Below are 72,089 nucleotides of genomic sequence, written 5' to 3'. Positions count from 1 at the left end.
TTTACTTAACATCCAAGATATGAGCTAAAGTTTGGACCACCTTAAACCTCTTTTTACTTTTTCAATTTTGTTTCTTGGAAAATTGAATAACGTAAGCCAGAATTAGCTGCATCAAAATCAAGCACGAAAATTCAATGCTAGTTTTCGCAAGCAATTAAACCAAATATTCACATATGAGGGCACTAGCAGATGAATAACATCACAGGAATCAAATTCTATATAATAAAGTATCTGATCCCTGGAAATTCAGATCTGACAAATTAAACAATATAATATATCTATAAAAATGAAAATGAATAGAAGGAATCAATCAAGAATGAATAATACCTCGAGAAGAATACCTAGAATTCAGAATGCGATTGCGTTTGTGTTTGGGAGAGAGGATTTTCGCTTTGAATGGAAGAAAATCCTCAGATGCGAAGAGAGAGAGAGAGAGAGAGAGAGAGAGAGAGAGAAAGAGCCTCCCGCTGCTTCGATATGCCCGTCTGTGGTTAATGTTAAAAATATATAAGCAATAAAGAATACTAAAATAAAATTATAAAATAGAATGAAGAGGGAAAAGGGCGGGACTTTCCCTGCGCAACAAACGCGGCTTGCCTTTTGGAACGGCCGTAGGACCCTAGGAATGTGGGGTCCATATCCGTGTCTCCGTGTGCGCTATGTCGCTCTTTCATATCTTGCTTTGCTTCAGAGATTCCTACATGTCGGCACGTTCCGTGTCCAGATTCTGAATCTAGAGACGGTCTGTTTTTTTTTTTATTATTCAAAATTTAAAAAAATAAATAATTCCCTAAGGCAAATAAGATTAATGATATGGCGTGACTTTAAAAAATTGTTTGTACCAAAAAGAAACACTGATCATTTTGACCGGATAAGAATACTCCCAAATCTAGGACCTTCATTGGACCAACCAACCTCTTGGGATTAAGGAATTAGGAATATTGATGAAGAGTCCAAGGCATCCAATCCATTTTTCTTAGAAGCTAGTAGAGGTGGAAGAAAATTATTCATGATTGGGGGTGGGACTCTGTGAGAGTGAGCGTCACGCCAAGCAACTTGAAGCTACTCGCTTGTTCCAGTGGACTCTGATTTTTATATGGGATTTCTTCATCATGTCTACAAGTTGATTTTTGTAGTCAGACAATAACATTCACCGCTATACTTTGGGTCAACTGGCAAAAGTGAAGAAGCAATTGGAAGAGAGATTTATGTTTTCGGTGTCCCATTGCCGTGGAAGACTGGAGAGGAATTCATAAAGTCGACCGCCCAATGGATGATTGGTTAGATTATTCGCATCCAGATCTTCAAAATTTTCTTCAATTTTAAAAAATCACTCCACTTTTTCTATGTTGAAGAATTACTTTTGAAAAATATTCTACATTCCATTCTTTATTTTTCTCTAGATCTACTACTCCATTAATTAAAATATTGATTTTCCTTTTCTCTTTCCTTCTTTTTCTTCTTTCACTCCATTTACTCCGCATGCAGCAAAACACAGTTTAGTCTAACTACAATGACCAAGAAACAAAATAATATCCATAATACTAAAAGTACACCCAATGGCTTACGTATATCTCAATTTAGAATAATTAACCAAAACTCAGTTTATCTAGTTTAGCTAATGAATTTTAATAGGCACCATACATCCGATTATTTATTCTTAATTCTATATTATCTAGACGAGATATGATCTTTTACTACCCTAAAACACAAACGGTTATATTTGTCAACCGTCATTTTATTAAAACGGTCATTTTTTAACGCAAATTTTTCAATGGTCATTTTTTTCTCAAACAGCCATTTATTTCTTATTCTAGTGACAAATTAATCTATGATGTGGTAAAATTGATCAAAGTTTTTTATTTGTTTTGGATTAATGAAATTTTATAGAAAGAAACACAAGTACAAAACACTGAATGAAAACTTGAACAAAACTACTTTCAGCATCTTAACCATAACATACAACCAGTAACCAGCTATCTACCAAAGACCCTTAACACCCAATACAAAGCATATCAAAATACAAAAAACTAACCTTATAAAATAGAAACAAATCAAAGCTAATAATCTCCGACATACTACCTTAACTATCTAAAATTCAACCCCTAGATCAATATAACAATAAATTCTCAATTCCCAAACAAACACCGACACCAAGGCACCTCCACATTCATTCTCAAGCTGGGCAGGCCTCCACAGTAGTGGGCTGGGTCTCGAGCTCAAGCAACGCCATGAGGCACTGTCATTGGAGCAGATCAGCGGTGGATACAAGGAGCGACTGGCTGCCCGATGCGGCAAGCAAGTCTCCGAGGGGCATGAAAACAAGGAGGAAGAAGAAGAAGACCAAGCCGAAGAACGCCGCGGAGACGAGGTCCAAGAGCCGCCATTGCCAAGGGCTTCGCTTTGATGTAGGCAAATTCTGGTGACCCATTTCTCTTTTCTTGGATCTGATCAAATGGGCATTTGTAGGTCTGAATGATTTCGTGTGGGATTGTAAGGTTTTGTTGGATTAGAGGACTCTCTGTTTTGGTGTGTTTTTGTTGAAAGATGATCAATCACACATAGAGATATTTGAAGTATTGGATTTCTAGGGTTATTATTTTTGGTGTTTGAAGAGACGGTCAGTGTTAAAGTGTCCCACATCGCTAAGATTTCCTTCACCTGGGCACTTTATAAGCCATGGTGTCCGCTTCTCTCTCAAGGCGTCTTTTGAGAGTGAGTAAGGCTCATGGACTTTTACATGGTATCAGAGCCACAGGTTTCTTGCGATGATGGGTCTTTCCTTCCCGTTGTTGTCCACGTATTTGGCCATTAGTTGCCACACGTGAGGGGGCGTGTTAAAGTGTCCCACATCGCTAAGATTTCATTCACCTGGGCACTTTATAAGTCATGAACACCCCTCCTCTCTTAAGGCGTCTTTTGAGAGTGAGTAAGGCCCATGGACTTTTACATGGTATCAGAGCCACAGGTTTCTTGCGATGATGGGTCTATCCCTCCCGTTGTTGTCCACGTGTTTGGTCATTAGTTGCCACACGTGAGGGGACGCGTTGAAGTGTCACACATCGCTAAGATTTCCTTCACCTGGGCACTTTATAAGCCATGGTGTTCCCTCCTCTCTTAAGGCGTTTTTTGAGGGTGAGTAAGGCTCATGGACTTTTACAGTCAGAACAAAGAGAAGATGAGAAAAGAAAATGAGCTCAACGCTACAGATAGAGACAGATAGACGCAGAGATGAATGAAAGAAGTGGGAGAGAAGATGAGGGAAAGGGAAAGTTGGAGGGAAAAGGGGAAAAAAAAAAAAAGCAATCGTAATTTTCGCCCATGTAGCGTTGTACTATTCACAGATCTAAGTAAATTTATTCTAGCTTTTGAGTGTGTTTTAAACCTTTTGTTTAGCTATTTTAGCATAAAGTTGCAAATAGTTAATCTATTGGGAGTGCTCTAAACAATTTTTTACCAAAAAAAAAAATTAAAAAAAAAAAAAAAAACAATTATTCATAACATCAAACAACAATCTCTTTCCTCTTTTTCTTCTTATGTTCTATTTCCTCATCAACCAAACATAGTTACGTTTGTTTACCTTGTTCTTGAACCACATGCGGTTGCAATCATATGTAGGGCTAATGGCAAAGTGGTTGAGGGGCGGAACTAGGAATTTAGATATGGGGACTAAATTTTAAAAAAATAAAATAAAATAATAATAATAATTAAAAGGAGGGGTAAAAATTTGATTTAAAAATAATCATAACATATGGGTATTTAAAAAAAAAAGGTTAAATACGTTTTTAGTACTTGAGTTTTGAAAACTTTATTTTTTGATACGTGAGTTTCAATTCACATCACAAATAATACCTCCGTTTTGGGAAAAGACCAAATTAGTACCTTAATCAAGTTTTCCGTCTAAATACTAACGGTCCGCCTTGTCATTACCACTTAGCACGACTAGGAACAAGACACATGTCCCTTGCGACACATCAGCACCCACATAATTGTCAAATTACCCACATCTTTAAAAATTAAAAATTATATATATATATATATATATATATATATAAAAAAAGAGGGACCGGCCAAGGAGCCACCCCTCCTCCTCTTCTTCTTCTTCTTCTTCTTCTTCTTCTTCTTCAATTTTTTTTAAATTTTATTATTTTTAATTAATTTTTAAAGATGTTAGTGATTTGGCAATTATGTGGGTGATGACGTGTCACAAGGGACACGTGTCGTGTTTTTAGTGGTGCTAAGTGGCAATGACGTGGCAGACCATTAGTTTTTGGATGGAAAACTTGACTGAGGTACTAATTTGGTCTTTTCCCAAAACGGATGTACCATCTGTAATGCGAATTGAAACTCAGGTATCAAAAAATAAAGTTTTCAAAACTCAGGTACTAAAAACGTATTTAACCCAAAAAAAAAAAAAAAAAATGAAAACATTTTGGACTTGGTGTGGTGACCTGATTCAAATGCATAGCATTTTTTCTTTTAATCATGCCAACACAAAGGTTGGGAGACTACACACACATCAAGCTAATACACAATATCAAGGCTACACAATATAGCACAAACATGAACTCGATATCAGACTTTCCTAACACTACAGCGAAAACATAATAACATGAGAGAGAATTTACACATGATACATCAGAGTTGATATAAATATTTATGTGATTGAAGCTTGTGCATTGTATCTTTTACATACAAATTTTTGAAAGCAAAAATATATCAATAATAAATTAAATCACTCACAATAAATCGAATCTTTGTAGAACAAGGCTATAGAGAGGGTGTCAAACCTCAATGACTGCAAGAGTGTTGTTATTAAGTTTATGAAGATTAAAAACAACTAACGAAAAGATTGTGGATTTTGTTTTTGACTAAAGTGAATAAAATAAATGTAACAAATAATTGCAATATAAGAGAGAGAGAGAGAGAGTAGAGTATTGAATTCACCGCTATAAACAAGAAATTACCTTATTATAAGTATAATCCATCTTTGGTTGGTACGGACCATCCACTTAACCACTAAGATGCAGTACGACCTGTCTTCAATAGGTGTGAATTATCTAATTCTTTAATAGGATATATACAATCAATGGAATAGCATAACTTATCTTCGGTTGGCACAGACCATCTACCTAAATTACACTAAACCAATGTGTAATACGATCCGTCTTCCCTAGGCATGGCGTATCTAATCCTCTTAATCATACGTCACAATTAAACCCGTTGTATAATCATCATTCTCATAATCACACAAAATAAGATGATTTGAGTTCAATAAAGGCAAAAAGCTTTCTAAGACAAGAGAAGAAGACTTTGAATTTAAGAATAATTGCATTAAAATATGAAGAACAATATCAAATTGTAACAATTCTCATAATTATACAACCAACATGCATAAACCGAAATTCTCTAAATTAAAATACAATCAAACCATTGTACTTGGATAGGGCTACATCAATATCCTACGAAGGATTTTAGCCGCTCATGACGTTGCTGAGATGGCCTTCTGCCATGATTACTCATCTTTAACTCTTCAAGCCTTCAAGAAGTATTTTACTAAATTTGCTCTAGGTAGCAGTATGTCTTTCTTCAATGTTTAGAGGCCTATTTATAAAATTTAGGAGAACCCTAGAAGCCCTAAAAATCCTAGAAAAATCAGAACTTAGTCTCTTAGTCCAAGTAGCAGATTGAAAATTCAATCCAAGAAGGACAAGGATACCAAATTCGTCCAGATTTTTGGTTCTATATTGTGTGATGATTTTGGCATAGTAAACGTCCAAATTAGGAAAAACCTATTTCAGACATTTTTTTTTTCATTAGCTTTCCAATGCCGCTAATGTCACTGCAATCCAATACTTGAGCAAAAAGTTATGGTTAAAATACAGATATGTGTTCATTTTGGAATCTTTCCAATAATAATATATTTTGCCGATTTCTCTTTTCTGTAGCAAACAAATCCAAAATTGAATTGGATTATCTTTCCAAGATTGAGCTTGCAGATTTCAATATTCTTGCAGTCTTTGTTCTAAGCTTGGAATTTAATGGATTTTAAGTGTTGTTCTTCCAAAACCTGCAAAATACAAAAACAATACAAAATATTAGACTATAACAAAACTAAGAGATTAACATATGTGAGTTAAGGGGTTTGAATGTGTAACATTCAACACTTATCACACCCCCAAACTTACATATTGCTAGTCTCTTTACAATACAAAACTGAAAATAATAACTAAAATAATAACCACTCTATCTCCTCTATCGTGGGAAACACGATTGCATTTAACATATGCAATAAGCATTTTAAACCCATAGGACTTCCTAGTGGACGAGTGAAGTCTAATGAGGGTTTGCCAGGAATGATACCCACAAATATTATGCAAAAATTCATGTTATCCAAAAGAGTTAAGTTTGACAACAACAATGATTCTCATTCATTAGCAATCTTAACAAGATATACTCCATCTTCAAATCATTTAAGAATTTCAAAGTCTACACATTTACCAAAGGCTGATTGTGGCATCACAAGTCCAAATTGTGTAAAGTGAACTAACACGCAATTTATAAGGCTTAAATTAATTCCAATGTGTATGATTCAATACCTCAAAATTCACTTGGATCCCCATTAGATGAAACATGGTGATAAGGACTATAACAATATGAACATGGTTCATGGGGTGTTGGAATGCATCCCCACATGAACTAAATTAACAAAAATAAAATAAAATAAAATAAAGGAAAATAAAAACAAAAATTGAAAACAAAATAGAATTAAAGAAACCAAAAATTAAAAAATAAAATAAAATAAAATAAAAACAGAAAAGAGTCAAGTTAAATTCAATATTTAACACTTAATAACATAACCGTTTGTAGTCCCCAACAACGGCACCAAAAATTGATGTGGTCGTTTTGTGTACAAAAATATCAATAATAAAATTACAACTCGCAATAGTACTAATCCTTGTAGGATAGGGCTATGTTGAGGGTGTCGAACCTCAAGGACTGCGTAGGAATTGCTATCAAGTTTTGCAAAATGAAATATAACTTAATTTAAAATATGTTTGATTTTTGTTTTCTATAAATAAATGCATAAAAGTAAAAGACATAAATTTAAAGAGAGCATGGATGAGATAAAGAATAGAGGATTGATTTCACCACTCACCGCATAACAATGGTCAATCATAAATTAACAAGGAAAATTAATTTTATGCATGATATAGGGCTCGTCTCACTCGAGTAGTCAAGAAATTACCTTTAAAGAATAAGTATAATCCATATTCGGTTGGCACGGACTGTCCACCTAACCACTAAGATGCGGTACGACATTTCTTCCCTAAGTATGGATCATCTATGTCTTTAATAGGATACACACAATTAAAAGGAATAGTATAACTCATCTTCGATTGGTACGAACTATCTACCTACATTACACTAAACTAGGGTGTAGTACAATCTGTCTTCCCTAGGCATGGCCCATCTAACCCTCTTGTTCATATGTCAATTAAAACTGTTGTATAACAATCATTCACATAATCACAGAAAATATGAAGGATTGGGTTCAATCAATATAAAAGACTCTGAGACAAGATAAGAAATTCATAATGATTGAATATAAATATTAAGATCAATTCTCACAGTTATACAACCATCATGCATATAGAAAATACCAAATTAAAATACAATTAAACTATTGTTACTTGGAAAGGGCTACATCAACACCCTTTTAAGAATTTAGCCGCTCATCGTGGTGCTGGGATGGCCTCCTTCCATGTTCTTCTCCTCTTTAACTTGTCAAGCCTCCAAGAAGAATTTTCTGTTTAAAGTTAAGTACAAGCACAAGTACACTTTCTCTTGAAGCTTAGAGGTCTATTTACAAAGACTAGAAGAGGCCTAGAAGCTCTTGGAATTTCAGAAAAATTGTCTCTTGAGTCTTCTTGTCCAAGTATGATATTGAAACTTCAATCCAAGTAGGAAAAGGATTCCAAATTCGTCCAGAATTGCGGTCTTTTATGGCGGGGAAATTTGGGCATAGTAAAGATCCGAATTAGGGAAAAGTTATTTCTGATATATTTGTTTAATTGTTTATTATCTTTCCAACGCCACCAATTTCATTATAATCCAATATATGAGCCAAAAGTTATGATTAAAATACTGAGACATGTGCAGAATCCAAATTTGAATCCAATCCGATTTTGACTCTTAGTGGAGAAATTCCAATTTAATCCTTCACTTGATTTGATTAAATTTAACCACATCATATAGGTCCTCTATTATGATTGGTTACGCTTAAACATATCTTCTAAGTCTTCTCAAAATGTGTTTTAAGCCCAAAATCAATGGAATTAATTGCATCTTTATTTAAAACTTGAAAACAATAAAACAACATAAAATCAAACAAATAATAATGCTAAGGAATTAACATATGCAAGTTAAGGGGTTTGATATACAACATTCGACGCTTATCAAAGACCCTTGCGATTGATGAGGTTCTTGAAGTAGCTGCTATCAAAAGCAATAGGAGTTTGGAGGTCTAGGCACAAAATTGTCGTTCCTTGAGCTAATAGTTTGTCCCCAAGAATCTAATTGGGGATCATATATCTTGATATCCCGTTTGGCAGAGGAAGGGGGCACTGGTCTGACGATGCGCTACTTGAGAAGACAGATCTGCTTGAAGACGTTGGAAAACATCTAAATGTTTGTTCAGATGGGTGTGGTGCTAATGCTTTTAGCTTAAAGTATTTTGGTGCTCTGATTTGATCTTGTAACTTGTTATTAGTGAGCACAAAAGACTTGGTTTACACCAGTGAGTATAACTTTTATCATGTATGGGCAAAAAACCAATAGGTTTTTTCCTTCCAATGAGAGGTTGACACATCAGCATCAAACAAGAAAAACAAGTGTTAGCAAAATATTGGATCTAACCCTTCTTTCACTCTTATAGTTTGAAAAAAAAAAAAAAAAAAAACCATCCTAGCCACCGCCCACCCAGATGCCGCCACCATTGTCCCACGCCAGAAACCGCCTCTAGTTCCGCCACTCCTTCACCGGTAAGTTTAACCTCTCTCTCTCTCTCTCTCTCCGACAGTATCCTCTAGTTTCAGTAGTTCTTCTTCCTCAAGCAATTTTTGCCTTTTTCTCACACTATTCATTTTGGTTTTTGTGAAATATGAGTTTAAAATGTTTTTTTTCGTTTAAACCATGTCCAGCAACAGAGCACTTGGAAGGTTTTCTCTTTTTTCTGGTCACTCTCTGTTTGGTTGCTCAGTAAATAGGAGTAAAATAATATCAAATCTTGTATTCTCTCCTGCTTTCTAATAACTTAAAACTTTTTAGTGATTAACCTCAACTTGGAATTGTAAGGATTTCATTGATTTTCCTTATTTTTTGCTGATTTTATTTTGTGTGAAATATATCCCCCTTTTTTGTCGGTTTCGTTGAAATTGTCAAGCAACGCGTCGCTAAGGTTTATTTCTTGATTACTCTCTATTTGGTTACTCAGAAAATTGTAGGAAAATAATATCAAAACTCAAAATCCGCTGAAAAAGTCCACAGCAGCCGCCGAAAACAACTAAAACCACAGAAAATTTCCAAATTTTGCCGGATACATGCAAACGTCGCCGGAATCATCACAAAAGGCAGCCAGGAACTCAAAACTCGCCGGCTTCACAAACTTCAACCTCCAAAGGGCAAATGACAAGCACCCACGCCACAAACAACGCTGGCAAGCACTGGTTTCGATTGCAACAATGATAGGAATCACTACAGACGCCACTAGGAGACAAAAAAAAATAATAATAAATAAATAAATAAATGAAACATTTAAACACCACAAATCTGCCGGAACTCGCCGAAAAACACCACAGCAGCCGCCGACAACCACTGAAGTGGTTGTCAATCTAGAAATTGGAGATGATTTAGAGGTGGTCGTCGAGCTAGAAATTGGCGGAAACCATAAAGAGAGAGAGAGAGAGAGAGGTTGAACTTGCAGGTGGCGGCGTCTGAGGTGGGTGGTAGCTAGGAGGTTTTTTTTTTTTTTTTTTTCTTCTTGTTTTTTTTTTTTCAAGACTAAAAGAGTGAAAAGATTAGACCCAGTGCTTTGCCAACATTTGCTTTTTTTGTTCCAGGCTGATGTGTCAATCTCTTATTAGTGGGCATAAAACCCTTGTTTTCTGCCATGACTGGACAGAATGGGCTCTCTAATACCAGTTGCCTGTAAAAGTTAAACTCTTTTCTCTTAATTATTTATCAGAAGAAAGAAATGGAACTTGTGGACTTTTCTGTCAAACTAAATGAACAAATAAAACATAGAAAACATTGGATTCAGATGTGGTGTACAAGTACAACCACTCTTTTACAACGTCAATAAAAATTTGGCACGTCAGGTAAAAACACGAAATAAAATGAAAATGAAAATACTGGATGGTGGTATCTCTCTCCCTCACATCTCCCTTTTGAAATTCGGCACTCCCTTCCTCCCTCTTAGAATTTTCTCTTGTCTATTGCAAGACCGTAGGGTAATGTGGTAGGACCTAAATTTCAAATTGTGTTATACCTTGACGATATGTTATGGGCCTAGATAATAACTAGATAATTCTTACTTAGGTTCTAGAAATTCAAGGATCCAGATTCCTCCCTTACACTCTTGGTGTTTTCTTATGATGAATTGATAGATCGATATTCATTCCAAACAAGGTAAGACTTGAATACAAGCTAGATAACTGCAAGTAACTACCCCTAAGTCCAATATGGACCATTAAGCTAATAAATAGGAAATAACATTTACATAATGAAATCCCATTACATACATGCCCTTGATCCATGATATGCCCATGATCCATCATGCCTTCAAGAAAGGAAAGGAAACATAACACCTGTAGAAAGTAGAACATAACGTGGTATAGCCCCACCACTTCATAATTGATGCAGGTAATGCAAGACTACTGCCACGTGGTTCTCCTTTGGACAGTTAGAGACTTCTTTGGACATTTGGAGACTTCCATGAGTGACAATCTCTTCCCTTTTAAAAAATCGTGCCCTCAAGATGAGGAAAGTTATTTTTTAACTCCTCCCAGTCCACCCATGTTGCTTCTTCTTCAATAATGTCTTTCCATTGAACCAACAGTTCCGTTGCTGCCCTGTTTCCTTTATGTTTGAGCCTGCGGAGTAATATTTTTTCTGGTTCAGGTGTGAGAGTTCCATCTGGAGTAACAAGGGGCAGGTAGGGATTCATAGAGGTATTATCTCCAAGCTTCTTCTTGAGGTTGGATACGTGAAATACAGGGGAGATGAGGGATTCTTGTGGTAGATCAAGCCTATAAGCAGCCTACCCTATTCGTTTAAGGATTGGGAAAGGGCCGTAGTACCTTGGTGATAGCTTCAGATTTCGGCAAGCTGCTATGGTGAGTTGTCTGTAGGGCCTTAATCTCAAGTAAACCCACTCACCCACTTCAAATTTTGGATCAGTTCTCTTCTTGTTAGCAAATAATTTCATCCTTTCTTGAGCATATTGTAAATTCCCACGTAATAGGGTCAGGATGAAGTCTCGACTTCTTAGATATTCTTCCACAGCTTGAACTTTGGTTGTGCCTTGTTCATAGGGAAGCAATTTTGGGGGTGGATACCCGTAGACAACTTCAAAAGGTGACATCTTGGTTAAACTGTGGGTTGATGAATTGTAGGACCACTCGGCTAAGGAAAGCCACCGCAACCAATCCTTTGGTCTATCTCCAGAAAAGCTTCCAAGATACCCCTCAAGTGCTTTGTTGACTATTTCCGTCTGTCCGTTTGTCTGGGGATGGTAAGCAAAGTTGAGAGCGAGTTGAGTTCCATGGAGGCGAAACATCTCCTGCTAGAAGTTGCTCGTGAACGTTGGATCCCTGTCACTCACTATGCTGCTTGGCATTCCATGTAACTTGAAGATGTTGTCTAAGAACAACCTTGCCACTTTTCCTACAGTATATGGGTGAGTGAGTGCTATAAAATGAGAATATTTGCTTAATCTGTCCATCACAACCATAATGACATTTTGCCCTTGAGATGTACGTAAGCCTTCCACGAAATCCATGCTGATTTCAGTCCAAATTTGGGTTGGTATTGGTAGAGGATGGAGCAACCTAGCAGGGTGCTGGTTCTTAGTCTTGTAGTGTTGACAAATATAGCATTCCCTTACATACTTGCGTACTGCTCTCCGGAGTCCAGACCAATAGAACTCTTTATTGATTCTTGCTATGGTCTTGTGTGCGCCCATGTGACCTCCCAATGAACTTCTGTGCATCTCATGCAAGACTTGTTGCTGGAATGGTGTGAGCGTTCCCAAATGAATTCTACCCTTGTAGAAGAGTTGCCTATTTTGCCATTGGTATTTTGAAGGATTCAACTTGCCCTTCTGTACTTCTAATCCAATTCCTTCAGCTCGGGATCATCTAGGTAAATCTTCTTTAGCCTTTCTACCCAATCTATCTGTATTGTGGATAGTTCATTTACCTGAGCTAATTTTTCTTCTGCATTGACTCTTGACAGAGCATCTACAACTCTGTTTTCCCTGCCACTCTTGTACTCCACAGTAAAATCATAACCTAATAATTTGGAAACCCACTTTTGCTGGAGTGGTGTTCCAATTCGTTGCTCCAAGATATGCTTGATTGCTTGCTGATCAGTTTTTATTTTGAATTGTTTCCCCAGTAGATAGGGACGCCATTTTCTTACTGCCATGACCAATGCTAGGAGCTCTTTTTCATAGGTAGAGTAGTGGAGGCTTTTTCCCTTGAGACCTTGGCTCATATAAGTTAGAGGTCTGCCCTTTTGCATTAAGACTTCTCCCAGCCCTTCTCCTGAAGCATCACATTCAATCATAAATGGTTGAGAGAAATTAGGAAGCCTTAACACTAGTGGAGCCACCATTGCTTCCTTTAATTTCTCAAAGGCCTCTGTGGCTTTCGCTGTCCAGTAAAATGAATATTTTTTAAGTAAGCTTGTTAAGGGTGCTGCAATACCCCCATATCCCTTCACGAATTTCCTGAAGTAGCTTGTAAGCCCTAGGAACCCTCTCAAAGCCTTAATACTAGATGGAATAGGCCAGCTGACCATAGAAGCAATTTTGGCAGGATTAGCCTTTACTCCTTTTGATATCAAATGGCCTAAGTAGGACACTTCTTGACACCCAAAAGTGCATTTGAACATTTTGGCAAACAGTTGGTTGTCTTGCAATACCTTTGAAACAACCTTTAGGTGTTCTAAATGCTTTTTTAGATTTTGGCTGTAAACTAGGATATCATCGAAGAATACTAAGACATATTTTCTAAGATAGGGTTTGAAAATATCATTCATGAATCCCTGGAAGGTGGAGGGGGCATTGGTGAGCCCAAAAGGCATCACCAAAAGCTCGTAATGACCATCGTGAGTCCTAAAAGTAGTCTTAGGAGTGTCTTCATGCTGTACCCTAATCTAGTGATATCCAGACCTAAGGTCTAATTTAGAAAACGAAGCAACCCCATTAAGCTCATCTAATAATTCATCAATAGCTGGAATGTACTTATCTTTTATGGTTTCCTTGTTGAGGGCCCAGTAGTCGATGCACATCTTCCAGCTCCCATCGGCCTTCCTTACCAGCAGCACAGGGGATGAATAAGGGCTTTGACTTGGCCTTATGACACAGGAGCTCAACATCTCTTTCACCAACTTCTCAATCTCCTCCTTTTGGTAGTAGGGATAGTGGTAGGGCCTCACATAAGTAGGTTTAGCCCTTTCTTGTAAGATTATCTTGTGGTCTTGAACCTTGGTGGTAATCCTACAAGTTCAGCAAACACTCCTTGGAATTCCTAGATTAGCCTTTGAATTTCTGTTGGTTGTTCTAAAGAAGGCTGATTGCTGCTGGTTCCCACTATTTGAAGTAAGATTCCCTTGCTCTCGGAATTTTGGAATTTTCTGAATTTTTCTCCTCCTTCTAAACTGTCTACTGCTGGTTTTAAACCTTGCAGGTGTACATTCTGGCTGTCCCATTTGAAGTCCATGGATAATCTCACGAAATCCCATAAGATAGGTCCAAGCATCCTTAACCATTCAACCCCTAAGACAAGGTCACACCCTCCTAAGGTTAGTAAGTAAAGGTTAGGATTGAAAACACTTCCCTGTAAGAACATCTGGGTTGCCTCACAGTAGCCTCGGCAAGGGATGGTCGCCCCATTGACAACCATAACTGTCAGTGTAGTGCTCTCCTGTATTGGCAACTTTGCTCTTCTTGCTACATCTGGATCTACAAAGTTATTTGTACTTCCAATGTCAATCAACACCACCACAAACTAGTTGTTGAGCCTTCCCATCATTCTCATGGTCTTTGGAGCTGGAGAACCAGCTATTGCATGTAGAGAGATTCCCAACAATTCTCCTTCCCCATGGCTGCTTTCTGGTTCTTCCACTAAAGGGTCTACGACCAACGCTTCCTCTCCTTGAGCAGCATCTTCTTCTTCCAAATTCAATCCCTCCAAGAGGAATATTTTGGGTCGGTTGCACCAGTGACCAGGTATGTACTTGTCATCACAGTAGTAGCACAACCCTCTTTTTATTCTTTCTTGCATTTGGGTTGGAGATATTCTTCTAATGGGGAAATTGGATCTTCTGAATTGAGTGTTTGAGTTGGGATTGTTGACTTGTTTTGGCTCTTGGAATGGAATAGAAGTTGTTAAGCGGGGTAGTGGAGTGGTGGTAGCAAGTCTTGGGTATGTGTTTCGGTTTGCAATGTCTGGGCTAGAATTGAGTGGCTGTGGGTTGCGATAATTTCTGCTTCTCCTAGCAACTTCTTCCTCTTGCAGTCGGGCTAGCCCAAAAGCTGAGGTTAGGGTAGTGGGCTTTAACATGACCACAGTAATCCTAATCTCCTTCTTTAACCCACTCAAAAAGTTTCTTACCCGGAATTCCTCACTAAGGCCAGCAATGCGGTTTGAGAGAACTTCGAATTGGCTTTGGTATTCCTCCATCGTAGTCGTCTGCTTAAGCTTGGTGAAAGCCCTAATGAGATTGTCATAGGCTGAAAAAGCGAACCGCACCTTCAAAGCATCCATGAACTCCGCCCATGTACCTGAGGCTTCTAAATCCCTGAGCCATTGGTACCAAGTTAAAACCTTACCTTCCATGTGGAATGAGGCCAGCTGGACCCTCTGATGCTCAGGAGTGAGGTAGTAGTCAAAGAACTGTTGGGCCCGCAAGATCCATTCGGTTGCCTCAGATCCATCAAACCTTGGAAATTCCAAGCATATGGTTCGTCCTTGGATAGCTCCTTGATTTTCAAAGAGGGGGTTATCATGTCTCCTCCTGATGTTGTGTTCACCTTCCTCTGTCAATTGGCCCATCTACTGCGTCATTGCCTCGATCAGCTGTTGAGTGCGGTGCTGGCTTTCTCGTATCTCTGTTGTCTATTGCTGTTGTCGGTGTTGGATTTCTCGAATTGCAGCTGTGTCTCTTTCCTACTTGGCTTAACGGTCTTTCAATACTACTGTGTTTCCCTTCATCAATGTTACTTGCTCAGAAAGGTAAGTAAATCTGGTACCTTCTGCGATATTTCAGGAACGCCGCTCTGATACCACTTGTTATGGGCTTGGATAATAACTAGATAATTCTTACTTAGGTTCTGGAAATTCAAGGATCCAAATTCCTCTCTTGCACTCTCAGTGTTTTCTTATGCTGAATTGATGGATCAATATTCATTCCAAACAATGTAAGACTTAAATACAAGCTAGATAACTGCAAGTAACTACCCCTAAGTCCAACATGGACCACTAAGCTAATAAATAGGAAATAACATTTACATGATGAAAGCCCATTACATGCATGCCCTTGATCCATGATATGCCTATGACCCATCATGCCTTCTAGAAAGGAAAGGAAACATAACACTAAAGAAAGTGGAACATAATGTGGGATAGCCCCACCACTTCATAACTGATGCAGTTTATGCAAGACTACTGCCACGTGGTTCTCCTTTGGACAGCTAGAGACTTCTTTGGACATCTGGAGACTTCCACGTGTGACACGATATTCGATTGATTTTGGGGTTGTTTGTGAATGGGTGCTTGATTTAACTCTTCAACTTTCCGGGTTGCATTATTTCGAAGTTGGGTTGAGTTCCTTCCAAACATGAATCTTCCCCAGTCAGATACAACTCAACATCCTCGTCGCCAAAACACAGCAAACCCAAAAATATTTCCCCTTCATTCGGTCAAAAATCAAGACAACACCCTCTAAATTCCTTATTCAACAAAGAAAAATAGCCCACCCAAAAACTCCAAACAAAATCAACCACCGAAAAAAGAACAAAGAAAAAAAAAAGAAGCAATTTCGCTACCCCAACCCAAAAGAACAAAAAATTGCAAGAATCTCACGTTGCTTGTAGAAACAAACCAAACCACAAAGAATTGCAACCCAAATGCTGATGGCCTTGGGCGGATTCTGTAATAGTGTTGAACTGTTTATAGGATTTACTAGAGAAAATGAAAGAAGATTTGTAGAGAATTTAAGAAAGAAAGTGAAAGAAATATGAAGAACTCTTGTATTCAAACCATTGGAAATTCGAGGAGCCAAATCCCTCCTATCTAATCTGTAGCAACAAGACTAAATGCCTCGCTTTACAAGCTCAAACCTTATTTGTACCTGCTCTACTTAACAGAATAATGAACAATCAATTAGAAGCAACTATACAACATCGTTTAACAAACCAACTAACAACTGAATAACAGAAAGAACTAAACTACGCCAGCTTCCAATCTCCACTAGAGCCACGTACACACAGCTTAGAACCACATGTCACAATCAGTAACCACGTGTCTCGATCAGTAGAAGACCTCTTACAATATCCTCCCCATCTAAAGCACCTTGCCCACAAGGTGCGGGTATGCTTGTGCCAAAGCATGGAAGGACTCCCACGTAGCATCTTCTGCAGATTGGCCTTCCCAACACACCAACACTTCAGTGAATGATCTATTATTCCTGGCTCGTGAACGGCGGTCCAACACTGCCATTGGTTCAGGATGCAGAATGCCTTTAGAGTTTAGTGGAGGTAAAGTGGGAATAGCCACAGTTTGAGCACCCAACTTAGGCTTAAGTTGGAAGACATGAAAAATAGGATGAATCTTAGAATCAGAAGGAAGTTGTAATTTATATGCCACTGGCCCAACCCTTCGTAGTACCTAAAAGGGTCCATAAAACCTTGGGGGTAGATTTAAAGATTTTTTGGCAGTGACAGAATTCTGTCTATAGGGTTGCAGCCTAAGATACACCATTTAGCCCACCTCCAAAGTTCTTTCACTCCTCCTCAGATCAGCATATTTCTTCAGTCTTTGTTGAGCCTGCTTAATATTATGTTCAAGAAGGTTGATAATTTGCTCTCTAGTGCGAAGTAATTCATCCACAACATGCACTTTAGTTGTGCCTGGAACATAAGACAACAACAGTGGATGAGGAACTCCATAGATAGCCTCAAAGGGTGTCATTTGAATGGCCGCATGCCATGTGTTGTTGTACCAATATTCTACCCACGACAACCAGGAAAACCAGTTCTTTGGTTGATCTTGCACAAAACACCTTAGATAATTCTCCAAACTTTTGTTTACTATTTCCGTTTGACCATCTGACTGAGGATGGTAGCTGGAGCTCATCTACAGAGAAGACCCTTGTAGCCTAAATAACTCCCTCCAAAAGGCACTTGTAAATACTGGGTCTCTGTCCGAAACTACTAAAGAAGGCGCCATGTAACTTAAATACATTGGCAATAAAAACTTGAGCCACCTTAGCGGTTGTAAAGGGATGAGTCAGGGCAGAAAAATGGCTATACTTTGATAGCCTAACCACAACCACCAATATAACCGAGTATCCATGAGATTTAGGCAACCCTTCTATAAAATCTAGACTGATATCAATCAATATCCTTTCTGGTATTGGCAATGATTGAAGGAGACTAGCAGGTGAAAAAGTCTCATACTTATTTTGCTGACATACAGGGCACTCCCTGATAAAAGTCTTCAAGTCTCTTTTCATTCCCTTCCAATAAAAATCCCTACGAGCTCTCTGCATTGTCCTTTCAAACCCCGAGTGGCCAGCTATAGGATCATAGTGAATATATCTCAACACCTGGGATTTCAATTGCTGATTGTCTCCTAAAAGGATTCTGCCTTTATAGAGTAATAAACCCTCATGCATAGAATACTTCATAGGATCCAAGGTGTTAGAATTCCATTTTTCTAGGATTTGCTTCAAACTATCATTCAGCTGGTACTGCAACTTAATCTCTTCAACCCAAGCTGCAACAGGAATCGACAAGAGCAAAATGCTAGGGTTAGATTCCCAACCTTCTCTTCTCGAAAGAGCATCAGCAATGCGATTGTCACTACCCTTTTTACATTCAACTGTGAAACTATACCCCAACAATTTCGTAACCCACTTTTGTTGAAATGGGGTTCCTACTTTCTACTCCAACAAAAACTTGAGGCTTTGCTGGTCGGTTTTCACAATAAAAGTCTGTCCAAGAAGGTATGGCCTCCACTTCTGCACAACTATAACCAAAGCAAAAAATTCCTTCTCATAAGTGGACATATGTAAAGCCCAACCTTTTAATGCTTTACTGAGAAAAGCAATTGGCTGTTGTTGCTGCATTAAAACCGCCCCAATGCCAGCCCCACTAGCATCACATTCTATTACAAAAGGTTGAGAGAAATTTAGAAGTGCTAACATAGGAGCTGTAGTAACAGCCTCCTTTAAATTCTTGAATGTAGCCTCAGCTTCAGCAGACCACGAAAAATCATTCTTGCGAAGCATTGGAGTGAGAGGGGCACCAATTACTCCATACCTCTTGATGAACTTCCTGTAGTAACCAGTTAATCCAAGGAAACCCTTTAAGGACTTAACATTTGAAGGAAAGGGCCACTCAATCATGGATTGTATCTTCCCTGGATCAGCCTTCACTCCAAACTCAGAAACAACATGTCCCAAATACCCCACCTCTTTACATCCAAAATGGCACTTCGACCTCTTAGCAAACAGTTTATGCTCCCGAAGAATAGACAAAGTAACTTCCAAATGTTGGAGATGAGTAGACCAACTATTGCTGAAAACCAGGATGTCATCAAAGAAAACCAGTATGAATTTCCTAAGACGAGGCCTGAAAACCTGGTTCATAAGGCTTTGAAACGTTGAAGGTGCATTGGTTAGCCCAAAAGGCATAACTAGAAACTCGTAGTGACCCTCGTGTGTACGAAAAGCTGCTTTCGGGATGTCATCCTCCTTCACCCGAATCTGGTGGTATCCAAATCTCAAGTCCAGCTTCGAAAACCATTTAGCTCCCCAAAGCTCATCAAGTAGTTCATCCACCACAGGAATGGGGAACTTGTCTTTAATAGTCACATTGTTCAGAGACCGGTAGTCCATACACATACGCCATGTACCATCCGCTTTTCTCACTGATAGTACAGGAGAAGAGAATGGACTATTGCTTGGGTGAATCACACCAACCTTCAACAAATCATGGACTATCTTCTCAATTTATGTTTTCTAATAAAAAGGATACCAGTATGGCCATACTGAAACCGATTGAGCTCCTTCCTGCAATATGATTTGATGGTCATGTTACCTCGAAGGTGGCAACTCTGTTGGTTCTTTGAAGACATCTTCAAAACTCAACAGAAGTTGGTCTAATGACTCAAAAGATTCAGTTGCCGCTAATGTCATACCCCCTGCACCTTCTTCAGAAGAATTCATCAACTGCAAAAGTACTCCCTTGTTCCTATGTTGTGACACCTTAGAAGAAACAGAGTTCTCTAAACTCCATTCTACCCCTGTTTGCAATCCCTTCAACAAACACCTAGGTTCTCATAAGTAAACTCCATTTTCAAAGTAGCAAAGTCCCAAAGAACATGCGCCAACAATTGCAACCACTGGATGCCTAACACCACATCACACCCAACTAATTGTAGAACAAACAAATTCACCTGAAAATTGGAACCCTACATTCTGAGTCTAACCGCATCACATCAGCCCGGGCACAACACATCTTGACCATTGGCTATCTTGACTTTAATGGAGTCCCGACTACTAGGGATAATCCAATAAAGCTACCAATTTGGAGTCCACAAAATTATGGGTGCTCCACGAGTCTATAAGGATCACTACATTATGGTGTTTGAGAAAACCTATCAACCTCATGGTTTTAGGTGAGGGTGTTCCTGTTATCGCATTCAAGGAAATTTCTGGCTCCTCACCTGCCACTACTTCAGTCTCCACATTCTGCTCCTCCAACTGTAGAGTAGCTTCATCTTCACAACAGTCCTTTATTTCTTCAATCAGAAAAAGCTTAGGACCCTCACAAACATGCCCTCGTGACCATTTGGCATCACAAGAGTAACATAACCCTTTTCTCCTCCTTTCCTCCATTTGAGCTGAGGAAATTCTCTGTATAGGAACTACAGCTTTGGCATTGTCTACCCCCCTAGTTGACTGTGGTTGCAACAGCTTAGATGGCCCTGGAAAGCTCATCTTGGGATTATAAGAACTATGATTTTGCTGCAAATTTCTATTATGAGTCAAACTCCAAGAATTTTTAGAAGATTTCCTAGAGTTTATTAACAACTCTTCTTGCATTTTGGCCAGAGAATAGGCATCAACCATAATTTTAGGATGAAACATCCATACAGGTAAACAGATATAATCACTGAGCCCACCCAAAAAACAACTAAGTTTCAAGTTATCTAGTAATCCAGAAACACGATTAGCTAGATACTCAAATTGGGACTTGTATTCCTCCATACTGCCCGTCTGTTTCAACTTCACTAAGGTCTCCATGGGATCATCAAGATCCCTTACCAAATTGAGTCTGTAAATTGCTAAGAAACTTAAGCCAAGTGGTCAAAGCATTGTTGTTACGCAATTCTTGAAACCAAACAAGCGCCTTACCCTCCATGTGAAACCCAGAGATTGTAAATCTCTATGGTTCAGGTATAAGATAGTAATCAAAAAACTGGGTTGAACGGTAACACCAACCTTCAGGGTCCTCGCCATTGAACCGAGGAAAGTCAAGGCGCAAGGCCTTGTGTGAAAAGCTTCCCCACCCGAATACTCTATCTGAAAAGGAGGAACATGCTCGTCATGCCGACTAGAATCTCCTTGACCACCATTCCCCATCGGATCTTTGCCTTTAATCAACGACCAAACCTGCTGGAAGATCATCTTGTTTCTTGGACTGATCATCTTGCCGCTTTGTGATCTCATCTTGAGAATGTCGAAGTGAATCCACCATTATCTGTAATGTGGAAAACCCATCTTGCAATTCTCGAACTTCCTGCGACCCTAAACGTGTTTGAGTCATTGCCAACGCAAGAACTTAGAAAGAATGAACAGAGAGGAAAAAAAAAAAAACCAGTGGATCAGAAGCTCTGATACTATTTTTAACAGTGCTTCATGTTTATAGGATTTGCTAGAGAAAATGAAAGAAGATTTGTAGAGAATTTAAGAAAGAAAGTGAAAGAAATTTGAAGAACTGTTGCATTCAAACCATTGGCAATTCGAGGAGCCAAATCCCTCGTATCCAATCTGCAGCAACAAGAGTGAATGCCTCACTTTACAAGCTCAAACCTTATTTGCACCCGCTCTACTTAACAGAATAACGAACAATCAATTACAAGCAACTATACGACATTGTTTAACAAACCAACTAACAATTGAATAACAAAAAGAACTAAACTACGCCAGCTTCCAATCTCCACTGGAGCCACATACACACAATGGTGCTTGGAGGAAGTGGTGGGAGTGGTTTAGGCATACAAAGAGAGAACCAAGTGAAAATTTTCGACAATATTACAATACAGACATTTAAAATGCCGGCAAATGCACAGACAATCTACAAGGAATATAGCAAATTTTACACAAGCAATCAATAATTTTGAGGAAACTTTATTTAACCCCTTAAACTTCATTCACTTAAAGTTTAAAAATTCTCAATTTAGTATATCATAATTTTCAAATTACAATGTCACCCCAACTGGTAGGTTTTAGTGTACAATCATATAGAGTATAAGTGGAATATTCCTTATATCCTTGTATTTAAGAATTCTAAAAAAAAAAAAACATAAAACCCACAGCTTGACCCTAACCCAACACGACAACAAATTTTTGTTTGTGTTTTTTTTTTTTTTTTTTTTTTTTTTTTTTTTTTTAAAAAAAAAAAAAAAATTTAAATTGGAGTATTTTAGGTATTTCGGCTTTCTCCATCAGGATTTAACAAAAAAATTTAACAGAGGGGTAACATTGCAGATTTTTTAAAATTGGATACACTAAATTGAGAAATTTTGAACTTTAGGAAAGGTGACTGAAAAAATGATAAAAGTTAAATAAAGTTTCCCCTAATTTTTATATACAATCAGCTCAGCAGATCTTCAAACGGATATGTTACATAGCATGAGCCCCAAAACGAATTACAGTCCTCATTTCCTGTGTATACGTAATTTTTCCTTATCCTACGTTTCAATAAAAAAAACTATATCAAACTTGAGAATTCTCCCGACAGCTCTTCATCTGGTAAAATCACAGTCAAGAGAGAATACTTGACTTTGAGAGAGATTTTACCCTTCTCAACAAAAAGCTTGGCTCCGGACACAACCCAGTACCCGGGTGCGTCCTGCGGTCCTCTGGTCATCTCCGTCGTGTCAACAAACCTTAGAAGCTTAGGTGTCTGGGTTGGCACCGGAGGGCCCCCAGGATAAACAGCAGAGTTTATGTTCACATCCCCCGGCCGAGGAGGCAGTTTTTGAGCGGTTGAGAAATGAGTGCTGATCAAGGTTGAGATCATTCCAGATTTTTGCGCCAAGCCAGGGGAACCTTCCCACTCGGGTCTTTTAGGAGCTGCCATGGCACCAATAACTTTAGAGAAATGGAGGCGTAGGAATAAAACTTTCTTCATTAATCCAGAGTCTCCAACTTCAAAGTGCGCCCCAGTGACAACAGAGAGATCATCATCACACTCAACAGGGGCCGTACAGACATGAGAAAAGCTCTTCCACTGAACCTTCTCATAGTACCTGCGGTCAGATGAGAGATGAGAGACTCTGTGATTAGGTTCATCCAGCAATTGAAAGGTCTTTGGCTGTGAGGAAAGGTGCTGCAAGTGGATTGCTAAGCAGTTGCTTCTTTTCCCTTCCAAGTAGAGTCGGAGGCCGGTCACCGGCTTCTTACCCACATTGACCTGTCAGAAAATACACGACTGAGTAGGGTGCCAATAGACTACAAATAATTTCAAACCATACCCATGCCATGGATTAAAGATAATCTAGAAAAACCCAACAATGAGACACCCAAATCAGAAAGCCTCCATATACGGCAATGATTTATTTTATTTTCAGCCAATTGACAGGAAATTTAAGAGTCAACACTGCAAGACGTCCTCCAGTTTGTTAAGACAAAAAAGCAGATGGAGACAATAGGAGGTAAACTGATGTAATACCATATCATCCAACCTATTTAAGAACAATCATGTTATCAAAGGCAAAAAGATTGAATGAGAACAAAAAATTGCAATTTCTTATGGTTGACATCCAGTAAGCATGCATAATCTGTCACTGCAACATAAATGGCATTCATAGGATTCTGAACATGAGAAAAGTTGCAAATGGATATAGCGATTTTATAACAAAAGGAAAAAGACAACATGTATCAAAATGGCCACATTTCAGCACCTAACAGGATATTTAGGTTTGTCATAACAAAATGCAGTAGCATTGTTTTTCTTCAGTCTAAAAGAATTAATTGGTTGATTTTTCCACACAGCAGCCTTATACTATATCTAAACAAGATTACAGTACGTGCAGAAACAATTAGGAGAGATTGTCAGGTTTAAGCACTATGCTTTGTGACCTACATTGACATATGGCCTACATTGCGTCAGTAAATTGGCTTGTGAGTGATGAGCTATTCTAATCGATGGTAAATTACATTACTGTTGGGCTATTCATTAGAGAGAGTCTATTGTTCAAATATCTAGATCGATCATAAATGCATAATGTATACATGAAAATGTAGGTTTTGGGAAAGAGAGATGCTACACACTTCCTCCTTGACGTGGCACTCAAAATCATTACAGAATCTAAAATTCAATAGTGATTCATCCAAAATTCGATGGTGATTTTGAGTGTCACATCAGGGTGTGTGCACTTGGGACTGTGGGAGTGAGAGTGTGTAGCACTTCTCTTTGGAAAAGGGTGGCAAAGGGGATCTTCAAGACCATGCAATATGACCTACATTGCGTCTGCGAATTGGCTTTTATGCAAGTACCTGTGAGCAGGTCCAATATCCATAACAGTACAAGTATCTTTCATGTGAACCGTAGGATGCGTGACCATTATTCACATCTCCATTGACACTAGGGTTTGAAAACTACAAGTGCATAGAAATTGACAAAATGAAACAATCTTTACTTGTTGACATCATTTATGGCTTCTCTAGGTTAGGGAGTTATTTCAGGAAGGCAAAGACGAAGCTCTATGCCTTGGATGACACAATCTAATTACCCCATTGGCCCTCTCCTCCCAAAACCTACATTTTTCACAAATACATAATCCATCTATGAACAATCTAGATATTTGAAAAATAGATACTCTCTCTAATGAACAGCCCAACAGGGATGTAATTTACCAGCCATTAGAATAGCTCATGAATCACAAGCCAAAAGTACCAGGTTGTTCTCAAGGCAGTTAACAAATTGTAGATAGGAGATATTATAGCCTAGTTCAATTTTTTTTTTTTTTTTAAAAGAAAGGTCCACAGTTAAATTGCTACAAAAAATTCAAGTTCAAGTTCTGCTAATAGTAAACTGCAAATTGTTCTTGTTTGTCACGATTTCTTGCTTTTCCGTGTAAGATTAAACAAACTTTTAAATTTACCCCGAGAATCTAAAACTTGTTTGTGCCTGTTACGATTGATGACTAGTATTATGATTTCATTTACGCCATGTGCACTAGCATGCATTTCCGCTTTTCAAGGGCAACATACAAAATTCAGGGAATTATAAAAAGTAAATAATACTTATCAAAAAAAAAAAAAAGTAAATAATAAATTAATAATAATTAAAAAAAAAAAAAAAAAAGACATAAAGAAAACTACATAAAGAGTAAAGATGATTACATATAAGAAGAGTTTTACCAGAGTTGTGTTAACATAGAGCTTAGGACCCATAAAGCTGATCTGTAAAGATGCACTTCTTTGTTGTTTCCTCTCTGGACCAAGGGGAATGTCACCAAATACTGGTGCCCATTGCCTTGGAAGTTGAAACTCCAAAAACTGATGTAGTTCTTCAATTGGCGGTTTATCTGAATTCATGAAACATGTCAAACAGAATGATGGTTTACATTTTCCTATTACAACAAAATTTGATCTCAAAAATATCAATCACATTTAGTTAAGTAATTTTAAATGAGCATAGTAAAGCCATTAAAATAAGGCCATCAGTTGACTCTCAGAACATGAGCTAATAATCAAAAAGAAGGTGAAACCCCCAAGACAATGTACCATAAAAATTACATCAGACGGTTTACTTTCGAAAATGGATGTTCATTCATTCATACCGTGAAAAAACAAGAATTGTGCATGACTATCAAGGATAGCTACAAGTACACTTTCTTATGTGAAAATAAGGGGATATTTGACAAACAATAGAACTAGGCCAGTTGCCAATTATATACCAAGTTACACATTTAACTGAAGCAAAAGAAAATATAAAAATCTTCCTTCAAGTTCCAGTGACGAATGCAAGTGCAGGGTATTACAAACACACAGGGCCCAACTAAGAGCATTTTAAGAAGATTATCACATTTATTTTGTTTCAATAAAATGTATGTCATTTTCAGGTTGGGCATGGATCTTTGGACTTTGTAGGACTGGTGTTTGTATCCCCAAATTAATGGCTCAAACAAATTGAGGATTAAAACATAGGTCTGAATACATCCAAATCGGGTTTAATTTGAGAAATTTAATTATGGAGGACAAGAAATCAACTGTAAATTGTGGTTTTGTAGTCTGGTTGTGAATTTTGTTGTTGACCTTAATATTGATTAAGCTCAAGTTGAATCCATTAGGGCACTCAGAAAAAATTGTGGATATGATTTCTTGGATTATATTTACGAGCGAGGTCACTAGTAAGTTATAAATTTTGGAAAATAAAAAATTGTTGCATGGAAGTGTTTCTTTAGTTAGAGAGCACTTTTGGGACCTCATTGGAATTATACAATTTTCTATGAGATGTTATGTCCTATTACTTGCTGATATGAGAAAAAAAGAAAAGATGAACATTAAAGATGCACAATTTTATTATTGCATATGGGAAATGTATGTTATTGACTTGTTTAATTCACAACAGAAATGATTCATGATGTAACACCGTAATTTAGAGAACTTGATGGAGAATCTCATTTACTTATTTCATTTGAATATATTTGGAACATTGTGAGATTCTTGATTATGGAAAAAGTTTTGTGAAATTATATAGAAGTATGTTATGGAACTTACTTATATTAATCTTGTAAACTCCTTATGATTTAACCGTTGTGCCCATGATATTTGGTCTATGTTGACCTTGGTGATTACCTGCCTGTGTGGTTTATTGACGTCTATGTAGCCTTGTAGTGTGTGGATCAATGGATGATTGTATGGCTTTACAGATGCCCATGTGGCTTATTCATGCTTGTGTGGCCTTGGTAATTACCCAACTATGTGGCCTAATATTTGCGTGATGCCTATTTGATGTTTGTATGGCGTGATAGCCTATATAGCTTGTCATGTGGCCTTTGGCCTCCACGTTGCCGGCAACTTCCTCTGGTCCTATTCCGGCGCTTGCCGGGCCAGATTCTCCTGTTCCAGGGTTTTCTTCTCCTTCGGCTTTAGCCTCCTCTAACACTGCTCTCCCTTTTCCGCCGACGCCGCTAGAAACAGTGTCTCCTTCGGATGCTTGTCTAGAGCTGGTCAGAATGTGGTTATGGCTGATAAGGTAGTCTTGAGGTTTTTTCCGGAGCCGGATTTCCCTTAAGTTGGGTTAGATTCCCTCGGTGTCTATTCTTCCCCTGGGGGAAGGGGGGGGGGGGGGGGGGGGGGGGGCGCGAGCAAAAGACTCTGCTTCTCTCTCCCGATAATGTCGGAGTGTGGGGCTCCCATCTACCTGTCGGAGTCCAAATCGGTGTTGAGGTATCACCGGAGACCGAAGGTAGACAGAGGTGCTCAGTTGGATGTTTCTTTGTTTGACGAGGCTGTGATGGCGATCATTGCTCCGATGACGCCGTTTTTGGGTGCTTCTTCTCAGGCCCTGGTAGGGGCCGTGGTCTAGTCCTCGCCGAAGCCAGGTGGGAGAGTGGTTAAAAAGTCTCCTCCGTCTATCCTTCTTTGGAGAGGCTTTCTTCTCCCAAGCGCTCATGGGGTAGCTCCTCATCTCTTGCCTAAAGATGGGATGGAAGGGGTTCCTTCCCTTTTGGGCAGTTGCATTACTCCAACCGCTAAAAAGGGTGTGGATGTCATGGTGAACAGTTTGACCCAATCTCAAAAATTACCGGTAGGTTTTGGTCCGTCTGGAGAGATTGTTGTGCGGGATCAAGGTGACGAGGTTTGGGTTGGAGAGGATGGAGACTCCCTCACCCTTTGGCTGTTTATCCTCTTAACATGCCATTGGATTGGGTGTTGGATGGTGATGAGGGCGAGAATCTGTCATTAGCGATTTTGGATGCCATTGAAGAGGATTTTCTTCGAGAAGTAAAGGTTGCGCGTCTAAAGAACAAAGGTTGGAAGGAGCTGAGGAATCTGAAATGCTCCGTTAACTACGGCGATGCAAGCACGTCCTCTTGGCGAGAGAAAGGCCAGACTCACGTGCTGTAGCGTTGAGTGATCCATGTGGGTTTAGGGTTTGAGGGTTTTAGGTCGTTGCGGGTTTGTTTGAGTTTCTTTTTGTGGGCTGGTTTGATTGTTCCTATGTATACTCCCGGTGTACTTAGGGGCGTCTTACGCTTTTTTTAATAAAACTTTTATTACTTATCAAAAAAAGTTTGTGTATCGAGAGTAATAATATAATTTGGTGTTATTCCTTGTGACTATCATCGTTTACATTTTATGAACTTGCAATTGGAATTATTTCGAATATTAGTAATGTTTTGAAAACATTAATTAGTTATTAATGTTGGAGGATGGGATTTGAGTTTGTAGACACCAAACATTTTGCACCCAAATTCTGTTGTTGGGAAAATATATCTTAGAATATTGGATTTTGTTAAATCGCCACAAATCCTAAAAACTTAAACTGATAGAAAATAGTGAATTTAATCATTTAGTTAATATTCTAACATATAGAATATTAACAAATTTGAAATTGCGTTTGAAGTTCTGGCATATTTTTATTTGAGGATGGATAATTTGTAATTTGTGATTATTATTGATATTATAGAGTTTTGACTTATGTTTGAGGAAAATGCAATAAGGTTAGTCTTGTACATGCCGTGGCCATGTTACCATCCTCAATAAATTAATTATTTTGATGATAAATATTTATAGAAGTTTCATATCGACAGATATTTTTAACATTTCCATGCTCACTTTGGATTTGGGGTGTGAGATGTGGACATGTTTTAACTGAGATGAATCTAAATGGCAGTGTAGAGCAAAGTACATATGTAAAGACGGGTTATGTAAAGTGAACCATATTTAACAAGTAAACAAAGCATCTGAACAAACATGATACAAAATATTAGAGGACGAGATATCCTGAAAACTAAAACAAGAAAAAGAGAACAAGCAAAAGGATCAAAGATCGAATATTAAGAAAACATCTTAAAAAAAAAAATACTCTTACAAGGTTGGATCCCCTTAAAGAGAGTTTCTAAATATTGACGCTTACTTTAGCTGACATATCATCTTCCACGTTAAGTGATTAATCTAATAGCTCACTTTTATGAAACAACAATTTTTATGGAACTAAACGCAAACCATGATAAAGTGCAAAGTTATAAATTTTGTAATATGGCAGTTAGTATTTAACTTGCTATGAAATAACCATTCTCATGGCAACAGAACGATAACACAGAAAGTTTCTCAGTAATTTTCAATGGATTCCTTATATTTCAAACAAGAAAAATAAAATGACTGGACACTTTCTCCAAAACCAGTTCCTAGAGATCCTGAACATCAGACTTTGTAAGGAACTACCAGGATATATAAGAGACCACTAGTGACATTACACCTCAAGGAGAGGGTTGGCTCTTCACTAACTAGATCTTGAAGGCCACTACAAGTTTAAATGTAAAAAGAATCAATCTGAGATCAGGAGTATATAAATCCATCGATAGCAATGGCTGTTTAATAGACCAACTAAAGATCAGTTGTTTAACAAACCACCTCATTAAAATATAATTTTATGAAATGCATGTCATCAAACCCAATGTTGTTAGGTTTATCTTTTAGTTAAGTTAGTTGCTGAAATTTCTGCAGTGAAGTATCTGAAAAAAAAAACATGGAAATAATATCACAGTTTGCACATACATGAGGAAAGGGTGATGAAAGACCATGACAGCAGACACTGGAGACAGATAAAAAAAAGGCCCCAAGGATAATTCTAATACCCGAGCATTAATGGCACATACTGGATGATGCTGAGGCTACTTGGACCTTGAATAGCTTCAAAGCTGATCATGAGTCTTATGTATCATGTTTCTTGTAGCTTTCAAATTTTTGGACAAAAACCATACTTTTGGTCCATTTGGTCTTATTCAAGGCCTTATTATGTTATTGGATCTTATTAGAGGGTTTCACCAGTTTAGTAGTTTGGGCTTAGTAGTCAAAGTTCAATGAATCTAAGTCCTATTAAGTTTTTAAGTGTTAAAAACCAATGTATATGGATGTAATGGCTTCTATTCAATATATAATGTGTTTACGAGACTTCCAGCAAAACTGCTTTTGAGTATTGTGTGATGCAACTTTATCCAAGGTACAATGCTTAGGTTTGTCTATCTTTTTCTCTTTTATACTTTTCTTTGAATTTTCCAACAATTTCCCATAAAATTCTAATCAAGACTAGATCTGAATTTGCAACCATTCTTTTCCTAAAATCCAAATCTTTAAAACCCTAAACCACCCATCAATCAAATAACTCCAACGACCCAAGAAAGTCTAAATAATGTCTGGATTAGTATTCCCAACCAATGAATAGCCAACCAAATCTCAAGTCTTTGTTTCAACTCCAAATCCCACCTTCCCTTACTAAGAAGCCCCATATCCCCCAATACGTTTCCAGCCTTTTCCCACCAAAACCCTATTCCTAGCTACCCACAACACCCTATAAATCACTGCTGCCAAATAAACCCTAGCTAGCCTCTTCATTGTGGCTGTCCTAAGTCATAGGGTTAAGAAACAACCTGATGCAGGCTCCAAAATAGTGCTCCAGTTACTTAATAAACGCAATAAATGCACAATGAGATGATAAGTCACACTTACAACGAAGATAAAGGTTAATGGCATGGCTCAGAAAGCCACTACCATTAATTCCACTCAACAAGGATGTAATCGGGATGAATGACATTGAGATCACATCAGGTTCAAACTGAACCGTCTGAGACCACTCATCATGGGATAGACGTTTATGCAATCTTCCCCCTTTCCTCTTGCATGTGTATTTAACATCCTGCAACTGAAATATATAAAAGACATAAGCTACTTAAGGTAAACTCAGTTCCGATGATATTCAGAAGTCAACAAATCAAGCAGAAGACAGCAACGTGGCTACAATGACCCTCAACCATATAAATAGACTGATTTGAGTAAAAAACTGTCATGTCCCGAACTGTCAAATTTAGGGAACTCCATTTCAATTTAAATAGAGAGGATCCGTTTCCCAAATTTAGATCTTTTGCTGGTATGGAGTAATATGTTATCCAAGCATTAGAATTGGAGACCCTATGTTCACTTATAAACTGTTGTGAGAATGAGTTACATGTATTGTGGAGCAGGACCATCTTTGCGTTTTCACTATTTGGTTCTCATATAAACCGTAACTACAGGGTTAGAGCACCGAAACCAAAGCTCTGAAGACCAGACTTGACTGGCCTGTTGGACTGGGTTAACCTCGTCTGGAGGTCTGTTCACTCTGGCCTTGAAACCCGTGCCATCTGGAAAGAATCACTAGAACAGATCAACTGGCCAGTTCAACTTCAAATTGGTTGACCCAATTAGGGCTCTAAAGAACCAACCATTTTTTCAAACCAATGCTGTTACTTTTAAAAAAAATATATAAATAAAAGTGCTGTTATTCAGAAGGCTTGAACCCAAGCTTATTTGAAAGTAAGACCATTTACCACCAAGATACTTTCTAACTCTATTGTTCTTATATTACAATTATCATCTTTATCTTCTATATTCTAGCATTACTTTTGTAGTTAAAAATGATAAAAATATAACTTTTTTGGGAAAAAATACACTTTACCCCACCCCCCAAAACTACCACCTCTTTGGCTCTTACACTACCAAACTTTAAAATATGACACTTGACCCCCTCCAACTACCACCAATTTTTCCTAATTTTTTTCTATACGGAAGCCCTGAACCCAACTCTCAACACTAAGGAACATGCCATTCATCTCCAACCCAATGCCACATTCATCTCAACACTAAGATGATCGATGGTTTCCCCACTCTTACAAACAATACCAATCCATCACTATGACATGCCTCTTTCTCAAGTTATCCAAAGTTGAATCTCTCCCAAGGCTACCATCCACTCACAGAATGCTACTCTCGAAGGAGCCTTATGTCTATAAATGCTCTCCCAAGGAAAGGGAGCGGCAATGAGGAGGAATAAGCACATGACAGAAAGATCTGACCTCAAGCACCCGCCTTTTTTAAGGGATCCAACAAATACTCTAGCCACTTCATCTCAACCTGAGAGAGTACAAAAGATTAAAGAACGCGATAATTAACTCCAACTCTCAGTCATGCACTGATCTGATCAAGGTAATGTTCCACTATAAAATGTCAATAGAAAACTGCATGTGGTTTGCCACCGAAGCATCCTTAAAGCAGGCTATGCTAAACAACACTGGATAGCTGCCTTCAAAGTATGATTCCACACCACACATCAAGCCAAAATCTTATCTTAGAGCCATCACCCACCTCAAATCTAATAAATCTAGAGAAACCCCCCACCCTCTCCTAATATTTTTCCACACCTCAACCCCAAAGAACCATTAATCGCCTTAGAACACCACCCTCTCCACATGTCATATTTAACTTCCACAACCGATCTCCACAAAGCCTCCCTCTTCGTTGTATAATGCCATAAATACTTCCCCAAAAGAGCACGGTTAAACAGAAGCAGATTTCTTACTCTCAAACCACCTCATGAAGTCGCAGTACAAGTCTTTGACCAACTAACTAGATGAAATTTGAATTCAATCACCGACTCCACCCCACAAGAAATCCTGCTGAAGTTTCTCAATACGATTAGTAACACCAACAAGGATGAGGAAAATGGACAATAAATAAGTAGGCAAATTAGAAAGAGTGATTTTAATCAAAGTGATCCTACCACCCTTAGACGAATAAAGCCGCTTCCAACCAGCCAAACGACGTTTCATCTTCTCAATGATACCCTCCCATATTGATTTTGCCTTGAAAGAAGCCCCTAACTGAAGACCCATGTATTTCATAGGAAACGAGTACACCCTACGACCAAGGATACGAGCCAAGTCTTAAACATCTTCCATGGTGGACTAGCTCTAATTTAGCCAAGTTGATTTTCAAACCAGAGAAAGCTTCAAAGCATAAGAGACAACACAAGTGAAAAAAATATGATTTGGGTTTGCCTCACAAAAGATCAAAGTGTCATCCGCAAAAAAGAAATGAGACAAGAACTATTCCTAGACCCCACCGAAAAAAACTAATAAGAACCCCTTATTCACAGTAGTGGATAACATTATTCTCAGAGCCTCCATAACCGCCACAAAAAACATAGGGGATAAAGAATCCCCCTATCTCAGGCCTCGAGAACTGTTAAAAAAGCCACTAGGAGTTCCATCAATCAAAGTAAAGATGCACCGTAAAGATCCACTCCCAACATTTTTCTCCAAGGCCACATCTCCTCAACAAATACTGTTGGAACCCCCAATTAACATGATCATAAGCCTTCTCTATATCCAATTTACAAATTCCACTTGGATCTCTTGATCTAATTATACTGTCAAGATATTCATTGGCAATAAGGACTAAGTCTAAAATCCGTCTCCCTCTGATGAAAGCATTCTGAGTCTTGGAAAAAACCTTCTTCAACACTATTTTCAGCTTGTTAGCTAGGGCTTTGGAAATAATTTTATAGATGTACTAGAGTAATAGGACAGAAAGCCTTTATGTACATGACCCTCACTTTCTCGCTTTGGTATTTCTTGGGTCATGCCTAGGAGTGTGCTAGACCTCCTTGCTTGTTGGTGGAAGTTTGGGAGTTCAAGGAGTGCTACAACATTGAAGATGGTGCCTACATGGAAGACCTACAAAGATGGTGCCTACATGGAAGACCTCAGAGTCTGAGAGTTCAAGGAGAGCTACACCTCATTAAGGCATGACCCAAGATAATATTCTTTCTTTTGCGAAAAAATCAAGACCTCAGAGTTTGTCCAAAAGAACTTTTTTTGCTTCACAACATTACCAAACACCTCTTCATTCCAGTTTTTCAAGTCGATTTTCAATGCTTTCAGTTTACATGCTAGTATAAAACTAGCAGAATCATGAAAACTCTAGGATATCTACCACGGTTTTTACCTTTTCCACAAAGCACTCTGAATTTAGCCACATATTTTCAAACTTGAAATACCATTTGCTCCTATAAACATCACCACTGATGCCTATATAAGGCAGAGGATATGGACCTCACTTTCCATAACGTCAATAGTCAGAGCATCTTAGGGGGCGAAGTCACAAAGTGAAAGTCAATAGTCCACAACAAAATGGAGTTGCTAAGTGGAAAAATTGAAATCTTTTGGAGGTAACCCAAGCCTTACTACCTATGCACGTTTGCAAATCTTACTGGGGTGATGCTTTGTTCCCCGTTTCCTATATCATCAATCGAATGCCATCTCGTGCTTGAATTTCAAGACACCTATTGAGGTGTTGTCACCACCATTTTCTTCTTCCAATTTTGTTATCCCTCCTCGAGTGTTTGGTTGTGCTTGCTTTATTCACAATCATGGTTCAACTCAGGGTAAATTAGATATTCAAGCGCTCAAATCCGTTTTTCTGGGGTACTTACCTACCCAAAAAGGTACAAGTGTTATCACCCTCTGTCAAAACAACATTTTGTGTTGAATGATGTCACTTTCTTTGAATCAAACCTTATTTTTCCTCTTCCCATACTTCTCTTCAGGGGGAGAATAGTGAAGAGAAGTTTGTGAGTACTTTGCTTACAACTGACCCACTTGTTGATGCGATATTACCTACTGATGAGCCATGTGAGCCACCCATTGAGAAGTTAAGAGCTTACTCCATACTCCAAAAGAGCAAGACTACTTCCTCACAATCATGCCAAGCAATGAACCCTGACTTAGGTAACCCTATCTCTGCACCTAGCTTAAACTCTTTACTCCCTGCCATTGATGACATTGACCATCCTATTGCTCAATGCAAATGGGTTAGATCTTGTACTCAACACCCTATATCTAACTTTGAGTCCTATCAGCATCTGTCGCCTTTATATCATTCATTTGGATCCTAATTGTCTTCCGTGTCTATTCCTCCAAATTTATAGAAGACAACTAGTGATCCACAGTGAAGGGAATAAATGCTGGAAGAGATGAGAGCCCTGCACAAAAATAACACAAGGGAGCTAGTCGAGTTGCCTAGTGCAAAAAGGTGATTAGATGCAAATGGGTGTTTATAGTGAAGCATAAAACCGATGAGTCAGTGGAAAGATATAAGGCCAGATTAGTCGCAAAAGGTTTTACTCAAACTTATGGAATAGACTTCGAGGAGGTGTATGCCCCAACAACAAAGATGAATTCTATTCGAGTCCTTTCTTTGGCAGCACACTTTGATTGATCACTTCAGCAGCTTGATGTGAATAATGCATTCCTTCATGGAGATCTAGAGGAAGAAGTATACATGGGACTTCTTCTTGGTCCTCAATGGTAAAGTGTGTAAATTGAAGAAGGTCCTATATGGGCTGAAACAATCTCCTAGGGCTTGGTTTAAGAGATTTTCCCAAGCTATGCATAGATTCGTCCATAAACAAAGTCAAGTGGATCATACACTCTTCATCAACATTTTTTTTTTTTTTTGATAAGTAAGAGAAATTTCATTAACAGCGCAAGAAGCGATCAAGTACACAGGTTGTATACAAGAACGGCAACTAAGAAGAAAAAGAAAACAGTACAAGAAAATCATTAAAACTAATCACTAGAGGGGCAAGGAACGCAGCCGTCCAAGAGTACAAAGAATAAAAGAAAAAAGAAATGAGCTCCTCAATGGTTCTTTCTTTGTCCTCGAACTGTCTATCATTGCGTTCCCTCCACAGGAACCATATAAGGCAACAAGGAACCATCTTCCACACAACCGCACTCTGAGAGCGACCACCTGTCCACCAGCAAGCGAAAAGATCAATCACCCGACGAGGCATAACCCAAGAAAGACTGAAGCGGCTAAAGATGGTATTCCAAAGGACGCAAGCGGTATCACAATGGAGAAGAAGAAAATTTATTAAGTGCAAATTTATTAAAAAAAAAGCGTAAGGTGCCCCTAGTACACACAGAGTATACAAGAAGTAACAACCTCACTACCGACCCTACAAAAACAGCCCACAAAACAACTCAACCCTAAGCTCCTAAAGCTCACACCCCTCAATCTTATCCCACCTCCAATGTTCCTCATCAAGGTCAAATAGGAAAGCCACAGATTTATCCTCTTCTCCCTTGTCCCCAAACCCTATCAAAGACCAAAACAAGGACCACTCCATAGGAGAAATAGCCTGGGAACCACCCGTAGAGTTGAAAGGACTAGTTCTACTAGAACAACCCCCTCCAGAGAAACCATGATCTGCCAGAAGAAGAGAGGACGAGCTCGAGCTCGATTTAAGAAACCCCGCCTAAGAAAGCCCACATCTTCGAGTTCCCCTTGACCCACCGCCGACTTCGGCTTCCTCACTTTACGCTTGTATTGAATCAATGGCTTCAACGTGGGCTCTTTCAAGGGAGAGAAAGGAAGAACCCTCCCTACCGGCGAGCCCACCTCACAACCCACACCCGGTGCAGCCGCCTCAGAAGAAACCGGATGAAAATCTCCCACCAAATCCAGCCAAGTCTCTGCCGACAGACCAGCACAGTCTTTAGTAGAAGTAGTGACCGTGGACGACGCTGTTGAAATTGCTAAACTGGATGTAGCAAAAGTCTTCTCTGTGAGCAACTTTTGGGTGAAATTGGGAGGGAGACGCACTTTGCTCTTTGCTAACCCGCACTGCTTGGTCTTCTTAGTGAAAGGCAACCTCCTGGAACCAGTCCGCATGCGAGCATAGGAGGACCAAACCCCAAAGCGTCTAAACTTCCCCAAACGTCTAAATAACCAGCCCAAACCCAAAAAGCCCAGTTTCGGTTTCAGCCCAAAAGAAATCCTACCCAAATGCGTTGGACGCCTGCACACCCGATCTAGCCAATCACCAACAGAGTCGAGAATCTTCCTGAAAAACCCAACTTCCTTCCCCGAAATTCGCAATCCCACTCGTGATCACCTTCTAAGCACATCTTCTTGCACCCTTTGCCACATCGATCCATGGAGCCAACTTCGTCGACTGCAACCCGAGTCTTGGAACACGCTAGAAGGTCCTTACACAACGGACCGGAAGAAGAATACTCCATAGCGTAGCAGTCATCCGCAAGGTCTTTACCCAGAGGACTGGAGAAAGACCTCTCCACAGCAAAACAATCCACCGCCTGCCGAAAGGGCTCCTGCTCCCGGTCAAGCCAAAAAATCTTCTCCTTCTCGCACCAAACCATCGTCGCCGTCTGAACACGAGGCCTGCCACCAATCGACGAGTGCACCGCCTCTGCGTACGACAATAAACCCGCGTCCTTGCCCAACCTCTTCCCCGGAGGGGCGCCACTAGAAGAATACACCACCGAGGATCCAAAGAAATCTAGCACTTTGCTTAGCTCCCCAGAAACATGCCCCCAACCCTGCCCGTCACAGCCTTCAGGAAACACAATCATTCCTCTCCAGCCACCCACATTGAACGTCACCACCAAGAATCGGCCGGAACTATTTCCACCTCTCCGAACGATGGTCATCTTCGAACCATCCCTAAAATATTTAACACAGTCCTCAAAGTCCGGATTTTGCAACACATCTTCCACCATTGACAATAACCAAGCAACGCAACCCAAACTCAGCCAAACCCGCCCTGAGAAGTCTTTCCTCTTCTTCGCCACACCCAACACAAAAGTTCCTTCCCTACTGAGAAGATGAAGGACTTAGCCTCCACAAAAAACCAGTTCTCCATACCCTACCGCACTCGACAACCCCCGACGTGGTTCACAACAGCCCCGGCGACAGGCCTCACATGGCTGAAAAACCTGAGAGACGCAAACTTCCCAGGAAAAACTCTTAAGTGAAGAGAGAGTAGGGAGAAGAAGAAAGTGTCACAACAATACCTTTTGCATCTCTTCATCAACATTCTTCATAAGGAATGGTAATTGCTTTAATTGTTTATGTAGACGATATCGTGTTGACCAGAAATGATGATGACGAAATAGGAAGGTTGAAAAAATATGTTTCCAAAGCTTTGATTTGTTAAGAGGAAAAATAATCCTTTTGTCGCTATTTATTTTTTTGTTTATATATTTTATCATAAAATTTCATTCTTCAATTGAAATAAATGTATTTAATATGTATTCACCATCTTGGCATCACAATTCAACTACCTGTTGGACCCCAGTCACAACTCTTAGAGTACATGTTTATTTAAGACAAAATGCATGCAACATTTCTTCTATATTTTTTCGTTCAATGACTGCATCTGTTATGAGAATAATGGCTATTCTTATGTCTCATCTCTCTATTTTTTTCTCTATTCTCCTCTTATTCTTAACCTAAACATTCTTCATGAGAGGAAGCAAAAAGCCAGAATGTTCACAATATTTAAGTATTTATACAAGGAACCAGAAGACGTCAATTACAATTCATATCTATTGCCATAGCCCTTAATGTCTCATAAAGGATCTTTTTATTCAGCACAAATTCAATTCTTATTTAAGATTTTATTTGCTGAAGGTGTACCTCAGTATGATGATAAGGACCTGATTTAATTGTGCCCATAAAGAGGAGGTCAGTCTCCTTGATAATCTGAAACAAAAATTATGACACAAGTTAAGATAGCTGCACAACATGTCCATAGTTTAAACGTTGCATTTTCTCCAAAGTAATTGACCGGGATATTGCTAAAGAAACCAATCCACACCAAGATAACATGACATGCTTAACAAGGGGCAAATTTTTTATCAGAAAGTACAAAGAGTTCCCACCTCTAAGCAAGATCATGAAGTTACAAGATTTATCTATGTATGGAAAATTTCAATAAGAAAATGCACAAATGACTAATAAAAGGTCCTTTAAAGAGTAACATGTGTGACCATGTATTGATGCAATCCAGGTCCCTTGAAAGTCAGAACACACAGTACGCAGCAGCAATTTCAACATGGAATCAGATGAAAATATCTCAAACATAATGTGGCAGCTCACAGTTAATGGCAACGTAAGGGGGCAAAAATACATCAGCAGAGACCTTGGGGGTATTAGCATTGTCTGGTAAGAGCATGTTAGTGTGCAGTATTCTTGATACATATTTTCTTACCATCTCTTAACTTAAGCTTCTGGAACAATCGGCTCTACAATGAGCATAAATGCATTTTGAAAAGGTATGAATGAACCTTTCCTTCGAACATTGGCTCCAATCATGTAATGATTAACTTAAGATTAAACCCACTAAAACATATTTAAATATTAATTAGCACTCAATTATAATAAAACTATGGACTCTATAGCAGGGACAACAAAATGTGCTCAAACCAGCAGTTGAGTACAAGAATAAAATAAACGTTTAAAACTAACACCACAAGTTGAGAACTTTAAGAGATGCAGGTTATGATTATTATTTTCTACTAGCAATATTCACAAGTATGTGTGTGTTACACATATACACATTCAAGACATTTGTTTATTTTTTGTGGTTTTTTTTTTTTGTTTGGGGGGGGGGGGGAAGGTAGTAAAGAATATGCTATACATGTGTTAATGTTAGTTGAATGTATCTAGACATGGCTGTAATCATCTGTGACTTATGGAATCTTTTTAGATCGCATATATAGACACTTGAAAATGACCATAAAATTCCACTCCCAACTCCTGAACGAGAAACTTTTGTGGGTGTAATGTTTCAATTCAATACAGTGTGTATTTGGAATAGCGTGCTTTTGTGCTATACGATTTTCCACTTCACTAAAGTACCTTCTTTTAATTATACAGAAACAGGTAGGAAGCATGCCGCATGCCTCACCATCTAAAGTGGACTAAAAAGGGGGAGGAAAATAAAAACAGAAGACACGGTGGAATTTAACTTTTATTATATACCTTGTAAAGAGGAATGTTCACAGAGCAAAATATTTTCGAAAAATTAGAACTCTAACTCACAATATGAACTGTAACTTTATAAAATGGGGCTGAAAACAAGATATCATAACAAATCGCCAATGGATACAAAGAAGGGAACCATCTTTTTTATGTTAGACGATAATCTGTAGGAAACAAAGGACTAAAAGGGACACTGCTAGCAGAGTTAAGACAAGATGGATTAGTGTTCCAGCAATGGGCCATCAAAGACACCATCAGACTAGTGGAAGGACAAAAGAACAGAGGTTCCAAGACATGTTGGGCTATTCTTGGGAGAATATGTAGCCTTTAAAAAATAAAATGGGCAAAAAGATTGCAAGTAACCCGGCTAGACTGCATTCATCAAATTATAAACACGAATATAGATTTTCATTACATGTTAAAACTCCTTCAGTTAATTTAGTTAAAGTGATAAATTCATGGGAAAATGCATAGACTGAATTCCCTCAAACCTTTTGAATCTCATTTGAATTTATGTTATGCTGCCCAGTCCCATCTATAAACATTTTGTCTGCCATATCCTTCAACTTTTTCTGTACATCAGCAGGTTGAAGAGGTGATGAATGCTGTTGCTTCACGTATATCGAATCCTTTCCCCCCATCTTCACACCAACTATAACATGTGTACCATACTTCTCAACAAACCTGGACTCATACAAACGCAACAAAGTTTGATAAAATTTCTAAACTTAATAAAAGTTATTACTACACAAAATATAAACAAAATTTGGTAACTGGTAAGAAACATTAAATAGAACAAATTTTACATAGAAAATGTATGTGTAAAATGAGATGAATCTTTTTACTCTTAATGACACCTATGAGGCAACAATATACAGAGGTTGAGTTGGAAAGTTGTATACATATCTCAACTACCAAAAATAGCAAATCCTGATGCTGGAGCAACAAGGAAGAGGAAGAAGCTTCATCAGAGCTTATTTCAGATTTATAATAATTTTCACTATCTAGTCAATTACAGTATTTTAGGACTTTAGTAAAATCTGGAATGGACCAAATTCATGGACTTTTATTGTTAGGGATTTTATGCTTTTTAATGAGGCTAGGGTTCTTTCTTTTTTTCTTTTTTCTTTTTTTTTTTTCTTTTTGAAATGAGTGAGTTTAACTGCAAGGGGAGGGGGAGAGACAGGCTTTGTTCTTTTTAAGTCCAAGGTAACTTGGGGACCTAGTGGACTGATAGTTATCAGTAACTTGAAATAGGCATTAGGGCTTCCAATCATGAATTTATGAATTTATTTGGACTTTTGTACTCGTTTTATTGCCAATATGCTTCTCAAGAAAACCTTTGCTAACTAGGGTAATTTCTCTCCTCTTTCTTGTTGGAGTGTTCTCTCTCCCTCCCTCCCTCCCTCCCTCCCTCAAGTGTTTTCCTAATTTCCATTCTTTACGCTGCACAGCTCCCTCTAATAATCTGTCACACACTCTACTTCCTTCCTGTACCTACAATCAGCCCCTTCAACAAGTTAAGATTCTTACCTCCATAACCATTGCTCCTCTCTTTCTTCTCACACTTCCTTCTGCCCTTCCACCACCTCATCCCTTCTCCAACATGAAATCCTCAATCCAAGTGGTGGAGCATGTCATCTTCCTGGATCATCCCTTTCTCTTTCTCTTTGTTGCAAGCCAAAATAGACAAACTGATCAAGCATGGATGTATCTTCGGCATGACTCAGCTTGGTGTTAGGCCCCTATATCCATTGGGCAAATTTCAAATAACCAACAACATCAGTCAATGGGGAAATTTTGCCCGAAACTACAACAACCAAACCATGAACATCCCTGACAATATTAACCTAACCATTTTTTCTGGGACAGCTATTGATCTTAGCCTTTGTTTTCAAACATTGGGGGTTTCTCACGAGGGGAATGAGAAGGCCTTTTTAGACTTCATGGCTCTAATTGATGCGGAGCATCGTCTAGAAGTTCCAGTCCCCACTCCTAAGTTTAAAAGGTGTCGTGAAGTGAAGAACCTAGAGTGCACTATTAACTATGATGCTAGGGGTTTTGGTTCTAGCCAGGGCAAGGCAAGAGGGCCTCTAATGTAACGTTTTAGTCTCTGGGTTTTGTGGGCTGGTTTTGTAGGGGTCTTTGGTCTCCTTATGTTTTTGGGTTTTTCGGGTGTTTTTCATCTCTCCTCTTGCTCTCCTGTTTTGGTTTCCTCTTTGTATACTTCATGTATGCTTAGGGGTGCCTTTTACGCTTTTTATAAAATTCTCTACTTACTTATCAAAAAAAACAATATTAACCTAACCATTTTTTCTTTCCCCGCCCAATTATCCCACTCCTCTCATTCTCCACATTCTTTCTCTTTCTCCTATTTCTCTTTGGAATAGCATGGGGTAGGCACATGCCAAGAGGCTAGTAAGAATGAATAAATATATGTATGTAATAGTATATGCCTAATGTACATAAATATGCCTGTCCTCTCTCTCCCTCTCTCCACATTATTTTTCTTTCTCCTATTCCTCTCTCGATTAACAGACTACCACTTGTGTAGTCACGTGCCAATAGGTTAGTAAGTAAGTGTTAAAGCACAAGGACTCTTATCCAAGAGTCCGAGTGTTGAAGGTCTCTTAGCTTCAACCAAAGATAAGAGTTTTAGATAACCTTGAGGTTTGAATTGTAACCGGTTAGACTTAGATCAAAATAGGTTTAGATCAAACCTATCCCTAACCGTGTATATCTATTTAGATCAGAATAGTTTTAGTTCAAACCTATCTCTACGAATGTATATCTCATAGCCTCTCCCTAACCGTGTATATCATATAGTTAGAAGCAATAGCTAAATTAAACTCTTGTAACCTATTGCTATATATACAAGTACAATCAACCTGATTCAATAAGGTTGCAAAACGTTATTCAAAGAGAATTCTTTTAGTAAGTATCAGAGCAACAAAAAGACTAATCGTCTGCTCATCTTTCTTGCTCCTTCCTTTCTCTTCTCAATGGTCGAATCTAGTGTTACCACTGATTCCAGTTCCACCACCCAATCTTCTACGTTCAATATCCCACATACGAACCACTCTCCTTCCATCAAACTGACCAAGGACAATTACATGGCCTGGCAGTTCCAACTCCTTGCATATCTTCGAGGACAAGATGTGTATGGCTTCATTGATGGCACGGTTCTTCCTCCTGCTCAACTGATAGTGAATCCTGTCACTACCCCTGGAGCTCCTGTGATGATTGCCAACCCAAAATATCTCTCTTGGTATCAACGAGATCAGCTCATCATCAGCGTCCTGGTCTCCAACTTGTCAGACTCCTATGTCTCCCATGCTGTGGGCTGCACCACATCTCGTGCACTATGGGAATCGCTGGAAAAATGTTTGCTTCCCAAGCCCATGCCCGAATTATGCAAGTTCACTTCCAACTTGCTACCTTAAAAAAAGGTAATTCCTCCATAACCGACTATTTCCACAAGCTGAAAACTCTCAGCGACACGCTCGCTGCATGTGGCCAACCTCTCAACGACTTTGAGGCTGTCTCCTTCCTGTTAGCTGGACTTGGATCGGAGTTTGATCCTTTGGTCACCTCAGTCACTACTCGGGTTGATCCCATCTCCCGAGATGATATCTATGGCCTGCTCCTCGCCCATGAGATGCGCCTCGAGTAGCAACTGGCCAACACAGATATCTCCAATGCCACTGCTCATGTCACTACCAGAAACTCTGGCAATTCTAGCCAACGTGATCGCAGCTTCAATACTATCCGTGGCCTTGGTTTCCCAAATGGTCGTGGCTATCGTACCCCCTTTCCTGGTAGACGTGGTCAATCTTCTGGTCGCCATGGTCGTGGCCATGCAGGATCCTCTCGACCTCTCTGTCAGATATGCAACAAACTGGGTCACTATGCCACCACTTGCAATCAACGATTTGATCAAACTTCTCAGCATGAAGCTCAGTCCCCATTGCAGGCTTTCTACTCCTCTCCTAGCCTACCAACAGATGATAGCTGGTATCCTGATTCCAGGGCTACTCATCAACTCACTCATGACTTGACCAACCTCACTTTGTCCTCTGATGCTTACATGGGTTTTGACCAAATTCAGGTGGGAAATGGTAAAGGTTTGTCTATCCATAATATTGGCTCTGCCATTCTATCTTCTCCACGTCGTTCTTTTCTTCTTAAACAATTACTGCATGTCCCCTCTATTTGCAAAAATCTTTTGTATGTCCATCAATTTGCTCATGATAAAGATGTATATTTTGAGTTTCACTCTTCTTTTTTTGTCATCAAGGCCTGTCAAACCAGGTCAATCCTTCACTGGGGTCCACTTAAGAATGCCCTTTATCAGCTGTTGCCTTCTCCCACTTCCTCTCCATCTCCATACTCTCTTGTTGGTGAAAGGACTTCCGCTGATCAATGGCACAAACACTTGGGTCATCCTGCTCTATGCACTGTTAAGCACATGATTTCCAAGTTTTCCCTTCCTGCTTTTTCCAATTAGCCGATTGCTTCTTGTGTCTCCTGCCAACAAGCTAAAGCACATCAGCTTCCCTTCTCACCATCTACTTCAGTTTTTAATCTTCCTTCAGAGTTAGTTTTTTCAGATATATGGGGTCCTTTTCCTATTGTTTCCTCTAATGGGAACAAGTACTATGTTACCTTTATTGATGCATTCAGCCGATTTACTTGGCTTTTTCCAATTCAATGCAAATCTGATGTCTTTTCTATTTTTCTTCACTTTCAATCTATGGTTGAACGTCTCATGAACACTAAAATCAAACAAATTCAAACTGATTGGGGTGGGGAATTTCATCCTTTAAACACATTTTTTCACAAACATGGCATTATCCATCGTATTTCATATCCTCATACACATCAACAAGAAGGTTGTGTTGAGCGCAAACATAGACATATCATTGATACATTTCTTGCTCATCTTGCTGAAAGTCATGTTCCCAAAACTTTCTGGGATGAAGCTTGCCAAACTTCATGTTACCTAATCAATCGTCTCCCCACATCAATCCCACAAAATATCTCTCCTTTCCAAAAGCTTTTTAATCACAGCCCCGATTACAACTTTTTAAGAATTTTCAATTGTGCATGCTTTCCTAATCTTCGTCCTTATAATCAACATAAATTTGATTTTCGGTCCAAAGAATGTGTCTTCCTAGGTTATAGCCGAAATCTTAAAGGCTACAAATGTTTCCATATCCCAACAGCCCGAATGTACATCTCTCGTGATGTTGTGTTCCATGAAAAAATCCTTTCCCTTTTCTTCTCCTTCATCGACATCTATTCCAAATTCGCAGGCTTTCTCTACCTTATTACCATCCTCCTTAACACTACCTCCCTACCCAGTCAGTTCTCCACCTGCAGCAGCAAGTCCTTTTCCTTTTCTTCCTTTATCACCTGCTGCATCCAGTGTTTCATCCAGTTCCTTAGAATCCTCTTATGTGTCTAGTTCCCCTCATCCCTGCCCTACTCCCACCTGGTTACATCCAATGGTCACCCGTGCACAGAATCAAATTGTGCAACTGAGGATCTTCACGGATGCCAGAGTTAAATATCATATCTCTCGGGCTCTATTGGCTGTACAAGATTTAGCACTTACAGATTCCAATGCTGTCAAAATACCCGAGTGGAGGCAGGCTATGCAGACAGAATTTAATGCTCTCCTTCAGAACCAGACTTGGACTCTAGTTCCTCCTCAACAAGCTACAAACCTTGTGGGCTGCAAGTGGGTGTTCAAAGTTCAAAGAAAGGCGGATGTATCCATTGAAAGGCATAAAGCTCACCTTGTAGCTAAAGGATTCCATCAACAGGCTGGTCTAGACTATGGAGAGACTTTCAGCCCGGTTGTTAAACCTACAACCATTCGGATAGTGTTATCTTTGGCTTACTCTTGCGGCTGGGACATGCGCCAAATTGACATTCAAAACGCCTTTCTACATGGCTATCTAGATGAAGAAGCCTATATGTCTCAACCTCCAGGTTTCTCTCATCCAAGTCTACCGAATCATGTTTGTAAGCTACAAAAAGCCCTCTATGGCTTGAAACAAGCACCAAGAGCCTAGTTTGCACGATTGAGTACCAAGCTTTATGAACTGGGTTTTACTAGTTCTAAGGCAGATTCTTCTCTCTTTATTTTACGAACTTCATCATTAACTATGTTTGTTTTAGTCTATGTTGATGATATCATCATCACTGCCTCTGTTCCAGCAGCTATTTCAGATCTTTTGCAGCAGCTTCCAATGTCCTTTGCAGTCAAAGATCTTGGCAAACTGAACTACTTCCTCAGTGTGGAAGTCACTCCCCTGAAAACTGGTCTTTTACTCTCCCAAAGACGTTACATCCTTGACTTGCTCAAGCGTACAAATATGCTGGAAGCTAAGCCCATTTCATCTCCAATGTCTTCTTCCAGCTCTCTCTCAGCATTTGATGGTGATTCCATGGACGATCCTTTGCTCTATCGAAGCACCATGGGATCCTTGCAATATTTATCCCTCACGCGACCAAACTTGGCTTTTGCAGTAAACCGAGTGTGTCAATTCATGCACAAGCCCTCTAAACTTCACTGGCAAGCTGTTTAGGGTTGAGTATAAGAAACATCCCACGGTGTCCAGATCGAGTACCAAGCTGAGTATAAGTCGGTTGCCAATGCCACAGCCGAACTGCTATGGATTCAGTATCATCTCTGGGATCTTGGTGTTCAACTCCCTTCTCCTCCAAAGTTATGGTGTGATAACATTGGAGCCACATACTTGGCAGCCAACCCGGTTTTCCATGCTAGAACCAAACATGTGGAAATCGATTTCCACTTCGTTCGTGATCAGGTTGCTGCCAAGACTCTACAAATTCTGTTCATCCCCAGCAAAGAGCAAATCACTGATGTCCTCACCAAACCAATTGTTTCCAACCGGTTTCAATGGTTCTGCTCCAAGCTCAACGTGCACCCTGACCCGCTAACCTTGAGGGGGAATGTTAAAGCACAAGGACTCTTATCAAGAGTCCAAGTGTTGAAGGTCTCTTAGCTTCAACCGAAGATAAGAGTTTTAGATGACCTTGAGGTTTGAATTATAACCGGTTAGACTTAGATCGGAATAGGTTTAGATCAAACCTATCCCTAACCGTATATCTATTTAGATCAGAATAGTTTTAGTTCAAACCTGCATCTATGAATGTATATCTCATAGCCTCTCCCTAACCGTGTATATCATATAGTTAGAAGCAATAGCTGAATTAAACTCTTGTAACATATTGCTATATATACAAGTACAAACAACCTGATTCAATAAGGTTGAAAAACGTTATTCAAAGAGAATTATTTTAGTAAGCATAAATGTGTAGTCCTATTTCTCTCTCTCCAATATCTTTTTCTTTCTCCTCTTTGTCTCTAGTTACACATGCCAAGAGGCTAATATGCATGAATGAATTTTTATTTTTATTTTTTTTTTTTCGGGATAAGTAATTGGCCCCAAGGGGAGATGGAAGGGGAGATTCAAACTATGTATGAATAAATATTTGTATATGTGTATATGTCTAATATATCTAAATATGTCTTTCTCTCTCTCCAAATTCTTTTCTTTCTCCTATTTATTTCTCTTGGCTGAAGAGACTAGCACGAGCATAGGCACCTGCTAAGAGGCTAGTATGTACAGGTCATGTCTAGTATATGTATATCTCTGCGCTTTCTTTTTCCTTCTCCTCTTTATTCCGTCTAAAGAGACTTGCAAATGTCAAAATGCTAGTAAATATGTATAAATGCTAAAACAAATTAAGATTTTTTATGACAAATAAGTTGCGAAAAAAATTATATAAATCAACTATATGCAGGAGACAATATGTGGTTTGATACAAAGGCCTACGTCTACAAGTAAAAGCAATCAGGAAGACAATAATGGGGGTGAGAGGCACTCAAAACCTAGACTCCAATACACCAGAAACCTTATAAGCGACCAGACTACTTATTTAGGAAACCCCACTTTGGGCCTTAAATTTTTTTTCGATAGGTAACCAAAGAAACATATAAAAAGCGTAAGGCGCCTCTAAGCATACAGGAAGAATACAAATGAAACCAAACACGAGCAAGCAAGATCCTCTTGACACTGACCCTCTATAATTAAAGTCAAGAAATCCAAAAATCCTTTCTCATCACCCTCGAAAGAGATCCCTACAGTGTGATAGCACGATTTTGCGTCCTGCACCACCTCATGGTACCCTATAACCCCTGCACCTCTACCTCTTCCTCTCCAACACCAGCCCCATCTAGATCATCTCTCTGCGATGGTCCTCCCATCTCAGAAGGAGATGAGATAACATGCATTGCGGGACTCGGACTAAGAAACCCCCGCCAAAGAAACCCTTTCGCCGGGGGAGAGACGGTGGTTGCCTCCACGAACTCAACAATCAATCCGATCAACTTCACATCCTTCATCTTCCGAGAATAACTCAACACCGGCTTGGAATCTGACGGATACAGAGGTTCCCTAGCCTCCAACATCACGGGATGCGGGAGGCAGAGCCTATCATCCAGCGCTGCCGCCCCTGAAAGGTCACCTTAAATTGCTTCAGCCAAATCATCACTTAGGCTGAAGTACTCACTTGGACCGAAGTCCCCAATTCGATGAGAGATTTTATGGGGCTAAAGCCACCAAACCCTTGATACCAATATCTATTTTACAGGGCTTGAACTACAATGCATTACTCTATTTTTTATGTGGGATTACCTTCCTTTTTTTTTTTTTTTTTTTTTTTTTGGTGTCCTTTTTGTATACTCCCTGTATGCTTAGGGGCGCCTTTTACGCTTTTCTAATATATTCTGCTTATTACCTATCAAAAAAAAACTATGCACCTCCTGACTTCTCTATTTTGCAATGAGAGATTTATTAGAATTTGAAGCAATTTACAAAAAATCCTTTCTTTTTTTTGATAAGTAAGCAAAATTTATTAAAGAAAACATAAGACGCCCCTAAGTACATAGGTAGTATACACAGGAACAACCAAAGCTAACCCGCAAAAACCCACAGAACCTAAACCCTAGAAACCTAAAAAAAAAAAACACCCAAAAACAACCCACAACCCACCAAGGCACACAACGCTACGTCACGCGAGCTTTGCCTTTCCTACGCCTAAAGGAAGATTTTACAAAAAATCTCTACCTTACTCAAATTCTATCAAGCCGGATAACATAAAATTTCCTCAAATACCTCCTCAAAAAAATACTTCCACCAAGACATTTAAAGAAATTTGAGGAAATTTGAGGGGCGAGTGTTTTGGTGGAAGTATTTTTTGAGGAGGTATTTGAGGAAATTTTATGTTATCTGGCTTGATAGAATTCGAGTAAGGTGGAGATTTTTTGTAAAAGCTTCCTCTAGGCGTAGGAAAGGCAAGGCTCACATGACGTAGGGTTGAATGCTTTGGTGGGTTGTGGGAGGTGGGTAGCAAGGCAAGGTAGGAAATGTATGAGAGCATGAGCATGATGAATGTATGGTATGATGAGCATGAGCATGGAACAAAATCATTAAAATTGAACGTAAGACCAAGGTTGAAAGACATCTTGGCAGAGCAAGTGTAAGATCAGTAGGTATAAAGCCACATGGCATCAGAAACAAAACCAGAGGTTTGAGTCCCACATCACATAGCAACTAAGAGCAAGTGTGGCCTTTAAAATCGCAAATTAGCCTATAAAATTTTGCTTTTTCAAAAAAGCATCTCCTTGACTGCGATTTGAAAAAACAGTTTTTTGCGTTTTCAAATCACAACTTTTTAAAAACGCAATTCCCAAACGATTCATTTTCTGCGATTTGATTTAAACTCGCATTTTTTGTCTACGAAATTGCAATCTCAAATGCACCCTTAGTCATTCATGGTCATAGTAATGATGTCAACTGATGGTGTGGTTGAGCTAATTCATAAAACAAGATAAGAAAATGCATGGATTATTGCTCCATTAACAAACATATGATGGCCTCATTGAATTTATTTCCAAGAAGTGAAAAACAAATATTAGTCATAATTTAGCCTGTTTAAAGACAAATACAACATTCCACATACATAGAATAGTATTATGGAATAAACGTGAAAAAATCAGTTTGAACCCGAAGTATTTTCCCTTTATATTTTGAAATTATTACTTTTGAAGCCCGTGTAGAGAAATAGTTGCAAGTAGCGGATAAGCATGACTAGCCTTGGTCAATGTTATTTTTTTGGTAACTAATCTTTTTCTTGGGTTTACAACAACCAACATGCTAATGGAAATAAATGAAGTTTTGCCAAGCAATTCTACTATTCCCATAAGAACACTTCATGAGAAAGGATGCAAACAAGCAGATAGACCAATAACAAGGTTAAAGAGTTAGATGAATCCCAAAAACGTTAAGTAAACCCACTTGAGACAGCTCTATCATACAAAAGTTATTTTTTAAAAAACTATTTTTATGGTGTTAATGGAAATTTTTTTTTTTTTTTTTTTAAGTAAGAAAGATTTATTAAAAAAGCGCAAGGCACTCGTAAATACATAGGAAGTTAATGAAAATGTGGTGACCATGTTGGATGGAAGAGGAGATACGAAAGTGATTTATGGAGGCCCATGAGACTAAACAATATTGATGAGGATGAGAAGAAAAAATTAATTCAAAGAGTAAAACCCCACCCTCCCCCCAAATGAAAAAAAACAAAAAAGAAAGAAGCAAGTAAAGGAAATCCCAAAAAGGGAAATTCTACATTGATCGTAAACTTCTTTCAGTAAATAATTTGTAAGCTAATGTTTGCAGATACAATGCCCACAGCTCAATGAAGATAAAGCTGAAAGCCATAGAACATACCTTGCCAATGCAGCAGGATCCCATGATGATGGGATGGCTTGTTTAACATGATCACACAATACTACCTGTGATTTTTCTAGTGCAATGTTGTAGAGTGTGAAGACGACACCATCAAAAGCAAGGCTTTTAGTGTTGGCAGCATCTTTCTGCCAGCCTCCTGTGAATTCAAATGCAGCATTGAAGTGGCCCGAGGGAATTTTACCAGAAAGAGATAGTTCCTGGTTAAACTGCTCTGACATCTAGAAATGTAAAACATATAATAAGGCATACCCTGGTTAAAATACACACATTGAAACTGAAAATCACAGTATGTTTAAAGGAATTATTTCAGTAATATCTTATAACAAATATGACAAGTCTTTTTTAAAATTCAAAAGAAAGTAAAAGATCTATAACCACTATCTCTCCCACCCTTATCATGGCAGGAAAACAGAAAACTAAGCGATAATTTAATCACTGGAAGCCTTGAAATCGCCATGACTCCATTTCTCAAAGAATATGAAACAAACAACTATTTACAATTAATAGTGAAATCGGGGAAAATAACCATTCTAAGTAGTCTTCTAGTCTGTGCCAACATGCATGAATGGTTAATGTTAGACCAGAGACGAATAATATACTTCTAAGAGTAATTATAGAAAAGTAAGAGAATGGCTACACTAAGACGAACACTAAAAAGCAATTTATCCATCGAACGTACTTCTCGAAACTCCTAATTAGTTTTTGCATAGCACTTGAAATCACAAACCCGTCAAAGAAATATAAACCTATCACTAAAATTTCGCTTCAAATATAGGTTTGTAGATTTCCTGGCGCAATGTTATTTGATGAATTTGTGTAAAATCAAACAGTAAAAAACAGAAAAAACACAATTCAGTTACCAAAGCTGGTGTGTTGAAAGTGTTAAAGAGAGAAGAAATAGACTAGGACAAAGTCATAATTCAAATTTCCATATAACCTCCAGAAAAAAAAAAAAAAAAAAAAAAAAAAAAAAATCTAAACCCATTCATAGAACCTACAAAATTCAGACAAAAATGAAACAAACAAAAACAGAACTTCTTATGACCAAAAAAAAAGTTGCAAAAAATCAACCCTCCAAGAACGCCCTCTCCACTAATGAGTTTCAGAAAGCCGAAAAAAAAAATATATATAGAGTCTCTAGTAATAGGCCATACCTGTTGAAAAGAGAGAACATCGGAGGCGAACCTGAGACGCTCCCCTTTATCACACTTGATGGACTTGGGCACGTTTCGAACTGAGATTCTACCTGGGACCACCAAGTCCCGGACCTGATCATCGTCGATCACGATCAGCCTCGGCTCGGCCGAGCTCCTCTTGCAGTACTTAAGGTTCAAATCCTCCGTCAGGTCGTACCCTAACCCTATTGCCTTTATAGCCATCTCCACCGCCGCCTTCTGCGCAACCATCTTCTGCTTACTACTCATTATGCTCAATCCAACACACAAACTCTCTCTCTCTCTCTCTCTCTCTCTCTCTCTCGCTACTGTATCATCATCCAAAAAGGCTCCAGAAATCTGAGAGAAATCCCGGACTTGAAAGAATTTACAACGGAAGTAGAAGATAGGAGATCAAGTCGTTTCGGGTCCTGACTCATTACTGGTCAAAGCGTGAGATTTTCAACCATGTTGTTAAATTCTATTTTAAATGGTTTGGTGGGTGATTGGTGAAAGGGGTTTAGAGAGAGAAGTCAAAGGTTGAGGGCTGGCGTCTGATTCAGGGAATCCGCAGTTGCCATTGGCGAAGCTCTAGTTGCCTTCCAGTTTTTGGCATTTTCTAACTTTATATTACAGAACGAATGTTTTGACTTTTGGGATTTATTTTATTTATTTATTTATACACCACGCGAACACAAGACAGTACTGTATTTTGTGTTTCATTGAAAATGAATATTCTATTGAGTTCTTTGATTTGGAACAACTTTGAAAATGATTTCTGGGTGGGAAGAAGAGTGGACTATTTCGGCGGCCGTATTGATTATGCCCACGTGAATTTTATTTTAATTGTGGAACCAAACAAACCCCTTTGCACTCTCGACCTAGTTGCGTGGATATATCTCCTTTCCCATTGTCTCAAATTCAAATTCAAATTTAAATAATAATAATAATAATAATAAACCCAAGTGAGATATTTGTTATTTTTCTAAAATAAATATCTTAAAAAGACAATAAAACCGAGTTTATATAAAAGTAAAAATTATATATGGTTTATTATAATGAATAATGTTTCTTACATTACTTTCGTACAATTTTTGTACAATTCTAATACTTTTTTTAATATCAACTATTGAATATTTAAGTGTCTCATATAAAAAAACAAATCCAATGATTGATCATAAAAAAATAATAATAAAAAAAAAAGTTGTTAGAATTACACAACAATTACTTCTCTATTATAAATATGTTTATTACAAATATAAGGTCGGTGATGTTAATTTTTATAATGTTATAAGTTAAAATTAATTTATGTAATTCACACAAATGATGAACTCTTAACAATAATTAAGTAATAATTATTATGGATTTACAACATATAAATAATAAACAGTGATGATATTTAGTTTGTATAAGGAATTAATAACTTAATTGAGTAGCTTTTAAATAAGTTCGAGTTCATTTGAAAATAAATGCACAAAGTTTTAACATATTATGTAATGAGTAACGGTAGAGACCATTTTTTTATCATCCGAAAGTTGATATGGCTTTTAAAATTACCATTGAATTAAAATTCAACAGTGATCTGTCACAAATCTAATAATAATTTTAAAAGCCACATCAATTTAAGAGGATAAAAATATGATCCCTAACATTACTCATTATATAACTCGGTTGATGTGAAACAAGACAAGAGATAATTGGGTCTTTTCGTTTTAATTTAGGTTTTATTAATTAATGGGGTTGTTAGTATTTAATTTTATGTTTTGTTTAGTTTCAAGAGTCATGGATTTTTTATAATTCAATAAATGGATTTTGCCTAAAGTCAATTAGATTATGGTTGAATTAGAATCCTCAAAATTATTTGTTTGAATTTTAGAAAATCCGAGCAGGTGATTATGAGAGACCACTTATGGGATCCACCTGACCAAATAAAAATTGGGTTGTCCAACTACTTATCCGATCAGATGAGTCACATAAGTAGTCTTGTAATGCTCTGAGAAATTAATTAACTAGTAATTAACTTCACGGTTCGTCTCTCGATCCCATTACATAAGGAATAAGACTCAAAGATCTACTACACCTCCAAAAGAGAATACTACACAGCGAAAACATAGATATTTTATCAACATTAGTTACAACTAGAGCATCTGTAACGATCCACCCCCAATGAATAGTTCACATAGAGTTAATAGTTTATAAAGATACTCATGGGTGCTAAGTCCCACATTGCCTAGTTACTAGGTGAAACTGGGCTTTATAAGTGATTCTAGGGAAAGCTTCAAATTGACTAGTCCTTTTGGGGTGATAGCGCAGATGTGGCTAGCGCTTTTCCTTGGGTCGTTACAAATGGTCCCACATCGCCTGGGAATGATGATGTGCTTATATGTATAAATGCACTCTTTATGACACAACGCGTTTTAAAGCCGTGATGTCAATGAACCTATCAGAACTCTCGCAGCGGCTCACTTAACTGCAGAGTTCTGATAGGTTCATTGACATCACGGCTTTAAAACGCGTTGTGTCATAAAGAGTGCATTTATACATATAAGCACATCATCATTCCCAGGCGATGTGGGACGTCACAATCACCCCCCCTCTTTGGACCCAGCGTCCCCGCTGGCGTCCCTCATTGAGCTTGTGCACGCTCCCGCCATCTCAGGCTGGGCAATGGCTCTGATACCATTTGTAACGATCCACCCCCAATGACACAATATTGTCCGTTTTTGGCTCCCCATATCAGACTTCCCAGGAGGTCACCCATCCTGGGATTGCTCTCGCAGCGGCTCGCTTAACTGCGGAGTTCTGATAGGTTCATTGACATCACGGCTTTAAAACGCGTTGTGTCATAAAGAGTGCATTTATACATATAAGCAAATCATCATTCCCAGGCGATGTGGGACCATTTGTAACGACCCAAGGAAAAGCGCTAGCCATATCTGCGCTATCACCCCAAAAGGACTAGTCAATTTGAAGCTTTCCCTAGAATCACTTATAAAGCCCAGTTTCACCTAGTAACTAGGCAATGTGGGACTTAGCACCCATGAGTATCTTTATAAACTATTAACTCTATGTGAACTATTCATCTCTTTCCAATATGGGACCGGGGTGTTACAGCATCTATCACGAGTCATTACATTAACTGAAGTCACACTATACATATTATCGATCAAAACTAAACCTTAATACACAATTGAGCATTAAATACTAAGCCTACACATCACCCAAAAGTACTAATTATCATAAGCGGCCTTCAAAAGCCTCCAACAAGTCCTCGATGATCAACCAAATCGATATCACTACATCAAATGGCTGCATTTTCTTTGAGGTCCATCTCAAATCCAACATCTAAAGGTGGTTCAACTATGAAATAATACGTATTTCATAAGTGGAAAAGATACAAGTGTAAGTTTACGACTTAGTGAGTAATAATACGCATGGTGACAGGTTATCATGTGGTCAACTTTGTTATTTTTAAATCACATGCAACAATGTAAATTATAGTTTTTCTTTTGACAAAATGATCATGGATGCAATATACATATAATATATGTTGTAATAAGATAATCATGTCATAATTCAATTTCATATAGTCTACCCAGGGATTAACCCCTTCCCGAAAGGTTAGCGCTGTCCAGAAGGACCTGTAATACAACAATGGCCCCGGATATGTACGCTTGTAACGCCCCCAAACCGCTAGGGTTAGGTTCGTACATTTTCATACATAAAGCCACATAAGGCCTGTTAGATAACCTAGCTAATATGTTGAATTAAATAAATTGCCAGAAAAATTATTTTTTTAAACTCAGAGCTTCAATAAATGCGGAAACAAGTATTTGGAAAAGAATAATTATGTTCGATAAAATAAATAAAAATCCAAGGTAGAACTAAATTTATTGTAATAGCGCACTTATTAAGGTAAATGAAATGCAATGTCCTAATGCTAGCCTAAATCCCATTTCGGCCGCATTGGTCTCTCTGCTCATAACCTGAAAACAAAAACAAAATAAGGGTGAGCGAGAAATGCTCAGTAGGGTAACCCTCAACCATAAAATGGTTGAGTTAAATTCATTTTATTCAAAATGATTATTAAAGCACACTTGAAATCAAAATTTCCACAATACAAAATATAAGTTCGGCATTTTGTTTAAAGTATAAAATTACTGGTTGATAAATAAAACTTCTCATATTTAGGGCCCATGTACACTATTACGCCCTGTGTGCTAGGGTTGCGTGACCAATACGACCCAGGCAAGTAAACTATGGGCACAGGCCTGCCCCGTCAGCTAATTAATTAAAGTGCACTTAGCATGATCTAGGGATGAATTACCACATTTTCAAAGTCCTTCAGCGATTGCGCTTCCATCCAAGTAACGGTACCGAGCTTAAGCCTCTATGAATCTCTGTGAATATCTCTAGGGCCAAATAATAGTCTCCTCCACACACGTGCCTCATTTATAAAAATCTTTATCATTCTCATAAATTATTCTTATTCCTTTCACTATGTTTGGTAACTCTTGAGGCAACATGTGGGAGGGTTTTTACGTTCCTCTTTTCATTAATTTCAAAAAGTAGTAAATTTCCATCTCTGGAACCAACTAAGCAATTTACTATAATTAAAAAGTCCTTTATAACTAAAGCTTTTCTTAAAACCGCTGGTTTCAAGAATATAATTTCTAAGAACAACTTTCATCTCAAAACTATTTTAAAACAATCCTTCATGCATCAATATAAATTTGAAATACATAACAAGAACAATTATTCGTAAATATGCTAGAATTAATGGATAAAATAATATAACATAAAATGATTTTAGAAGGAGTAGATGATCCCTTACATCGATACTGCTACTCAAAGACTGATCTGAAATATCAGATACCTGAATCGATAAAACTTAACTATGTCAGTGCTAAGATACACATCCTAAATAGAATTAGACTTAACGCATCCCGGCTTTCCAATCTCTACATATATCATGATTATAGGTGTTTTATTATTATTAGGAAATTATTAAACCGTATTTGAGTGTGTATATATTTTGGGTTTCATGAAAACTCTTGTGTCATATTTATAAAATATGATATTAGTTCACTATGAAAAATGCTCTTGAAATGATATAAATTGTTCAAGTCAAAAATCCAGAAAAGAAATATTATAAGATGCTGAAATATCATTGGTTGTTAAAGTAGTTCTATAAAACTACAGTAAAAATTATCAATTACATACAAGAAAAAAAGGAAAAGGAAGGAATAGAAAAAGAAATAGAATCAACAAGAAATATCTAACCCAAGACTTGCTACGGTACTTGGTTTTAGAAAATGAGAGAAAATGACAAAAATGTTGCTAGTAGAAAAGAAGGAACAAAAGAAAAGAGTAAAAAAAAAAGAAACAAAAAGATTTTGATTTAAATAAAAGAAGAACATAAAAAAAAAATAATAATAATAATAATAAAAAAGGGGTAATTACCTTTTCCCCCCATGAACTACCCAAAAATGCGCGATGCCCCGACAAACTACCAACTCGACCAAAATAGAGCATTCAACTACCAAAGACAACCCTTTTCCCCCCTTCCGTCAGTCAAAGGGGTTAAAACAAACGGTCAATGGGTCACGTGACCGTCACACGCCGTTTTACTCTCATTTTCTTCCTCTTTTCCCCCCATGAACTACCACCATCTTCCAATATGCCCCCATGTAAAACGGCACATGACCCGTTGACTGTTTCTTTTAACCCCTCTAATTGACGAAATGGGAGAAAATTGTTGTCTTTGGTAGTTGAATGCTCTATTTTGGTCGAGTTGGTAATTCATGGAGGCATCGCGCATTTTTTGGTAGTTCATGGGGGAAAAGGTAATTACCCAAAAGAAAAAAAAACAAAAGAAAAATACTAAGGTTTTGGAATCCACACTCACCGAATCATAACAACATACTCTATGTTCATCAATATTAATCTGAAGTTCTCATAATTAAAATCTTAGGTATGTTTTTTTATTATGCTTCAAATATTTAATCAAAACCATCCCATATATCCATTCTTTACACAAATCACAAAAGAAATCTAATTTAAATCAAATCATCAAGTGTATCCATAAATCACAACAAGATATCCAATTTAAATCAAAACATCAATTGTATCCGTAAAATAAATCACAAGGGATATCCAATTTTTTTATAAATAAAAACCAAGCAATCAATTATGTGAAATTATCACAAATCATCAAATGTATCCTTGAATCACAAAAAATATCCAAGAATCATTCCATACATTGAAAAGAAGTAAAACATTGAAAAAATTAAACCCAATAAAATCAAATAATAAAAACTTACATAGAAATATTGTTGTTCTTCATCGATGAGGCTTCATCCTCAACTTTAGTTGAGAAATTAGCTACACATGATTATGAAAATAAAAACCTACTCTAAAGAAAAACTAAACTAAAAAGAAAATATTTATGGTCTCTAGTTTCCCCCTCTCTTTTTTTCTTGAGGCTTAGCAATCTATTTATATGGAGCAAACAAACCCTAGAAGCCCTAGAAATCTCAGAAAAATCATACTTCAATCTCCTAGTCAAATTTGGAAGCAATCCTAGTACAAATCGGAATAGGATTCATCTAGATTTGCGTTCTTATATTGTATGACACTTTTGGCATAGCAGACGTCCGAATTAGAAAAATTCTATTTCACAATAATTTGTAATATTTTGAGCTAGCTTTCCAAAAAGTTATGGTCAAAATACTATGACATGTGCAGCATCTAAAATTTAATCCAATCCGATTTTGACTCCAATTAGAGAAATTTCGATTTAATCAGTTCATTGATTTGGTTAAACAAAACCACATCATCTAGGTCTTCTCAAAGTGTGTTTTCTTCCAAACTTTGCATTTTTCACCTTAAAGCTGCTATTTTCCATTGACAACCTACAAAACATTAAAAACACAAATCTAACACAAAATATTAGATTAAGACACAGCTAAAGAATTAACTAATATAAATTAAGGGGTTTAATATTCAATATTTAGCACTCATCAAATACCTCCAAACTTACATTTTGCTAGTCCCTTAGTAAAACAAAACAAAAAATGAAATGAAAGCATGAAACATAAATCCTCTTTCGTGGGAGAGACGATTGCATTTAGCATATGCAACAAGCCTTTTAAACCCTTAGGACTCCATAGTGGGTGAGTGAAGTCTCGTGAGGGTTTGCCAAGAATGATACTCACAAACATTTTTAAAGCACTATGTTGTTGACAAACAATGACTTCCATACAAACGCATGGTTCAGACATCGTGAGCAAGTTTAACAAAATGAATATCACAATCACATCAAGACATCTAAAATCAATCAACTCATAGTTGGAAAATTGAGACAACTCATGCTCAAATGAGTGCAAAGTGAGATAATTAACATAGACTCATGAAGTTTCAATTTTTCTCAAAGTTTGTGTACCCCAAAATTCATAGGAATCTTATCAGATGAAAATAACCAATGCTTAAATCAAATGTGCATTTTTTTTTTATTTAGACATTTTTTTTTATAGGTTGTGCAATGTCTGACTCCCTTAAGCTTTTTAGTTGACCTATGTAACGAGTGTTGAGTTAGTGACTTCTAAACCAGATAGTTTTAGAGCACTAGATGTAGAAACATCCCTAAAGACTTAATTACTCGAGTCAAAAAGACTACGAAGTCAAACTAACCAAACAATCAACCAAATTGAATTTTCTTATCTTTTTACGCGAACACCCAATGTTTAGTGAGGCAAGATGCCCGGTTATTTAATGAGAACTCAAACTGATGATATTATTATTATTATTCTCTTCTTCTTTTTTTGAAATTAAGCCAAGGTTTCATCAACAAATCATCCTACAAATCTCAAGATATACATTCCTCAATTCAAATCTCATACCTCACAGAACCAATGCTAATGTGCTTGTGATAATCAATTCAAACAAGTGATGTCTCTCAAATCTAACAGATGAGTCAAAATATTCAGATTTCTAATGACATGCATTGTTCAACATGGTAAACAAACTAATGATATGCAAACCACAGTTGCGATGTAATCATGCTCAATCAACAACATAACACAATTTTTTTTTTTGAAAAGCAATTAAAATAACAACAAAAACAACAACAACAAAAATAATAAAGATAACAGACAGAAATGTCTAGCCCACCCCAAACTAAAATGACATATTGTCCCCAATGTGACTAGAAATACAATATCGAATGGGTGATGCAAGTCGGGTGTACCGTAGAAGAACGCTCCCCCAAACTTGAATGGCAGACACTTGTCCTGAAAAACACAACAAAAACAAAACAAACAAAATAAAGTGACAAGAAAATAAAAGGAAAGATGTGTTGCCTCCCACAAGCGCTAAGTTTACCGTCTTTATCCAGACGCTCCACATCATAGGATCAGTGAGGATAAGTTGGGTCCTCCAAGGGCATTTCTTCAATCTCAGGGATCTTCAACTCCAAAAACGGTTTCAACCGTTGACCATTTACCTTGAAAGTGTCTCCATTCTTTGGATCTTCTATCTCAATGGGTCCATGAGTGAAAACTGTACGAACTAAGAATGGTCCAGTCTATCGAGATTTTAGCTTCCATGGGAATAGATGCAAACGTGAATTGTAGAGGAGGACTTTCTGGCCAACTTCAAAAGATCTTCGCAAAATGTTTTGGTCGTGGGCCTTCTTCATCTGAGTTTTGTACAGCTTGGTAGAGTTGTAAGCATCATTTCGCAGCTCCTCTAATTCATTGAGCTGGAGCTTCCTTTGAGAGCCGGCCTTGGTGAGATCAAAATTCAGCTGCTTGATGGCGTAATATGCTTGATGCTCCAATTCTACAGGTAGATGACAAGACTTCCCATACACAAGTCGGTAGGGAGACATGCCAATCGGAGTCTTGAATGCTGTCCGGTATGCCCACAGTGCATCATTGAGTAGCAGAAACCAATCCTTTCTTGTCGAGTTCACCGTCTTCTCTAGTATCCTCTTGATTTCTCTGTTAGATAGCTCAACTTGACCACTTGTCTGAGGATGGTAGGGAGTTGCAACTTTATGAGTGATACCATACTTCTTCATGAGTTGCTCGAAAAATTTATTGCAGAAGTGCTTTCCCCCATCACTAATAATGGCACGTGGTGTCCAAAAACGTGCAAACACATTATCCTTCAGAAATTGCAGCACAACTCTATGATCATTGGTTTTACAAGCAATGGACTCCACCCATTTGGAAACATAGTCAACAGCCACGAGAATGTAGAGGTACCCATAAGAGTTCGGGAAGGGTCCCATGAACTTGATGCCCTAAACATCAAAAAGCTCCACAACTGAGATCGGGTTCAACAACATCATATTCCTTCTTCCAATACTCACCAATTTCTGGCATCGTTCGCAACCTGAACAGTAAGCATAGGCATCACAAAAAATGGATGGCCAATGGAATCTGAAAATTAAATATTGACTTCTAACAACCAAGTGCGTGTGTTTGTGTGCAACAAAATATCTTAAATGCGGAACATAAAGAAGACAAGATATTTGTTACGAAGTGGAAACTCTGTGAAGAGAAAAATCACTCCGGGTCAACTAAACCCAGGATATCCACTATATTGAAAACAAAGCTAGTTATAAGACACTCGTACTCACATACCCGTATGCAGTAGTCATACCTTTAACTCTGACATGAAGCCCATCTTGAACGCTTCCCAACCAAGTCTCCTACTTAAAGGGGTCTTCAATGGATTCATTTACCTTAGGGTTGATCCCTAAGATAGACTTCACACGAACTGTTGAGCACACACTGGCAATGGCTTGAGAGCTAGCAGATCTTCAATTCTCCCTAAACACCCTTTCTAAGCACTATAGAATTCGATACAGAATTCATACAATTGACAAGCCTAGTGCCCTCTATTTATAGGCTTACAGAAAACCTAAATCTGTTGAGATTCAGACTATGGCTGTCGAGCGTCCGAACGGAAGTTAGCCACATCCGGACTGTCTTCTGCGATCGCCTTTCAGAAACAACGCAATTCTATCCTTATCAGGTCCACATCCGGACGGCTTGGCCAAGCGTCTAGCTGGTCTTTACTATAACTCCTTTCTGCATTCGAACAGAACACTAGAATATTTTGAAATGCTAGACAGCGTCCGGACGTGTTGCCACGTCGTCCGGATGACTTGCAGAGACTTCCTTAACAATGTCGACTTCTGAAATCCAACTCAGTGTAGAATTATGATTGACCTAGCATCCAGACGGTGTTGCTCTATCGTCGGGACATCTTCAACTCAATCTGCTGGACACTGTAGGGCGTCTGGACGCCTTCAGAGGCTCGTCTTGACGGTTGCACAGGAACCGGTTGATTTGGCTTGGAATTTGTAAGGAATCTTTATGGACATCTTCTGGAAGCTTGTGATTAGTCACATACTTTGACATGAACACTGTCTGAATACATGAAAACTCTGAATACGAATCGATCATCCTGTTAATTTGCAACCATTACATAAAGTGTTTTTTGTCATCCAGAATGTAGCCAACATAAAATACTAACATAATCCACTTTGAAGAATCTTCGCAGCGGTTTTTTTAGAACTGAAGTGGCCTCCACATGCATGATCATGGCAAAAGGAGAGGACATTGTTCTAGTCACTCTTAGGAATGCATCTTCTTATAATCTGATCTGGGCAATAGTTAAACAAGTAGGGATCATCCCAAAGAAAAGTTTTACCTCTGCCAAGAATTTTGACCTGTCGTGCTTGGGCCAATGGGAGGGCATCTAGCCGGTGACAAGGTAATTCACGATATCTGCGAACCAAGGTGCAAGAGTCTAGGAGATGTGCATCAATTGTTCATCAGGGAACATCTAAGCAATTGGCATAGCATCTTCATTGAAGTCCACAGTTAGCCTAGATAAGTGGTTTGCTACTACATTCTCAGAACCCTTCTTATCCTGAATCTCAATGTCAAATTCTTGCAGCAACAGGATCCACCAGATGAGACGAGATTTAGCATCTTTCTTGGACAACAGATGCTTCAAAGCATCATGATCCAAGTAAACCAAAACTTTAGACCCGAGCAAATAAGATCGAAACTTATCTAAAGCAAAAATAACAGCCAACAACTCCTTTTCAGTGGTAGAGTAGTTGAGCTGTGCATCATTCAGGATCTTGCTAGCATAGTAGATGACATAAGGAAGCTTCTCCACTCTTTGCCCCAACACAGCTCCCACAGCATAATCAGAAGCATCACACATTATCTCGAATGGCACAATCCAATTAGGTGGCTGAATGATTGGTGTTAAAGTTAAGGTCTTCTTTAGACTTTGAAAGGTTGCATGGCACTCTTCATTGAAATCAAACAGAGCATCTTTTGCAAGCAAGCTGCACAAAGGTCTTGCTATCTTACTAAAGTCCTTGATGAATCTTCTGTAGAACCCAGCATGGCCTAGAAATGAGCAAATCTTTTTCACTGTCCGTGGGGCTGAAGGTTGGAGATCAAATCTACCTTGGCTTTGTCAACCTCAATACCTTTGTGGGAAACAACATGCCCCAAAACAATCCACTGTTTTACCATGAAGTGGCATTTTTCCCAATTCAGAACCAAGTTCTTCTCCTTACATCGTACCAACACCAATGTAAGATGGTGCAGGCAATCCTTAAATGAAGATCCAAAACAGAGAAGTCATCCATAAATACCTTAAGATGACGTTCAACCATATCTGAGAAAATGCTGATCATACACCGTTGAAAAGTTGCAGGTGCATTGCACAAGCCAAAAGGCATACGATGATAGGCAAACATACCGAAAGGACAAGAAAAAGTGGTATTCTCTTGATTTTTTGGGTCCACCAAAACTTGATTGTAGCCAGAGTAGCCATCAAGGAAACAGTAATAAGCATGGCCAGCCAGTCTCTCCACCATCTGATCTATGAAAGGCAAAGGAAAGAAGTCTTTCCCTGTGGCAGAATTAAGCTTTCTGTAGTTGATGAACACCTGCCATCCCGACTGAACACGAGTTGGGACCAACTCATTCTCCTTGTTCTTGATTACTGTAATTCCAGCTGAAAAATGAAATTGGACTTCTGATTTAACAGTGTGTGAACTGTGTGCAACAAAATATAAAATGAGGAATTAAAGGAGACAAATATTTTGTTAACGAAGTGGAAACTCAATTAAGAGAAAAACCACTCCGGGGTAGCCAAACCTAGGATATCCACTATTCAGAAGACAAATCTAGTTACAAAGTAGTAGCACTCACATACTTCTGATGCAGTGGTTGTACCTTAAACTCTGACGTGTAACCCAACACGAACGCCTCCCAACCAGGTCTCCTACCTGAAAGGGTCTTCAATAGAATCCTTTACCTTAAGGCTAACTCCTAAGATAGACTTCACAACTGATCAAATCACACACTGACAAAGCTAGAGAGCTAGCAGATCTTCAATATCTCCCAAAACACCTTCTCTAAGATGTAGAGAATTCACCACCGAATTTTGTGTTGAAAGCATGCCTCAAGCCTCTTATTTATAGGCTTTGGAAACCCAAAATTGAGTAAAAAATGGAGTCTGAGGCACGCGCGTCAGGATAGGAGCCAGGACCGTCCGGACGGCCAACGTTTTCCTTGTCCGAAAAGTAATTCTTGAATTTTCTGCAGGGCCATTCGGATGCAAGATGTTTCTGTCTGGACGGGGGCCATCCGGACGCTTCTATTGGCTGTCCAGACACTCAATTTATAGAATTTTTTCTAAGCTTTCCAACAACGGCAATTTTGTCTCAATCCGATATTTGAGTAAAAAGTTATGACCAAAATACCCGAGGGTGTCCGGACGGCTTGACCGAGCGTCCGGACGGTAAACTGCAACCGCCTTTCCAAAATAGCACTGAAAGCTTCCATAACAAGGCCGCGTGTAATACCCCGTATTTTAAGAGATTGAGTAAAATATCTTAAAATACGATTTAAGGCCTAATAATAGGAATAACATCCATATGAATATTTGTGGAATAAATATTCATCAAGATAGGTATAAATATTTAAGAGATTAAATATTTATTAGAAATATGTGTATAAGTATATAAGAGTTAAATGGATTAGAATTAAACTAAGTCTAATTCGATCGATCGATTATAGAATCGATCGAGCGATTGTTTAATGTCTTAAAATCGATCGTGCGATTAGGGAATCGAACCCTTATTAGAAGCCGAAATCGATCGATCGATTAAATAATCAATCGAGCGATTTAGTTATATAAGTGTTGAAACGGGTGAAAATTTGGCTAAGTATATTGGATCGATCGATTATTTTATAGTGTAAAAAGTAGATCGATCGACCTACTGTTCAATTAGATCGATCGATTATTTCATAGTGTAAAAGTGGATCGATCGACCTACTGTTCAAGTAGATCGATCGACATAAAAGTGGATCGATCGACTTTCTGCAGAAAACAGATTCATGCACCGAATCTCCGAAAATATGATATTTAATACCAAATCTCCCCAAATCTTCTCCCCAGCCATTAGATGTGATCGTTTTGGAGCAATCTTGGCCATTCATTTCACTATAAAAGGAGCCCAATCCATTCCTTCAATTATACATCTCATTTCTCTCCCAAAACTCTCTCAAACTCTCTCCCAATCTCTCTCAAATTCTCTCTCTCTCTCTCTCTCTCTCTCTCTCTCTCTCTCTCTCTCGGTTTGTCCAGCAGAAGAAAGGCAGAAGAAGGTAGAAGAAATCTGAAGCTCTCTCTCTCCCGTGGGTAAGTCTCTCTCCCAAGCTCTTTCTCCTTCTCTATCTCTTTGTTTCTCTCGGCTATACTGTGAAGGAAGAGGAAGAAGAAGAGAAAAAGAAAAAGAAAGAAAAGGGAAAGGAAAAGGAAAAGGAAATGATATTTAGTTTTTTTTTTTTTTAAGTTTTGTTCTAATATTGTTGATTATATGAGTTATTTATTAATCTAATGTTTTTAAGATGTATTTCTAAACAGGGTATTTCAAACGGAGTATTGAAATATAAAAATACACCGTTATGATGCCTGAATAAAAATATATTACTTTACAAAAACGCCGTTACGCTGCGCAAATATTTTTAAGTATTTTAGATATTATTGATATTAATGCCGTTATGTTGCCCGGACTTTATAAAGAATAAAATAAGGTTATAAAGCTCATTACTTATATCTAGTAAATTATTATATATATGCTTTTTAATGATAAAACTTTTATAATTAAACTAATTATACGCCGTTACTATGTCTAGATAATGTTAGAGATTATAATAAGGTTTAAAGGTTAAAAATGGGAATAACTTTAAAATGTATTGTCAGTGAATTATATTAATTCACTATTGTTTGTATTAAATTATTGCAGTGAATATTTATCTGTAAACACTTTCCGAAGCGGGAAATAACTGTGAGTATTTTTACTCACTGAGGATCATACGTGGTTGTTTTCTATAATGTTGTGGTTTCTGTTTTATTTAATTGTTTGCGCATGTGGATTTTGCATATTTTGTTATTTTAATTAATGAATTTAATTATAACAAAGTTGGGAGTGACGTCTGCCAACGGATCAAGGAGTGACGTCTGCCTGAGCCAAAAATATTAATAAACAACAGAGTAGGGAGTTACGTTTGCCTACGGAACAGGGAGTGAAGTCTGTCTGTGCCAAAAAGATAATAAATTGTTAGAGGAGTGACGTCTCTTTAGAACTCGCTAAACGGGAGTTACGTCTCCTATAACTCGATAAGCGGGAGTTACGTCTCCTATAACACGTTAGACAGGAGTTACGTCTCTTAGACTCTATTAAATGGAATTGCGTTTCCTTAAATCTATGCGTTAGAATTACGTCTCTATAAGATCGAATGCAAGAAGCTCATGATTCATTTTATAATAAAACTGTGCATATAAAACTGTCATTACTTTATATTATTGCATTGTGTTGCATTTACTTAAATAAATTAGTAATCATCATATTATTGAAAACAGTGGACTCACTTTAGTGTTTTGTGTTTTTGCTTCTATATATATATGTATATTGGTACAGGTTTATAGACAAGGAATAGAGCTCAAGAGGTCTTAAGGCTAAGGGCGCATAGTTTGCATTTTGTTTATAGTTTTCTATGTTTATAATGTTTTATGTTGACAAGATTGCTAATAATTTCTATGTATTCTCTTGTGTCACTATTGACACATGTTTACATGTATTTGTCTAAACATTTTCTTTAAGAACATCTAGAAGTGTTTCAGTTAGAAGCTCTGTCGTGTTATTTATTCCAAACCGATTGGATACCTTTCTATTCCGCTGCCAAATCTTAACTCTGAAGAGGTTGTAGTAATGTCACGTGAAAATTCAAAAAATTTCACTTGTGTTATAGTTTGGTATCAGAGCGGTTTGCTTTGAGGACTAGTTACAGCTTAGTGTCAAACTGCAACTTGGGTAAGTTACAGTTTAGTACCAGAGCAGTTTGCTCTGAGGACCCTGAGACCTGACTCTAGAAATCTAGGAATAACACAAAGAGCTATAGGAAATATGAACTACTTTTCTCTGAAAATGCTTTCTATGGTAAGGTATTGTTTGTTGAATGTTATGTATGCTTCCATCCTTGATGATGTTTGAATGTATGCCTCTCAACGTTTTGCAAAAAAAAAAAAAATGAAAACATATTGATCTAATTTGCATACTAAATGAAAATGCTTTTATTATGAAATGATTTTCAAAATGACGAAAAATGTTTTAAGAATAAACTTTCAACATTTGTTACCTTGATTGTAAAAATAGAGTTTAGATATAATAAAACAATTTAAGGATGAAACTTTGGGAAAATGATAACTATATCGTATTTATATTCGTATATCTATTATTTAACAGCAACGAAAACAAATTCATTGAATAAGAGGAAATCAAACTCTTATCCTAGAAAGAGAATTAATACTTATCCATACGTTAGTAAAATATTTTCAAAGGATTTTGAAAAATAATGAGAATACTCATTCATGTATTACTAATATGTTTCAAAAGGATTTTGAAATATGCTTTTGGAAAACAATGGAGTCTTTGTAAAAACAAAGGTTAAAGCTTTTAAGATGTGTATCTTAAAATATGTATGATACATAATACCGCTTTTTGATTTTTAAATAAATATCATCAGTTTTCATATCTATAATTTTTATACATATTGAATGGGTATTGCAAGTTTATCTGATTGTATTAATATTTGATAAGCATTAGTTATCAAGATCTAACAGATTTAGATATCTTAGTGCAGAGATCCCCTACTCTGATGATGATCTGAGTGTAAGACGAATAAGAAGCTTGAGGTATGTAAATAGAAGTAATTTCATGATTAGGACAATTTGATATTTAGTTTTATCTTGAGGTATAGTCATGAAATGCTTTTTAGAGATATAGATTACAGAATCCAGATGTTTAGTACCTTGACAGAATTTGTGGTAAATTTATTAAGCACTCTGCCGATATTTCATATGCTTAGAGATAATATTTTGATGACTATAATAAGGATAACCTATGGATCAAAGATAAATTTTGAGACTTTGAAGTTTATCCGATCAACCCTAGATATGATTTGGCTATGGGAATCTATTAATTCAAATCCGATATCTTTTGAAGACAGGTGTATAAATTGTAGATTTATATATATATTTTTTGAGGAAATAAGTTGATGATATTTGGAGAGATAATCTTCCTATGCATCTGATGGATTTTGGAAAGATTATATATTGATGAATCATTGAGGTTTTCTAGAGCTTAAGTTAAGAATTAAATATGTGATTTATTTATTCTCTTAGAAATCCTTGCTTGATGGATAGATATGTTATTTATCAGAGTGGCGCAATGGAAGCGTGATGGGCTACACAATTAAATTGAATTGATATTTATGATCTAATCTAATGATTTTTGAGGATAGTAGTATTTATACAGAGATAATAAGAAGATCATGGTACTATATAAGAATTGTAAAGTATCAAGAAGAAATTGTAGTTCAAAGGACTATGGCAGTCTTAGGAGATCTGGGATATTGGAAATAGAACGATATGTAGAAAATCATTATTTTCTTACAGCCTCTTGATAAGACTGATTAAATGTGATTGAGGAAATGTAATGAGATCACAAAGAAGACTGCAATACTTTGAGGTATGGATTATTGATCATCCAGGTATTTTTAGATTCATATTGTTAAAGTTTTGATAAGAATAATAAGGTATGATACCCAAGAGGATATTTAGATCTGTGAACTTTGAAGTTATGTAGACAATGAGTTGCTGATTTAAATATGGAGATAGGAATTTTGTGATAATTAAGGAATTAATCTTTCGAAAAGATATTGATATTCAAACCTTCCCTTTTGAGGTATAGATTGATTTGCTTTAATTCTAAGTCATAAGAATCGCAAGATGATAGGTCTTATATTATGACTGACATTATATTCATTGTATTCTTTTGTATCACTTGAATGGTCGATTAATTATCCTTGTTACTGCGTTTGTTTGATTCGTTGATTAATTCTTCTTCGTCATAATTGAACAACGATGAGGACGACGTCGACAAAGGATTGCAACGTTCGGAATCGAGAAGGATTTTTCACATCATTGAAGATAGCGGAAACTCTTACGTCTTGAAGGGCTGGGCCTTGGAAAAAGGTAATGTTACTTTATCCTTCGCAGACACACAAACCACTGGGTTAGTGAAACCCCGAAAGGAAGCAATGGTCAGTAAAATCAGAATCACGCATCCTTAATGCGAATACCGGTGCTCATACCAAGAAGACCAAGAGTTGATACGAGGCAAGATTGCTATCGGTTAAGTGTACAAGGTAAGTACGTAAACCCCCCTTGGATATAATTGAGTAGAGCGAGTACTTGACTTTTGGATTAAGAATTTATATCCCTAAGAAGTACAGTATTAGCATGATAGCCTTAATTATATAGAATCAGTACACACCAAGACTTTCTGATATAAATGAAGTTATGAAATTGGTATAATTTTGGAATTCTCGATTTCTCAGTATTAGTAATGATAAATTTGAGGATTTACAGAGATTAAACATTGATTTTATGATATTGAAGGTTTGAGGATAAGTTGATATTTTGAGGTAATCTTTAATTTCTGAGTTATGAGCTATGATTTGAATTACTAAAAGGATTTTTGATGATCATGTAGAAAAGAAGAACTCGAGTGTTTTATATTATTGGAGTTCATGGGAATAAAAATTATTTTTTATGGATTTATAGTTTTAAGTGTTTGATATTTGGAATCACGATGGAATGATTATGGCACTGTGGAGACTAGGTTATGATATACCACTTGCATTGATGCCTAGTTGACCTTAGCAAAGTGAGAAATACTACGTGGTAGACAAAGGAAGATTGTTTCTAAACCAGGTAATTGATTTTGAAGTTAGAAGTGATGCCTCGTTGATTTTGGAGTAACTGATTTCTTGATTAGACTATTAAGTAAATGTTTGGCTACTAACAGATCTATGTCAAGGTTAGACCTTGCAATGGAATCCAAGGATGGTGTTTAATTGAGGTTTATGAACTAATTTGTCGTATTCTTGAATCAAAACTAATCAGAAATATCTCCAAAAATACCATTAGATCCTGTTAGTTCCAAAAATAATGTGGTATTTAAGACGGCTGTCAAATGGATGCCAAAGAATTACAAAAACAAAGATCGCAATCCAAATGATCAGATATATCAATATCAATCCAACACACAGACAGAAGAGGATTTTCATGCACACTATCTCAAGAAAATATCCCAACAAATATTCCAATATTCTAAAAGCACAAAAACTTAAAAGAATAACGAAAGACACATTGAAGCTCAAGGGATGAGAAGAGATGTGCAAAGAATGCCAAAATCTCGGGAGAAATCCACGAGAAAAACACACAACATGAGATAATAAATCAATAAAAATGCAAAAATTTGTGTATGGCAGAGAAAGAGAAGCAAGTCTTAAACCTATAGAGATCCTGTCCAGATGTGCAACTGTTAGGTCAGCATATGGCAAGACTGCTCTCGTCTGGACGTAAGAAAAGGTCCGTCCGGATGCTTCACACTGAAAATTTGAAACTTGAGAAAAATTTGCAGAAAAATATTTTTCCCAGAAGTTAGCTTCAGAACACGCATGTATAATCAATTGATAAAACAGTCAAATAGCATTGAAAAAATATGCAAAGATATAAATGAGAGTTAAGTATTCAATAAGTACAAATTTCCATGCAGATAGAAATTTTAAATAGATTACTCAACTCATGCAATGCGTGTGTGTGTGAAGACTTTTCCCAAAAGGTATGAATTTAACTGATATGACAAAAAGCAACTAGATTTTCTAAACAAGAGAGAAAATCAATGAAAGATTAGTCAAAAGTCAAGCCTTATTAATTACTAGGGCATAACCACCCTAATCTGATACACTCCCTCTAAGATGCAGCACCTAATTGTTTTACTTGTACCATGAAGGACAAGGTAAATTTTACTTGCACATAGAGGGCAAGGCATATTGCAAAATCAGCACATAAGCAGTGATTATACAATTTAAAGCACAGAATTTATATGTTTTACTGCTTGATTCTTATGGTGCTGCAACCTAGAGAGAATGCCATAATTTTTAGGTTCTAGGTTCAACTAGCATTTGGTCAATTTGACCATCTTATCAAAAACCTCTTCTCTTATCTAGAATTTCTAGAAGCAAAAAGTGAGAGAAGGAAAAGATGTACCTTGGGGGAGTCTTAGATAGTGCACATTTTCATCGCATGAGGAAAGTAACTATCTATCATTAAGATGCAGCAGGAAAACTTAGTAGATATCATGCATAAACTCTTAATCATATATAAGCATATTTAATCAATGCATAATGAACTGAGATATCAGGAAAAAACACATGCAATATCTGAAAAGCTATCAAGAGAAAAATAAAATTCCGCATCTTCTCCCCCAAATTTTTTTTTTTTTTTTTTTTTTTTTTTTTTTTTTTTTGTGTGTGTTGAAAACCGATAAACAGAAAAACAACAAAGACATGCCAAAATCGTCCCGCAATAAAAGACCGCAAATCTGTACGGATTTTGGAATCCTTTTCCTACTTGGATGGAAATTTCAGAAAAGAAAAATACTTGTAATTATTCTATTTGGACTAGAAGTCCTATTTGTAATTGTTCTAGGATTTGCTACGATTCATATATTGATGCTTAACTTGATTATTTCCTATTTTCTTGAATTCCTCTCATGTTTATGCTTGATCATCATATGCATGTGGTATGGATTTGTTATTTACGTCAATTTGGATGACCGAGTCTTGGGCATAATAAAGTAACAAAAGAACCCCATCACAGGTTCTTGGATTAATCAACATAAAGACAACTGGAATAGATACCATGTTCCAATCTGAGTGTGTTTATCGATTTCCATAAAACGTACAATATTTATCTATTTATTTAG

The 72,089-nt window shown here is 37.7% G+C and overlaps 3 protein-coding genes across 5 annotated transcripts in view; all 3 read right to left on the bottom strand.

Moving 5' to 3' along the window:
* Positions 1–495, bottom strand: part of LOC133857102 (diacylglycerol kinase 2) — a 13,199-nt gene extending 12,704 nt beyond the window's left edge. The window contains exons 1-2 of one of the 3 annotated variants that reach the window (XM_062292230.1): positions 328–489; positions 41–106 (exon numbers count right to left, since the gene is read on the bottom strand). The gene's annotated coding sequence lies outside the window, so the exon portion shown is untranslated. Of the gene's footprint in view, positions 1–40; positions 107–327 lie in introns of all 3 variants that reach the window. The other 2 variants (XM_062292229.1, XM_062292227.1) reach the window with 2 other exon arrangements.
* Positions 496–16,850: 16,355 nt separating this feature from the next.
* Positions 16,851–18,057, bottom strand: LOC133856708 (uncharacterized). Its single transcript, XM_062291763.1, has 3 exons — positions 17,700–18,057; positions 17,277–17,416; positions 16,851–17,174 (listed from the first exon to the last, which is right to left on the bottom strand). Exons 1-3 carry the CDS (start codon positions 18,055–18,057, stop codon positions 16,851–16,853), a joined length of 822 nt encoding a protein of 273 aa, XP_062147747.1.
* A 4,283-nt stretch (positions 18,058–22,340) lies between these two features.
* LOC133857189 (MACPF domain-containing protein At4g24290-like) lies at positions 22,341–52,255 on the bottom strand. The gene is made up of 7 exons (XM_062292346.1): positions 51,644–52,255; positions 50,469–50,707; positions 40,131–40,323; positions 38,293–38,358; positions 30,484–30,676; positions 25,165–25,331; positions 22,341–23,212 (listed from the first exon to the last, which is right to left on the bottom strand). The coding sequence occupies exons 1-7, from the start codon at positions 51,911–51,913 to the stop codon at positions 22,508–22,510; spliced, it is 1,833 nt and encodes a 610-aa protein (XP_062148330.1). The 5' UTR covers positions 51,914–52,255; the 3' UTR covers positions 22,341–22,507.
* Positions 52,256–72,089: the final 19,834 nt, after the last annotated feature.

The sequence above is a fragment of the Alnus glutinosa genome, chromosome 14 (assembly GCF_958979055.1).
Source record: "Alnus glutinosa chromosome 14, dhAlnGlut1.1, whole genome shotgun sequence".
NCBI lineage: Eukaryota > Viridiplantae > Streptophyta > Magnoliopsida > Fagales > Betulaceae > Alnus > Alnus glutinosa.
The sequence above is the reverse complement of the archived record's forward strand: the minus strand, read 5'-3'. Positions and strand labels throughout refer to the sequence as shown.

Bases quoted from the DNA above. Each gene is read 5' to 3' on its own strand.
- LOC133856708 (XM_062291763.1), bottom strand. From the start codon at position 18,057: ATGCAGAGAGCTCGTAGGGATTTTTATTGGAAGGGAATGAAAAGAGAC. The intron at 17,417-17,699 runs GTATTTACAAGT...CTTATGTTCCAG, and splicing joins TAGTTTCGGACAGAGACCCA to GCACAACTAAAGTGCATGTT. The intron at 17,175-17,276 runs GTGGGCTAAATG...GGACCCTTTTAG, and splicing joins GGAGTGAAAGAACTTTGGAG to GTACTACGAAGGGTTGGGCC.
- LOC133857189 (XM_062292346.1), bottom strand. From the start codon at position 51,913: ATGAGTAGTAAGCAGAAGATGGTTGCGCAGAAGGCGGCGGTGGAGATG. The intron at 50,708-51,643 runs GTATGGCCTATT...TTACATTTCTAG, and splicing joins ATGTTCTCTCTTTTCAACAG to ATGTCAGAGCAGTTTAACCA. The intron at 38,359-40,130 runs GTTTGAGGGAAT...TTTTTGTTTCAG, and splicing joins ATTCAAATGAGATTCAAAAG to ATTATCAAGGAGACTGACCT.